The sequence below is a fragment of the Pyrus communis genome, chromosome 3 (genome assembly GCF_963583255.1).
Source record: "Pyrus communis chromosome 3, drPyrComm1.1, whole genome shotgun sequence".
Taxonomy (NCBI): domain Eukaryota; kingdom Viridiplantae; phylum Streptophyta; class Magnoliopsida; order Rosales; family Rosaceae; genus Pyrus; species Pyrus communis.
The window spans coordinates 18,820,974-18,892,536 of record NC_084805.1 but is presented as its reverse complement, the minus strand read 5'-3'; the positions used below and the strand labels follow the sequence as shown (position 1 = coordinate 18,892,536).

At 37.9% G+C, this 71,563-nt stretch overlaps 5 protein-coding genes, 1 non-coding gene and 2 pseudogenes across 6 annotated transcripts; 4 read left to right on the top strand and 4 right to left on the bottom strand.

Annotated features, from left to right (window-relative positions):
* The first annotated feature begins 13,221 nt into the window (after positions 1 to 13,221).
* On the top strand, positions 13,222 to 16,658 carry LOC137729604 (protein SULFUR DEFICIENCY-INDUCED 1-like). The gene is made up of 3 exons (XM_068468582.1): positions 13,222 to 13,485; positions 15,489 to 15,857; positions 15,933 to 16,658. The coding sequence occupies exons 1-3, from the start codon at positions 13,366 to 13,368 to the stop codon at positions 16,332 to 16,334; spliced, it is 891 nt and encodes a 296-aa protein (XP_068324683.1). The 5' UTR covers positions 13,222 to 13,365; the 3' UTR covers positions 16,335 to 16,658.
* A 6,520-nt stretch (positions 16,659 to 23,178) lies between these two features.
* Positions 23,179 to 23,973, bottom strand: LOC137728360 (uncharacterized). Its single transcript, XM_068467170.1, has 2 exons — positions 23,712 to 23,973; positions 23,179 to 23,591 (listed from the first exon to the last, which is right to left on the bottom strand). The coding sequence occupies exons 1-2, from the start codon at positions 23,971 to 23,973 to the stop codon at positions 23,179 to 23,181; spliced, it is 675 nt and encodes a 224-aa protein (XP_068323271.1).
* Positions 23,974 to 32,070: 8,097 nt separating this feature from the next.
* Positions 32,071 to 36,060, top strand: LOC137729834 (protein SULFUR DEFICIENCY-INDUCED 1-like; annotated as a pseudogene).
* Positions 36,061 to 38,755: 2,695 nt separating this feature from the next.
* On the top strand, positions 38,756 to 40,941 carry LOC137727868 (pantoate--beta-alanine ligase-like). The gene is made up of 4 exons (XM_068466705.1): positions 38,756 to 39,433; positions 40,086 to 40,199; positions 40,321 to 40,452; positions 40,661 to 40,941. The coding sequence occupies exons 1-4, from the start codon at positions 38,846 to 38,848 to the stop codon at positions 40,775 to 40,777; spliced, it is 951 nt and encodes a 316-aa protein (XP_068322806.1). The 5' UTR covers positions 38,756 to 38,845; the 3' UTR covers positions 40,778 to 40,941.
* Positions 40,942 to 40,979: 38 nt separating this feature from the next.
* Positions 40,980 to 44,874, bottom strand: LOC137727869 (putative vesicle-associated membrane protein 726). Its single transcript, XM_068466706.1, has 5 exons — positions 44,540 to 44,874; positions 42,022 to 42,163; positions 41,804 to 41,924; positions 41,577 to 41,639; positions 40,980 to 41,392 (listed from the first exon to the last, which is right to left on the bottom strand). The coding sequence occupies exons 1-5, from the start codon at positions 44,727 to 44,729 to the stop codon at positions 41,249 to 41,251; spliced, it is 660 nt and encodes a 219-aa protein (XP_068322807.1). The 5' UTR covers positions 44,730 to 44,874; the 3' UTR covers positions 40,980 to 41,248.
* Positions 44,875 to 53,803: 8,929 nt separating this feature from the next.
* On the top strand, positions 53,804 to 55,539 carry LOC137729682 (uncharacterized protein At4g13200, chloroplastic-like; annotated as a pseudogene).
* A 100-nt stretch (positions 55,540 to 55,639) lies between these two features.
* On the bottom strand, positions 55,640 to 59,213 carry LOC137729681 (guanine nucleotide-binding protein-like NSN1). The gene is made up of 9 exons (XM_068468685.1): positions 59,096 to 59,213; positions 58,649 to 58,890; positions 58,107 to 58,215; positions 57,832 to 58,005; positions 57,504 to 57,721; positions 57,078 to 57,342; positions 56,719 to 56,898; positions 56,400 to 56,611; positions 55,640 to 56,181 (listed from the first exon to the last, which is right to left on the bottom strand). The coding sequence occupies exons 1-9, from the start codon at positions 59,112 to 59,114 to the stop codon at positions 55,813 to 55,815; spliced, it is 1,788 nt and encodes a 595-aa protein (XP_068324786.1). The 5' UTR covers positions 59,115 to 59,213; the 3' UTR covers positions 55,640 to 55,812.
* A 168-nt stretch (positions 59,214 to 59,381) lies between these two features.
* TRNAM-CAU (transfer RNA methionine (anticodon CAU)) lies at positions 59,382 to 59,466 on the bottom strand. The gene is given in 2 exon segments: positions 59,382 to 59,417; positions 59,429 to 59,466. It is a non-coding gene; the product is annotated as a tRNA-Met (tRNA).
* Positions 59,467 to 71,563: the final 12,097 nt, after the last annotated feature.

Genomic DNA, 71,563 nt, shown 5'->3' with positions numbered 1-71,563 from the left:
CCAATTCTTCTTACTGAGCACAATTTGGCCTAATTCAACCCCAGCTCTACGCTCACAGCCGTGCCGACCTACTCCACGGCTCCCGATAACCCTTGATCTGTCATTATAGCTCCTAATTATGCCTACCTACTCCATGACTCCCGGCAACCCTTGATCTGTCATTATGGCTCCTAATTGTGCCGATCTTGCACCACGGCTCCCAGCCTTACCAATCTCGCCCTGTGGCTCCTAACCGGGCCAACCAAGCTGGACACACCAAACTTCAAAGCATCTAACGACAAAGCAGAATACAAGGCTTTAGTAGCAGTCACTGTAAGCGAAAAACTCAACAGTGATGAAACTTGCAATCCATTCAGATTCTCAGCTGATCACCAACCAAGCCTCAAAAGGGAACACGATGAAACATCTAATTATGGGGCAATACTTGAAGAAAGTCTAGGAGCAGCTCACCGCGCTTCCCACTTACACCCTTACGTAGGTTCCACAAGCAATTCAAAGTCTTAAGCAGATCTCCGAACAAGACCTCACAGGCGGAAGATTATTTTAGTTGTCCAAGCTTTCCTCAACTGCGCTCACGACAAAGACTTCCAGGCTTTCCAGTGCGAGAGGGTAAACCAATCCCCTAACACCCATCAGGGTAAGCTCTCCAATGTAAGAGGGTAAACTAATTGCTCACCACTGAGAGAGGGTAAACCAATTCCCCGACACCCATCTGGGACTGCTATCCAGCGTGAAAAGATAAACTAATTGGTCTCCAATGCGATAGGGTAAACTAATTCCTCGACACCCATCCGGGTCTGCTCTTTAGTGCGAGAATATAAACTAATTGCTTTCCAGTGCGAGAGGGTAAACTAATTCCCTGACACCCATCCGAGTATGCTCTCCAGTGCGAGAGGATAAACTAATTGCTCTCTAATGCAAGAGGGTAAACCAATTCCCCCACACCCATATGGGTCTGCTCTTCAGTACGAGAGGATAAAATAATTGCTCTCCAGTGTGAGAGGGTAAACCAAGGTTTTTCTATTTTTCTTGTCCATATGGGTCTGCTCTTCAGTAGAAGACTCTCGCATCCAAGGTTTTTCTATTTTTCTTGTCCATTTATAGATTTTCGTACGTTTTTATTATTAGAACTTTTTATTTGCAAAAATTCTTTGATAAAACGTAAAAGAGAAGTGAAATGGCTAGAAATTTAGAAAATTCAAAAAGTGAAAATTTCAATATTCAAGAGATGAGACTACGACGATCCATGAGGCTAAATGTGACAATAAGTGGAGTGGCACCACCACCACGAGTTTCCACCACGGGAGCCATCGTGGTGGCTACCACGATAGCCATTCGCGGCGAAGTCCATGGTGTCACCACCACGGCCTGAGCCGTGCCATCCAAGGCTCACGGCACCAAGGTCACGGCCCAAGCCAAGTCACTCAATGCGCAATGTGAGCCCAACTCGTTGCCAACCTGAGCCCAAGCCTCACACCCGCATGCACCGTACGCTGAGTAGCTCACTCCCGTGGCCCAGCCTACTTTTATGGTCCAACCTGCTCCCGCCGAGCAGGCCACTCTCATGGCCCAGCCTACTCCCACCGAGCAAGCCACTCTCATGGCCCAGCCTGCTCCCGTCGAGCAACCCACTCTCGCGGTCCAGCATGCTCCCAGTTCACTTTTGTGGCCCAGCCTGCTCCGGCCAAACAGCCCACTTTTGCGGCCCAGCCTGCCCCCATGGCATTCCAAGCAGCCCAAATTGGTCCAAGATTAGTTCAACCGTCCCGGTTTCAAATTTATGGGTCTACGATTGAACCGAAGGCATTTTCACCACGTTTCTCTGCGGATTTGACATTTCCCAGTTCAAATCTCGCGCCCGGAGCCTATTACACTTCCACTGCTTAATGAGCCATATTCTTTCTAAGCTCTTCCAATCCAAATGGCGAACAACACTTGTCTCGACAAGTTATAAAGTTGACGAGCGCCCTTGCACAACAGACAACCTTAGTGAATCAACTCTTGCAACGCACCAAGATCCAACATGCCCCGAATGAGGTGTCCTAAAGTAGGACAAGGGTAGACGAACCTCTCTACCACCGTCCCGACAAGCAGCCCATCAACCGGCCACGATTCGAGCGTTCTGGCAGTTTACCCTCCCGCATAGGTCATTGGGATAGCGTATACTCTCGTCTTAGCGCACGGAGGAGTGTGCAATCCTGATCAAGCCCACAGATGAGCATACATTCACGGTTGAGGTCACACTCCGATTATCAACATGGACAACCTTCCAGACGAAGTGTTCATTCACAACTAGGCTTGCAAGGAGTATTTTCCACCTCACATCGGAGTAGGCACCACGGCAGACGAAGAGAAACAGTCACTCAATCCGACTCAAGTTAAACCGGCATCTTGCGAGCAGCTCATTTGCCTACCAGGAATATGCCACATGCACTGCAGCCACAACATAAACGAGTCAAGCATAGGGAAGAGTGGCCCAAACCCATAGGTCACGACAGAGGCAGCCGAAAAATCCACTGCCCTAACATTGGTAAATTCAAGAAGAAGTTGAGAAGCTCATAATTGAACGATTGCATAATTTCCAACGTAATGAGGCTGTTGACGATGCACTTCGATAAGACATAACCAGCATAAGCATTTCACCATTTATGAATGAGATCGAGCGAACAGATCCATCTCGCAGGTTCACTATGCCTCACTTCACTCCGTACAAGGGGGACGAAGATCCGGATAGACATCTCAAGCACTACCGTAGTACCATGATCGATCTACAGGAACAACAACACGCTTATATGCAAAAATTTTGCCACAACTCTACAATGCGATGTGCAAGATTGGTTTCACACTCTACCACCGCAATCGATCTAGAGTTTCAACGAACTTTCTTTTGTTCTCACTAAGGAGTATTTGTCTAACCACTCAATTAAAAGGGTATCCAACCATCTCTTCAACATCGAAAAAGACCATTGGGAGACAATTCGTGACTATGCTAAGAGGTTCAAAGTAAAGAAGGCCAAGATTGTTGGCTATAACGAGGACATAGCAATGGCAGCATTTAGAAATGGGATTCCCACCGAACATCCTTTATTCAGAAAACTGATCATGGAAGAAGAACTAACCCTAGCAGCTTCGTATGCTTTGGCAGAAAAGCATGCACTATGGGACGAGGCCAACCAGTCTAACAAAAACGAGTCGGAAAAGAAGCACATGGAACGTTCCCCGACCAAAGAAGACTCAGTGCCTGAAACATTCACCAAGTTCACAGTTCCAATTGGCCAAATTCTCCACAAGCTCAAGAACGAACCTTGGTTCGAACTGCCGCCACTCATGAAAGGTGATTTTACCAGGCTAGATAATACAAAGTATTGCGTACTCCATCAATGACTAGGCCACACTACCAACGGCTGCCTGAAGTGGAAACAATACCTTAAGAAGCTGACAAATGAAGGTCGATGCGATGAGTATCTTGACAGGTCAATGAAACGGCCTACATAAGCAGGGGAAGTCTTTATCACCCCATAAACCCCATTTATGCTTTTCTAAATAAGTTCGAAGTCTCAAGTAGCTCGACGAACAAGGCCTCACAAGCCAAAGATTATCCAGTTTGTTATGCAGTTTTTACATAGTTGATTTATTTCGTTATTCTCAATGAAAATTCAAGAAGTTCCTCATAAGGGTGGCTCAACTGCCGTCTATAACAACTGCTCAAAACCCTTTCTGGGCCTGCTCTTCAGTGCGAGAAGATAAACTAATTGCTCTCCAGTACGAGAGGGTAAACCAATTCCCCGACACCCATATGGGTCTGCTTTCCAGTGCGAGAGGATAAACTAATTGCTCTCCAGTGCGAAAGGGTAAACTAATTCCTCGACACCCATCTGGGTAAGCTTTCTAGTGCGAGGAAGCGATATACCTCAAAAGATCGAATGCTTAAAGATCAACTAGGCATCGAATAGTCAGGGGGCAACAACCACTTTTGCACTTAACAATTCGCTCATCCGACACTTCATCTTCAGTAGCTTCGATCTTGGCAGCTTCATCCTTGATTGCTCCATCTACTGCAGCTGAGAAATCAAACTCAAGTAGTTTCTTCATTTTTGGCAAGCAGCCCAAACGTGGCAACCCAAACCATTGCCCATGCCACGCCACTTCCTCGGCCCATACCAAGCCCATCATTGGCTTCAATCCAACCGGACAGCACAAGCAATAGCCCCTGCCACACCTCCTCCTTGACCTATGCCAAGCCGAATCCTGGCCCCCTTTAGCTGATGTGCCGCACCACCTCGACGGCTGCCCCGTGACAGTACCTCCCAAGATGAACACAAGGAGAATTAAATTTTTCTTACATTGGTACAGCGTGAAGAAGACAAAGAAATCAACGGAAGATGGTTCTTTGCACGGGCAAGCAAAGAAGAATGCTAGAGGAGAGGAAACAAATATCCTCTAGCTTTCTCTCTTTCTTGTAGGGATAAATAATTGCCCTCCGAAGTTGATTTAATCCCCTACTTAAGGTAGGCTTAAATAGGCTTTGAAGGTGATTTATTTCCTTTTCCTAGAAGAATCTAATTCCAAGTCCAAGAGAGAATTTGCATCAAAGTTGGAGATCTCTACACATGCTGCCTTTTCTTGCGAACAAGCCAGCATGTGTGGGATCATTTATGGAACTGAAAATAATCAAGAGACGACACGTGGATTTTTGGGCATAAATGACAAAATTACCCTTGAGGAGCAATGGAATTCCCACGCTCAAGCAGTGGACGATCATCCCACAATCAAGTCAAAAGTGCCCAAAATAGGTATTTATTCAAAACCTATTTCATCCATCTTCTCCACAAGGTAACCCCAAAAATATTCCTTTTAAATTATGTTAATTAGCTAATTAATAGATTTATTACCTAATTAATCTATTAATGGCTAATTAAACTTCCAATTAACTACAAAATACACTCAAAAACACCACAAAAGGCCGGCCACCTTCTTCCCCCATGCCCTATATATACTACCTCATTTTCTCTAAAAACCTAGGTCTACACTCTTGCTAAATACTCAAAATTCTCCAAACACTTTTTCTCTCTAAATTCTAACTTTGGCATCGAAGGTTCTTCGGCCAAAGCCCCTCTCCCCCATTCATCGTGGGCGCCTGAGGCTGTTGGCCTTGACCTAAGGGATTATTTTTTTTGTAGGTGCAATTTTGTCCAAGAACAAGAAGGAAGAAATTTGCATCCACAATCATCAATGGTAATCTCATTTCAATTCCATTTAGCTCATCCAAACTAGTATACTGGACCAAGAACTTTATGTCTCGGGAGTAATCCGGATTAATCTCATGAGATGGAAATGATTCGAGACAGCAATCAAGTATGAATTCATTATTGTATCGTGTCTTCCTCTTTTAGGGAAGTGAATCTTACAAACCGAATGATTTGTCGTGCTCCAGGCCAAGACATATTGATTGGCTATCCACTAGTGTACCAGACTGTCCAACAGGGGCGTCCAAACTGTGCAACAGGGGCGGCACACCCTCTAGAGATGTTGACTCAACATCCGTTAAGTACATCTATCCTTGCAAGCATGTTTGCAGCTAGTATATGATCTCCTCACTTTAGCTAGATCAGAGGAATGCGTTTGGAGCAACATTCTGAAATCTAGAATTAATCGCATTTATTTCTCACACTTATGCAGTATGGGGATCGAGATAAGACATAGTGGGCCATGTCCACACAAATTCGCGCCGTTCTCCAGAAACATTGACGTTCTTGTCTCCCCCTAATGGTGGGAAGATTGTCTTATTAAAGGGATAACCCGCAAATAAGAGGTAAAGGGATCGCATGCAAAGGCTCGAAGAAAGCTAGTATGAAGGAGAATCATAGTCGACAAAGATTCACATCCTTCTTTGAGGACCCATATTGGTACGTTGCGGCGGCGCAACTTGGCATATGGAATGCACACCCAAATGCGTAAATACGAAAATTGTCAGGTTCGTACCTAGTAACCAACTATAACGTCATATAGATTGGGTGGCAATGGGCCTCAAGGCTGACCAACATAACTACGTACAAGATTGCATAGCCCTAGGTAGAAATCGAAAACTTGGTACGTTTACCAAAATCTGGGTGATCGTTTAAATTGCGCTTTATGATCGCTAGGCGAGACTATTTGGGGTGAACTTAGGAATTCAAAGTTCAACTATAAACCCAAAACACATGCAATACTTTATCGAGAAACTGTCGATATAAACTCTCCGGCATTATCCAGTCTCTCGGACTTTAAGGGATATGTAGGGTGGTGAACCCTTAATCGGCCATGAGGTTTAGCAGCAATGTTTGTGGACAAACATGTGACCAGTTTGTCAATTCATCAACCAAAACCATAAGTATTTATATGGTCCGCATTTTGGTTGGATTAGTCCACATTTATTCCCTTGAATCCATTGTGAAAAGAGAGTCGTTTCGTATCTTTGCAAGGGATGATTTAAAAAATCAATTTCCCTGATGAGCAAGCTTGGCAAAGTGTGCTTGTAGGCACAAGATCTTTACTTCAAGTAAAGAAGATGTGTTGTAGCATTATTGTTCGACCTAAGTGTCCCAAATGGTCATGCCAAAACAAGTAAACTACTTAATCAACTAACTTTAGGCCGGCCACATGTGGCGTGTGCCCCAGTTGGGAGACAGCCCATTGGCTCCAAATCAAAGCTTGAGGCTCATTTTTTGGAGGTGGTGCAAAGATGTTTCACTCTATTTTCTTCAATGGTTTCATTCATGATCATTGTCATCTCGAATATCTTTAAAAACTACATGGAGAATTTAAGGTCCTTTAAATGGTGATGCAGTACCATTCATACAATGAGGAGCATGTCAATGCTCTTAATCAGGTTGGATAGACATGAAGTCATTGTTAAAGATGTGATTTAGGTGTAAAGCTAGTGTGCGTAGTACGCATTCATCCAGACAACTAACTTTCCCACATTCCTACCTAATCACATGTTTAATTGAATTGGTCACATGTATTAAGAAACATGATTCAATTAACTCATATTTGAGGACAATATCAATAAGATTATCCATAAGTAAAACATACACCAAGCTTGAATCTAATAACATGGAAAAATGTTCCCGAAGTAAGTGGTTTACTAAGGAGATTCGGCCAACAAGGCCATCCATGTCAAAATTCTGCTCTTCCAACGATGTTCGGTAAAGCAAAATCAATCTCACATATTGACTATGAGAATGGTACTCCTCAACAACATTGGTAGGGGCACAAACAGTACATAACCAATGATCTACTCCATCAAGACGGAAGTAGATTCTACAGGGTTGAGGTTCGGGAATATCATCCCTTATTCTTTAAGTTTTAGGTCTTAGATACCAAGGATCATGCTTCGGGCATAATGCCACACCTTGGCAGGCCCTGATTCTACCATATGTTTGTGGTAGTAATCAGATCTGAGAATTTGGTAAACTTCCGCTTTCTACACTGCTGCTGCAGGGGCGAGTTAGAAACATGGAAGGATGAGAAAAGTATTCTCCAGTCAAAATTTGATCGGATTTATAAACTTCATAATTGTACTCATTCATGGACGTAATCATGGTGTGCTTCAGGCAATGTCTTTCATGATTAAACGGTATGTAGGAGCGAGCCAAAGAGCCATGGAATCCTCGTTCGAGAGGTATTTCCATTTGTAATGCTTTGGGTATAAGTCTTCGAATGAAGATCATGGTAGAGGCTTATTCAGCTCTTCCATGCCATTGTTAGCTACAATGGTTTCTCAGCTTCTTGATAGTCAAGTGGAGATTCACGTATTGTACCCCACATAGAGTGGTTTACATTAGAAACGTCCAAATATGGGAAATCAAACTTGTGACAGTTCGACAATCCATTGAATTTAGAGGGAACAATATTGTGATTGGTGCTATGGGAATGAATCATCCATAAGCATCAAAGTTAGAACATTCAGGTTCTAAGACATGGTTTTCATGAAAAATTCGGGTTTTCATGGGTGTATTGTTTTATGAAAACTTCGGGTTTCAAAGGCACTAAATTTGAAACTACAGGTTCAATTTGGTTTAGGAACGTTTAGTTCATAAAACAGAGGTTCCTGGAAGAAACAGAATGCAATATACAACTAAGTGTAGTGGATTTGAGTTGCTTCAGGAACTCAAGTGTGAGCACTTCAGGACTACGAAAGTGAGTCAATGGTTCAAAGAAAAGAAATAAAATATTGAATTGTTAATGTCCAAAAGTGAGCTTCAGGCCAATAATTTTGGATTAATTGTCAGATTAATGGACTGCAGGTTTTAATTAATTCAATAAATCGGACCATATAGGGTCGATTGTAGAAGCAATAATAATAATAATGTTCAGTTTAAAATTATTTAGAATGCTGAATAATAAAAAGCCTTCATGGTCGTTTCAAATATCTTACTTTATTTTAAGCGTACCTGATTGGCAGAAAACAATAAAAAGCCTTTGAATTTTTAGAAGATTCTTCTCGGAAAGCCGGAATTGCATCTCCAATGCGTTGTATCACGTTCAACATAGAAAGATTAAATTGAATCAATAGCATGTAGATTAATCATAAAAAGAATGATTAAAACGTAATACTTGCCTAATTGAAGAATAAATTCTCTTTAGAGCAGAGTCAAGAGTGTGCTGAAAACGTGTTGTAGGCATAATTTACTTAACAATTATGGAGGCCATAGAGAGAGAGAAAGGTGCGGCAATAGTAGAGAGAAGAGAGAGGTGTGTAATTGTGAGGTGTGTGTTATTCCACCCCATTGTGCCTTTATTTTTAGTAGTAGGGAAGGTTAATTCCTTACCCTTTAGGATTACAACATTTAATAGGTAATCTACTCCTAATAGGAATATGAGAGATATTCCAAGATATACTAGGATTTACACAATCACATTTTTTATCTAATAGGACTGCAACAATCCTTACATTTTTAAGATTACAAAGACAGAAAGAAAATGGCTAACAGAGAATAAATGTGTGAGAGCCTGGAGAGTGAGCCAAGAGCAGGTACAATTACACAGACATAAAGAGGGAAAAGAGAATAAGGCTAAAAATTAGGATTTAACTGAGGTTTAATAGAAATCTCACATTTAGATTAAATTTGCTAATAAGTTTTGCCACAAGGGTTTAAATCTTAATTTTTTTACCATATGGGCAATTTTCCGAATACCTTATCACCACAGGGACCATGAATCCAATAGAATATAATTGGTTCTCATCTCTAAAATTTTTCATTAATTGAAATTTATTTTTTTTATCAAGGTTTTTTCCATATCATTATTTGAATATTAAATTATATGTGCTATGTCAATTTCAAGAACATAAAACTTTTTCAAATATATATTTTTAGTATTTTTCATATATTTCTATTTGTAATTTGTACCCATTTTTTAAATTTGTACCAATATTATTTTTATTTTAATTTGTACCCATACTTTTAAATTTTAATATGTGCTCATATTTTTTTTAATTTAATATGTACTGATATTTTTTTAGCTAAATGTACCCGGTCTAATTACATTTATTTATTTTATGTTTTTTTTTTTCTCAATATATTTATTTTAAGTTTTAAAATATATCAATAGTTATCTCTTAAAACATTTTAACGAGTTATTTTAACGTTCTTAATCAATAGCTACCCTAAACCGAGTGGCTAAAATTATAAATTCACCAATTAAACTAACAATTTTTTTTTCCCAAAAAAAAACTCTTAGAGCTGTTGCAACTTGCAAGGTAAGAATTGCTTTTAAATGCCACATCATCATGTCCGCCAGAAAGGAGTCAATTGCGATTGCATCATCAAAGTTGATATCTTAACCACGTTCCCCAATGCCTCAAAACTCAATTAGATCATTTTCGGTGAAGATGTATAAAAAATAAATAAATAAATGTAAATTGGAAGGCTTATGTATGTCAAATTTTATTTTGCTCCGACTCATGTTTTTTTCTATTCGATTAATATTTGTAAAAGGGTTTTTATCACAAATGATTCCTAAAATTGATCTTCACCATTGAGATGATCCTTGAAATTGAAAATCAATCAATGTAGTTTCTGAAAATAAATGTCGCAAATCAATGTGGTCATTCCATCACAATTCTGTTAAAATTTTTGTTAAGTGCTGATGTGGCACATAAATGGGCCCCACAAGATTTTCGGGTTTTAATCACAAATAGTTCCTGAAATTGACTCACACCATCAAGATGGTCTTAAAAATTGACCAACACCATCAAGATAGTCCCGAAAATTGAAAATCGATGAATGTAGTCTTGAAAATAGGTTTCGCAAATCAATATAATCTTTTTGCCACAATTCTATAAAAAAAAAATTTGTTATTTGTTGATGTGAGTTTAATAATTAATTACAAAAATTGTCTAAATACTTTTTTGCACCATAGAACTCTTTTTTCTTAAAGTATGACCTACTCTAAAAAGAGATCTCTTACATAAATTCTCAAAGGCACAAGGCTTAACCAAGGCCTAAGAGGGGTTTGGAAATAGTTTTCAACCAACAATAGATGAACCTCGGTTATAACCTCATTATCTTAAGGCAGACCTTGTCATTCTTTGAGTCACCAGACCATCAGGGAAGCGCCGGACAAGCTTTCCAAGATTAAGGTTGTGAGAATGTTGATCGCCTAAATGTTAACGGTAATGTCCCAGAAGTCGTCAATTAGCCAAGTCGTCACCAAATATGATCTCGATCCAGGTTCAATTTGGTGGAGGTTGTCTAAGTGTGTAAATATGGGTGTTTTGAGAATTTTTTTTTAGAGAATAGATAGCGAAGGAGGTAGAGGAATGTGGATTGGAATTGGAGGTGATTGCAGGATTGGATTTTTGGGTTCACAACATTTATTAACTATTAAATTATTCAACCTATTTGTAAATTTTTTTTAATTTAATTAGACTTGTGTGATCCATTTATGTGTCACATCAGCACATAACATAATTTTTGACAGAATTGTTACGGAATGACTACATTGATTTAGGACACTTACTTACAGGACTACACTATTCGATTTTCAATTTTAGGGACCATTTTGATGTCGCAGATCAATTTCAGGAATCATTTTGATGTCGCAGGTCAATTTTAAGAACCATTTGTGAGAAAAAGTGACTTATGGGACCCATTTATGTGCCACATCAGTACTTAACGAAATTTTTAACAGAATTGTGAAAGAATGACCACATTGATTGATTTTCAATTTTATGGGCCATCTTGATGGCGAATGTCAATTTCAAAGATCATTTGTGATAAAAACAATCCACTCTTCAAAACAATAAATAAAAACTAATTTTCATGACTTATGATTGGTGCATTACTAGGACCCACAAAACATAACATTTAAAAAATAAGTTGACATCAAATTTTCTCATATGCCAAAATTGACAACAACAATAGATATGTCAATCCACATAGGATTGACATATCGGTTGGAGCTCCTATCTGCCTTCAAATTTTATTACGTGGCATTCCACTTAAGATTTGACATCTCCTTTAAAGATGATCATATATTTTCTATTAAAAAATAGTGAACTAGAAGAAAAACACTTCGATAGTTATAAATTTCCAACAAAAACACTTTAATAATTTAGTTTGAGAAAATAAAAAAATCGATAATTTATTCAGTTGGCATATTTGAAATGATTTTAATTGTGAAATTTTGTTTATTATTACAAAGTGATCTTAGTTTTATTTTTATTTTTTTTAATATTAGCAGACTTTGTATGTGAAAATTTCTAAAAGAACAACTAATAGAGCATGTTATTTAAGACCAACTCCACCAGTTTCTCGATACCTAGGCAACTGGGTGTCTTTGCTGCTTTGAGGATGAGATTGCATAGAAACGTATACATTGTTATTGTGAACTCTCGTGCTAATAGACAATAGCATAATCTTAAGTATAATATTTCTCTCTTGCATATCATTATATCATTGACACAAAGCGTAACAGTGAACAACATTCATACCGTAAACATTCTCTCCACAAAATTAAGGTAAATTGAAGTTTGAGAGCCAACTTGGATCTTTTTTCTCATCTGACAATTGAAACAAGTTCTTCATACATCAAATGTTATAAGGCGGTGCTGATAGATATATAGTTGAACTATAGAAACAAACAATATGAAATTTTGATACGTCTACTCTTCTGGAACCATTTTTCCTAACTAGTCCAATGAACCTGTCCAGGTTCATCCATATATTTTCGCAGACCTTTCCCCCAACACCGCAGGGCATTAACACTTTCTTCTTATTTTGTTTTTCCACACACCTCTTCATTTCTTAATTTGGACGTAGAATGCAATGTAATTAGCTTGGTTAATTGAATTGGACACGCACTAATTAATAAGGATTAAGTGGTAAGATAATAATTACGGTTCATGATTAAGAAAGGAAACAAAATAGCCGTTTCCTCTCGCATGAATTTGGTACAAAAAAAGAGAGACCACTGATGCTAATCTATCCTTAAATACAATAAATAAAAGGCAATCTAGCATTCGCTATGTGACATGCATGTAAGGGTTACCATAGTTGGGCCAGAAGTATCAACGTTGTGTAATCGTCAACTTTACAAGAGATGACATTGAGTATATAATCAGAGACTACGTTTTGTCGTGTATGTATAAGAATTCTCTTAATATATACATATTTATAACATTCGTATAACTTTCATCGATCACACATGATGTTTTTTATTATAAGAGTCTCAACATAATCACGTCCAAGTTCATCCCAAAATTGAAATATTATAGCGTAGGGAAGAATTATATGTTTATAATAATAAGGTAATTGAAAAACTAACCCCACCTTTAATAATTACCGAGAAAAACGTGACGACAGATCTGTTTATGCCGTAGGTTAGATTCAACTTTCACTAATCACATGAACAGGATTACATTATCCCTAATCAAAATGATTAAAGTGGAATGTACATACATTTAATATTGTCAACCGGTTTGCACGACTTATATGATCTTGTTTGGCTAATCGCAACAAATTAACCCTAGGGCGGAGCCCATTTAATCTCAAAAAGGTTGAATTTCAGCTTGATACGTTTCCGGGCCAACACGTTGTATCTAGTCGATTGGCTGGTGCGTGAGAACATACCTACAAAGATGAATCGGGTCGTGATATACCACAACGTTCATGATCATCTTACAAATCTAAAATATTATCAGATATGTGCTTGTATAAATTGGACTCGTGATTTCTCTCCTCCTCTCTTTCCAGAGGGAGAGAGAAGAGTCAGAAGACCCAGCAGCTCCTCCAATATTATTGTTTTTATTTATTTATTTATTTTATTAATATTATTGCAGCCAATTAATCCAGAGAAATTAAGAGGGAAAAAGAAAAAAGAATGGAGGGAAGTTGGAAGATGAACAGCTGCAGCACAAAAGGGAAGAAAGATGATCTTTATCATGTTATTCACAAAGTTCCTGCTGGTGATGGTCCTTATGTTAGAGCCAAACATGCTCAGGTTCGTTCCCAAACTTAGTACTCTTTCAATTGAGCCGTTTTTCTTATCATAGCGATAAAAAATCTAAACAACGAGAAAGAGAATTCGAAGTTTGGGTGTGTAGAAGGGAACACACTGCTGTAGCAAACTTGATTACGGCCAAGTCCGAAATCTAGTCTTTGGGGTCATCGTTGGTCAGTTCTTAAGCTGGTTCATGTCATAAAAACTCTGATCTTGCTTTTGCCGGATATGATGAGTTTGATTAGTAGGAATTGAGTTTGAATTACATGCTTAATTCTATGGCTAGGTTATTTTAGCTGCATATTTGCATTTTTCTATCTCGCTAAAAGAAAACATATATTTTTCGCTATAAGTCATGTGAAAAAAAAAATAAATAGATGAAAGATAGATCTCCAGCTATCCATCCTTAAAACACTCTCATTTCTATCTGCTTTTTTGTTTTGCGCGCCCTTTTGGCTTGACTCCAGCTACTCCAATTACCATGGAGATTATTGTTGTACCAAATCAAACATTTTTGTTTTGATGCTTCAATATGTCCTTAATTTTTCCCAATTCAAACACCTCATCAATTGAAAAGTACATGATTGTATTAAACTTCAAACACACTTTCTCTTTTCTCTATTCCCAAATTCACATCTGATTATTGCCTACCATGGAATCGAAATATCGACCTCGGTTTTCAATAATTTTATGGATGTTTTTAATAATTAATTAGGTTGTATATATGTGGTTGAGTGGTAAGTCAGATCTCAATGTCTTTCACAGGTGTAAATCACATCTCAAATGTATAATTAATTTACGTGGTAATTGATTACGGTATTTGTATCTTCACCTGGGCAATAGTGAAGTTTTACCCATAATTAAATACATATTTTATTTTCAAATCAGTACTATGGTTTAGTGGGTATTCTTTTTCATTTGTAAGTGAGAGGTTTTAGGTTCGAATCTCGTGGATAGCGAATTCGAATACTAAATTAGGTTGTCTATTACGTGGTTTAGCCAAACTCGTCATTCTCTTCGTGTAAAAATATATAGTTGTACTAAAAAAAAAAATACATACTTTAGTTAAACCAAATAGCTTAATCATTAATAAATTTTGTGAAATAGTTGACTTTGGGCTCGTAGAATGAAGAATATAAGTTGTTTATATACGCGCATACACTGTCGGTGTTTAAAATATCTGCAAAATTATCGATATTTTCGTCGAAATATCCAAAAAAATCAAGAATCAATATAGAAAGGGTGAGTGAATTGCAAACTTCACCTATATCGGCGGGATATAGGATAATCAATAAATACCGATGATATTTACTTATTCACTATAATAATTTGCCGGAACCCATTATAAATTTCAAAATTTTTAATTTTTCTTGAGCAATTTTTTATTTTTTATAAATTTCGATTAAATCTGAATGAGTTGATATACCCACCTCATTACAAATGTTTATAATTTTTGTCGAATGCAATTGATATATCAACAATAGACTTGCATATCGATTTTTCTACCTATATTGGAATTTTAAACGTTGCACACGGTGAATATTTTGCAATTTATCATAGAGATAGAGAATACAATGTTCTAACTAATTTAGCTAAGTTGATATCTGGATAGAAGTTAGAAGTTAGAAGTTTAAGCCACTTCAAACGTTATTTAGGTGTCATAATTGATACTAGGGTATGCATGCAAATCCTCCCATAACTTTTAACTCATTTGTTTTCTTTTTTCACAAAGATAAAAACTAATTATATATACATGCATTACGCCAAATCTCGCCGATCATAAATAATTGGCTGACTACTTTTTTTTCTTTTCTGCCAGGCATAAATGTAATAATAAATTTTGACGCAGTCTATCTGTTTAGTGTTGGCCCACTTGATCTGGACCAGTCTGTGAAAAACAGGGAGAGAGTGACAGTTTCTTCTATTTTATGGGCCTGTCCATGAGGGCCCAAATTAGGCCAACTTTTTAATTCTTACCAAACCTAATTTTTGTGTGCTATCAGCTAGTTGAAAAGGACCCAGAGGCAGCAATAGTTTTGTTTTGGAAGGCAATAAATGCAGGAGACAGAGTGGACAGTGCCCTAAAAGACATGGCTATGGTGATGAAGCAATTGGACAGAACTGGGGAGGCCATTGAAGCTGTCAAGTCCTTTAGAGGCCTTTGCTCCAAACAAGCCCAAGATTCAATTGACAATGTCCTCATTGACTTGTACAAGAAATGTGGCAAAGTTGAGGAGCAAATTGACTTGCTCAAGAGGAAGCTTAGGTTGGTATACCAAGGCGCCACCTTCAACGGAAGACCAACTAAAACCGTCCGCTCTCACGGAAAGAAGTTTCAGGTTTCGGTTACGCAAGAGACCTCAAGATTACTGGTGTGTTATGTTGTCAATTGCCTCGATTCATAATTTAGTAACATGTAATGTGACTTATTTGGATCCATTTTACAGGGCAATTTGGGTTGGGCCTATATGCAAAAGGGTAACTGCATGATGGCGGAGGTCGTGTATCAAAAGGCCCAAATGATTGACCCCGACTCGAACAAGGCATGTAATTTGGGCCTATGCCTAATCAAACAGGGCCGACACGAAGAGGCCCGTTTGGTTCTCGAAGACGTGGTACACAGTAGACTTCCAGGATCCGAGGAGAGCAAGTCGAGGAAACGAGCGGACGAGTTGCTAATGGAGTTGAGGTCTATGAATTGTTTGCCAGAGTCATTGGATGTATTGAGCCTAGATGATGATTTTGTGAAGGGGCTTGAGCAATTGATGAATGAATGGGGTCCGTTTAGATCTAAAAGGCTTCCCATCTTTGAAGAGATCTCTCAATTTAGAGATCAAGTAGCATGCTAATACCTAATAGTTTGTTCTTTTGTTCATATGTAGTTCTGTTAAAAATTTAAAAAGTGTGTGTGATTAGTTAGGACCACCAACAACAACAAAAACAGAGAAGTTGGGTTCACCAAAAAGAAAAAAAAAAAAAGAAAAAAAAAAGGAAAAGTTGGTGTTGTGTGGGTAAATTAGAATAAATTCCCTTTTGTACATAATGTGAGGGAGATGAAGTTTGTGTTGGAGAGAGTTAAGTTGGTAATGAGAAAGTGAATTGGGAACCAACAATTTAGTGGTTCTCGATTTGGTATCCAAATTTTATTTAATTCAGCGACTGTTTAAGATTCATATGTGTTAAACAAATTAACGGTTATGATGATGAATAATATTTTCATGATTCACTGTCAATATGATGACAAGTAATATTTCATGATTAACTGTCAATATGTTTGATTTATTTTTCCACTTAGTGTTATTCATCTTCACTTGTAAGTAAGAGATCTTAAGTTTGATTTTTGTCAAAGGCAACATAACCAAATTATTATGGCTAGCTCATGTGAGGCTTAACCCATCCCCCACCCCTTAGTCTAGATAATATCGTAGGTATTAGAGAAAAAAAAAAGACATAATTTATATGGATACATTTTTTAAATAATACTTGCATTCCTTCCTTAGGGATAATCTTCAAATCAAAATTAAGACATTGAACGGCTTTATGAAATTTCTACGATAAAGATATGTTATTTGCCGAAGGGAAATACAAGTATTATTTAAATACTTTTTACAAATGGTATTTATGACACACCCCGACCGAGATCAAGGCGTGCTGGCCGTCACACGAAGGTGACGTAGCCATGTGCGCGTGCGGAAGCTATGAAGATAGTAATATAAAAGTACGAATAATTAAAAACTAGTATATAAAGTACTAAAACAAGTGCTAGTGTATGTGAGACACAATTCAGAGCAAGTCTACAACAGTCCAAAAGGAAAAGATACGACATAAATACACCCGAAGGTGACCCTACAATGGTGAGTGTCTGTCAGAAATGCCGGGACGCCCTCTGGGAAAAACCACCGAACTTGCTAGACCACTAGAACCTGGAGGGGCGCAAAAACAAAAGTGTGAGTGGGCAAAAACAAAGCTCTTTGAAAACTCTTTAGCAAAATACATTCTAACCCCTCGCCGTAAAACCTGTATACTTCCCAGAAAATGAACATATATACGTATGTATAGATATGTCAATCATGCTCCAAAATATGCCATTCATGCTCGAGAATATGCCACAACAGAATCTCATAATCAAATATAAATGCTCAAGCGTAATTCACATCAATAACATATAATCTAGCAGCCGGGAGTCATCTAACATGACCTGTACGGCTGCATATAGAGCTCCAATCTCAACTCAATACTGAATCTGCACACGAGTCGGAACCACCTAACGTGGTCTGTACGACAGGCTGGGTGTAATATATATATGTATGCTCTAGTGCTACGATCACGTGAAGCTGGGCGATAAATCGCGGGTCACCTACGAGTCGGAACCACCTAATGTGGTCTGTACGACAGGCTTTGCACCTAACTTGGATCCAAGGCGAGCATGCGGTGCTGGTGAACATACACGTGAAGGCTGTGCCCTGGCCTCGGGCGGGAGCACTAACACCGGGGGTGCAGATTATGAGCTCTCTAACATCTCAAACTACTACTGCATAACAACATGAATACCACTTACCTGGCACTTACCTGTGCGTCCACAGCACCAAATACACATATATATATATATATGTATGCCACTACTAATACATGCGATGATGCGTAAACGACATTCATATGATGCATGGCATAAAACAAATAACCTTTTCTATTTAATTTCTGGGAATATAAATGTATATAGGTATATACGGAAAACAAAAGCCCACTCACTAATAATTAGAAGGGTCGTAGCCCCCCTGCCTCGAGTGTGTACGCTCGTCCTCGGGATACGTATCACCTATACGCGAAATAGCTACGAAAACGTTAATTTAAAGGCACATAACTAACTTCTCGTAATAACTTCTCATACATTGCTCAAAATGGACAAATGAATATACCAACGTGCTCTACACAACCTCAGGATCACACCCATATTTTTAGAATAATTTTTGGACCCCGCACGCGCCCCCACGCGCCTAAATAGGCACGGACCTACGCGCCCCCACGCGCGGCCACGTGCCATGCACACTGACGGCGTCAACTGACGCCGTCAGGAATATTCCGTTAAACTGACGGAATATTCCGTTAACCTTAACTGACGCCGTCAATTGCCGTTAGGAATATTCCGTTAACTTAACGGAATATTCCCCTTTCTTCTCCGGCGACGGCGCCGGAAAACTAGGAAATTTTCAAACTTAGTTTTCTCCTTCGTTTTTGAACCATTTTTCACGATCTTTATACCAAAATGAAGCTTAGGACTAGTAGAATCACGTTAGACCACTTTTACAAGCTAAAACTCACTAGATCATACCTGCAACAACAATCCAAGTTCGGCCAACTTTGAACAGGACGATCCCAACGTCCAAACTCGTCCAACGAAACACTCCCAAGCTCCTGGGAACCTCACAAACACAACTACAAGCTTAGAATTTCCTAAAACAAGCTAGATTAGGTTTGCATGAACAGTGCTCAAATCGGCCATGGTGATATCGACTTGAAAATGATAGTTTCCTTACCTGAAAATGGTACCTCTGAACTCCTCTCAGCCTCACGAGCACGAGGGTGGTCTTGGTTTCTTGATTGGTGAAGGTTTGAGTATGTTTGTATGTGTGTCCGTGTGTTGAATGAAGCAGAAGAAGAAGAAGAAGAAGAACTCGGGGAGAGAGAGAGACAGACAGACAGAGAGAGACAAAGAGTGAGGGAAAGAGGGAGGGAATCCCGGGAAAGTGATAGTGTGTGTGTGTGTGTGGGTGTGATCCAATACATTCCACACCACACCAACAACCAATAACGTGACAAAAACAATCTAAGGATAAAATCGTAAATTCATACGTACGTTTTAATAACCTCGGGACGGGATGTTACAACCTACCCACTTAATAGAATTTCGTCCCGAAATTCAAAACAACCAAATACACCCCTACTGGTCAAAGAACAATCTAGGATACAAATCCCTCATCCTATTTTCTGTCTCCCATGTCGCTTCCTCGACTGAATGATTCCTCCACAGAATTTTCACCAAATTCACCGTTTTGTTCCTCAGAACCTTCTCTTTCCAATCTAAGATCGTTAACGGTTCCTCGTTGTACGTCAAATCTGGATTTATCTCTAACGGTTGAGGAGGTATCACATGCAACGGATCAGCAACATAATGTCGGAGCATAGACACGTGAAAAACGTTATGCACCTTAGCCAATTCCGGAGGCAACTCCAACCTGTAAGCTACCTCACCAACTCTTTCTGTGACCATGTATGGTCCAATGTACCTGGGACTTAACTTCCCCTTCTTTCCAAACCGCACAACACCTCTCCACGGTGACAACTTCAGAAACACCCAATCTCCGACCTTATACACTCTGTCCGTAGCATGTCGATCTGCTAAACTTTTCTGCCTGTCCTGAGCTGCTTTCAGGTTAGACCTAATTACCTGAACATTTTGAGTAGTCTCCTCGACAATCTCCGGACCTACTAAGACTCTTTCGCCAACCTCTGACCAACACAACGGAGTGCGACAAGATCTACCATACAAAGCTTCGAATGGCGCCATGCCAATGCTTGAATGGAAACTGTTGTTGTAAGCAAATTCCATCAAATCTAACCGCTGGTGCCAAGCATCACTGAACTGTAACACTGATGCTCGCAGCATATCTTCCAAGTTCTGAATAGTTCTCTCGGATTGTCCGTCCGTCTGTGGATGATATGCCGTACTGTAAAGTAGTCTCGTACCCAAAGCTTCCTGAAAAGCTACCCAAAACTTCGATGTGAATTGTGGATCACGATCCGAGACAATACTCACAGGGACACCATGATACTTTACAACCTTCGAAATAAACAACTCTGCTAACCGGCTCAAAGAATACTTCTCTCTCACTGGAATGAAATGTGCCGACTTAGTGAGCCGATCAACGATCACCCAAATGCCATCAAAGCCATTATGTGTACGCGGCAACTTGTACACAAAATCCATAGTGATATTTTCCCATTTCCACTCTGGAACGGGAAGCGGCTGCAACAATCCAAACGGCTTATTTCTTTCTGCTTTAACCTGCTGACAAACAGCACAACTGCTCACATACTCAGCTATCTCCCTTTTTATACCCGGCCAATAATAAAATGGTCGAATGGTATGATACATTTTAGTTGCCCCTGGGTGCATGGCATAAGCCGAGATATGTACTTCATCGAGAATTTCCTTCTTCAAATCCAAATTATTAGGCACGAACATTCTACCCTCTAACATCAACATGCCATCCGAATCACGAACTCTGAGATCTCGCCTCCTTCTTTGATCTCGAGCTCGAATTAGTTCTTGAGTCTGTTCATCAGCTACTTGAGCTTCAAGCACCCGATCAACCAAGATTGGCCTAACTTGAAAATTAGCAAGTAACGCCACTTCTTGATCTTCTGCTTCTAACCTTATTCCCGTAGCACGCAAGTCCACCAAAAGAGGAATACGACTAGCGTACAACGCATTAATACGGCCTTGTGACTTCCTGCTAAGTGCGTCAGCCACTACGTTCGCACGACCAGGGTGATAATCAATCGTGCAATCGTAATCGCTGAGCAACTCCAACCACCTCCGTTGACGAAGATTAAGTTCCTTCTGGGTGAAGAGATACTGAAGACTCTTATGATCTGTAAAGATCCTACACTTCTCTCCGTAAAGATAATGTCTCCACAACTTCAACACAAAGATGATAGCAGCCAACTCCAAATCATGTGTAGGGTAATTCATCTCATGGGGTTTCAACTGCCGCGAAGCATAAGCAATCACCCTACCATGCTGCATCAATACACATCCAGACCATTCAAGGAAGCATCGCTATAAACCTCGAAATCACCACTATCGTCCGGGAGTGCCAAAACAGGTGCATTAGTAAGACAATGCTTCAACTGCTGGAAACTTTGCTCACACTTATCATCCCACTCAAACTTAACGTCTTTCCTTGTTAACCTCGTCAATGGCAAGGCAATTACCGAAAAATCCTTAACGAATCTCCGATAATATCCCGCCAAACCAATGAAACTTCTCACCTCATTGACGGTTCGTGGTTGCTCCCAACTTTCCACAGCTGCAACCTTCTGAGGATCAACCAGAATACCTTGAGCAGAAATGATGTGCCCCAAGAATGCGACTTGATCTAACCAGAACTGGCACTTGCTAAACTTAGCATACAATTGGTGTTCCCTCAACCTTTTCAACACCAAAGTAAGATGTCGGACATGCTCCGCTTTGGACTTAGAATACACCAGAATATCGTCAATGAAGACAATAACAAATCTATCCAAGTAAGGCTGGAATACCCGGTTCATTAAATCCATAAAAGCTGCTGGTGCATTCGTCAACCCAAACGGCATAACCAGAAACTCGTAATGACCGTAACGAGTCCTGAACGCCGTCTTAGGAACATCATCCCTACTAATCTTCAGCTGGTAGTACCCAGACCTCAAGTCTATCTTAGAAAATACGCAAGCACCTTTCAGCTGATCAAACAAATCGTCGAAACGAGGCAATGGATAACGATTTTTAATCGTCACCCGATTCAATTGTCTGTAGTCGATACACAGCCTCAAAGTCCCATCTTTCTTTTTCACAAACAACACTGGAGCGCCCCAAGGCGAAGTACTAGGCTGAATAAATCCCTTATCCACTAATTCCTGTAACTGCACTTTCAATTCCCTTAACTCAGCGGGAGCCATACGATAAGGAGTTAAAGAAATAGGATTAGTACCTGGAAGTAACTCAATAGTGAACTCCACATCTCGATCTGGGGGTAAACCAGGTAAATCCTCAGGAAAAACATCAGGGAAGTGTCTGACCACTCTCACATCCTCAATTCTGCTAGGAACGGTCTCATCTAACACCACATGAGCTAGATACCCCTGACAACCTTTAGACAACAACTTCTTCGCTCGCAAAGCCGAAATAACGCCGTGTCTTACCCCACTCTGCTCACCCACAAAAGTAACCTCAGGTAATCCAGGACAGTGAAACGTAACTACTTTCCCGTAACAATCAATGTTGGCACGATAGAAGTGCAACCAATCTGTGCCCAAAATCACATCAAAATCGACAATATCTAACGGGATAAGATCAGCGGGCATAACAACACCCTCTACTATCACTGGACATCCTGGGTACATACAATCTACAACACATCTCTCTCCTCTAGGCATAGCGAACTCTAAATCGTACCCTAGAGGTGTGGGGCGAGGTTGCGTTACTTGAGCAAATGTATGAGAAATAACGGAATGTGTAGCTCCACAATCAATTAAGACTCTAGCAAAATAACCAAGAATGTTTAACGTACCCATAATCAAGTCCGGGTTGTTCTGAGCATCCTGCAGGGAAATATTGTGAATACGCCCCTGGCCCTGCTGTCGTCCGCCGCGACCTCTGCTCGATTGAACACCGCGACCTTGAGCTCCACGCCCCTGACTGGGCTGACCCAACTGTCTCGAAGACCCTGCACTACTAGTAGCAATCTCACTCTGCTGATACTGTCCTCCTTGGTACCACTGAGAACCACCCGTTGGAGCTGAAGGATATGGCATGTAGTTGCTGGGATACGGGGGATAACCACCTTGTGAATACGGGTCCTGGGGGTACTGATATTGTCCCGGAGCATAGGGAACAGCATCACCCTGATAGTGATAAGCACCACCTCTACCTGCTTAACCATAATTACTCGGACCCTGGATTTGCCGAATCGGTGCAGGTGGCAGCATATAGTTCTGCTGTGGCCTCTGCTGCTGACCCTGGGGACAATTCACCGCTCTATGTCCCACCTGTCCACATGTGAAACAACCACCGCTGCTATGCCTGCACTCGCCGAAATGTCGGTTATTACACCTACGGCAAAATGGAACTCGGCTTCGGCCACCATCACCTTGTCTCTGGCCTCGAGCACCTCCATAAAACCTACCTCCTCGTCCCTGTCCAGAGGTACTGAAACCACCACTAGACGAACTTGAACTAGCACCACCCCTCTTGAAGTTTTGCGTCTGGCGAGGCCCAAGCGACATTTGACCTTTCCCTTTGTCATCTTTCTTTTCATCACTGTCACTCGACATATTCTCAGAGTCCTCTATCCTCAACAGTATCTCATAGAATTCCTGGTAGGACTCACAGTGAGTAGTAGTCGCCATAGAACGCCATCTCTTCCTAGTGCCTAAACGGAAACGACGAAGCATCTCCGCCGGATTACCAGCGACGTCAGGATAGTAACGAGACAGATCAGTGAACTTCCGATAATACTCGTTAGCCGTCAACTTCCGCTGTTTCAACTCAGTGAATTCCTGTTTCTTACGATCAATATACTCAGGGGGTACAAATCTCCTCTGAAACACGTCCTTGAAAACATTCCAATCGGTCCTCTGAGCTAGAGTCAACCTATGAAGCTCCTGTTCCCACCAGGCTGCAGACTCCATCTCCAGAAACCATGAGGTTGTCTCGACCCACCTCTCCATAGGAAGGTTCCCCTGGTTATGCAACACACGGAAAGTCTTGTCTATGTGTTCCAACCAACGCTCTGCGCCTTCGTGACCCTCACTACCTTTAAACTTATCCAACTTCAGATTATACATAGTCTCCAGAGGAGTCCTCTAGGGAGGGCGCATCACTGTCTGAAGGGCTGTAGCAATAACTTCCCCCAACTGAGTAAGATCGGGGAAACTAGACTCATCAGAGTGACGTGGTTCCCGACGAGGCAGCATGATTCTGACAGAAGACACCAACTATTAGAATACTCACAAAGACACAGGACTGCCAAACCTGGCTCTGATACCAAGCTGACACACCCCGACCGAGATCAGGGCATGCTGGCCGTCACACGAAGGTGACGTAGCCATGTGCGCGTGCGGAAGCTATGAAGATAGTAATATAAAAGTACGAATAATTAAAAACTAGTATACAAAGTACTAAAACAAGTGCTAGTGTATGTGAGACACAATTCAGAGCAAGTCTACAACAGTCCAAAAGGAAAAGATACGACATAAATACACCCGAAGGTGACCCTACAATGGTGAGTGTCTGTCAGAAATGCCGGGACGCCCTCTGGGAAAAACCACCGAACTTGCTAGACCACTAGAACCTGGAGGGGCGCAAAAACAAAAGCGTGAGTGGGCAAAAACAAAGCTCTTTGAAAACTCTTTAGCAAAATACATTCTAACCCCTCGCCGTAAAACCTGTATACTTCCCAGAAAATGAACATATATACGTATGTATAGATATGTCAATCATGCTCCAAAATATGCCATTCATGCTCGAGAATATGCCACAACAGAATCTCATAATCAAATATAAATGCTCAAGCGTAATTCACATCAATAACATATAATCTAGCAGCCGGGAGTCATCTAACATGACCTGTACGGCTGCATATAGAGCTCCAATCTCAACTCAATACTGAATCTGCACACGAGTCGGAACCACCTAACGTGGTCTGTACGACAGGCTGGGTGTAATATATATATGTATGCTCTAGTGCTACGATCACGTGAAGCTGGGCGATAAATCGCGGGTCACCTACGAGTCAGAACCACCTAATGTGGTCTGTACGACAGGCTTTGCACCTAACTTGGATCCAAGGCGAGTATGCGGTGCTGGTGAACATACACGTGAAGGCTGTGCCCTGGCCTCGGGCGGGAGCACTAACACCGGGGGTGCAGATTATGAGCTCTCTAACATCTCAAACTACTACTGCATAACAACATGAATACCACTTACCTGTGCGTCCACAGCACCAAATACACATATATATATGTATGCCACTACTAATACATGCGATGATGCGTAAACGACATTCATATGATGCATGGCATAAAACAAATAACCTTTTCTATTTAATTTCTGGGAATATAAATGTATATAGGTATATACGGAAAACAAAAGCCCACTCACTAATAATTAGAAGGGTCGTAGCCCCCCTGCCTCGAGTGTGTACGCTCGTCCTCGGGATACGTATCACCTATACGCGAAATAGCTACGAAAACGTTAATTTAAAAGCACATAACTAACTTCTCGTAATAACTTCTCATACATTGCTCAAAATGGACAAATGAATATACCAACGTGCTCTACACAACCTCAGGATCACACCCATATTTTTAGAATAATTTTTGGACCCCGCACGCGCCCCCACGCGCGGCCACGTGCCATGCACACTGACGGCGTCAACTGACGCCGTCAGGAATATTCCGTTAAACTGACGGAATATTCCGTTAACCTTAACTGACGCCGTCAACTGCCGTTAGGAATATTCCGTTAACTTAACGGAATATTCCCCTTTCTTCTCCGGCGAGCCTCCGGCGCCGGCGACGGCGCCGGAAAACTAGGAAATTTTCAAACTTAGTTTTCTCCTTCGTTTTTCAACCATTTTTCACGATCTTTATACCAAAATGAAGCTTAGGACTAGTAGAATCACGTTAGACCACTTTTACAAGCTAAAACTCACTAGATCATACCTGCAACAACAATCCAAGTTCGGCCAACTTTGAACAGGACGATCCCAACGTCCAAACTCGTCCAACGAAACACTCCCAAGCTCCTGGGAACCTCACAAACACAACTACAAGCTTAGAATTTCCTAAAACAAGCTAGATTAGGTTTGCATGAACAGTGCTCAAATCGGCCATGGTGATATCGACTTGAAAATGATAGTTTCCTTACCTGAAAATGGTACCTCTGAACTCCTCTCAGCCTCACGAGCACGAGGGTGGTCTTGGTTTCTTGATTGGTGAAGGTTTGAGTATGTTTGTATGTGTGTCCGTGTGTTGAATGAAGCAGAAGAAGAAGAAGAAGAACTCGGGGAGAGAGAGAGAGAGAGAGACAGACAGAGAGAGACAAAGAGTGAGGGAAAGAGGGAGGGAATCCCGGGAAAGTGATAGTGTGTGTGTGTGTGTGGGTGTGATCCAATACATTCCACACCACACCAACAACCAATAACGTGACAAAAACGATCTAGGGGTAAAATCGTAAATTCATACGTACGTTTTAATAACCCCGGGACGGGATGTTACAATTTAAATGATGAAAGTATGGATAAAGAAAATTGAATAATACTTGCATTCCCCCTTGAAGAAATGAGCTCGCTCCTCCACTTTCAAGTGATGTATCTTTATCAAATAAATTTCTTAATCTTCATTTGAAGATCATTCTTACAAAAAACCATTCAAATCCGAGATCGTTTAGTCATCTAAATATATCAAATAAGTGAACGGTTCATCATTTATATGATACTTAATACCTATACCGTTGATTTATTTGAAACATTTGAAGGACGAAATGACTTCTAATTCAAATGATTTTTGTGAGAATGATTTTCAAATGAAGATTAAGAAATTGAATAGTTCCGATTATAAAATTTCTATGATGAAAATATGCTATTTATAAGTGTTGGAAATAAGTTCATTCTCCAAAAGAAAAATACAAGTATTATCCAAGAAAATTTGCTCCTGTTCAAATTTATTCGAAACAATATAGTTGGATGGTTTAAAGTGACATATTCCTCGTATAAAAATGAAAAGATTTTTTGTTAAAAAAAAAAAAAAGAAAGAAAAAGAAAAGAATTTGGATTTGATAAAAAAAATATAGATAAATTTGATCGCTAATTATCAGGGTAAATTACATTTTACCTCCTCAGGTTTCGGTGCAATTACAATCTTATATAACATCTTTAAAACATTTCAATCTCATACATTTATATTATTTTATTTCAGTTTCATACAACCGTTGAAAATCTGTTAAGTTAACCATTAAGTGATGACGTGGTAAATATGAAGTCCCCATTTGTGCTAACGTGACTACCACATTTGTGCCACGTGGTTAAACGCTTAATAAAAAAAATTTAAATATTAAAATAATTAATTAAAGAAAAGTAAATAAAAAAAACCAGAAATCCCCTTCGTCTTCCTCACCCGAGCTCACCCCTTTCTCCCATCCCCCATCACCCATCACCCATCACCCACCCCTTCCCCCATTTTGAACTCCCTCTCAAACCCCCCCAAAAAAAAAAAAAAAAAAAAAAAAAAAAAAACCCAAAAACCTATCTTCCCCGTCAAACACACCACCTCTCCCTAACCTCTGTCACCGTCTGGTTTTCCAATGATTCGACCTTCTTCTTCAACCACCCTTATCCAACCACCAAGCTCATGTTCAATTACAACGACATCAAGCCTCCTTGAATCGGAACTTCCAGCATTGACACCAAACCGAGCCGGATCTGCGCCACCAAGCCACATCCTGTCGTTGTTGTTGCCTGAAATCAGACCCACCTCATGCAATTCCTTCATGATAGGCAAGGCGCGTCTACATCGTGCGAGTTGGGGTGGGAAATATTTGGGGCTAAGGGTTGGTGATGGTAGAATGAAGATGAAGAAAGGAAATTATGAATAGAGAAAAGTGCAAAAGTGATGGGGGAAGGGGGTGAATCAGCCTGCGACCTGGGATGGGAAAATTTTGGGGCAAAAGATTGGTGATAGGATAAGGAAGATGATGAGATTTATGGTTAGAGAAAGGTGCAGAAGTGATGGGGGAAAATGGTGGAGCCATGGAGGGGATGAAGGGGTGGCTTAGGTAGAGAAGATGAAAAAAGGGTTTCTGTTTTTTTTTTTTTCTTTAATTAATTATTTTAATATTTTAAATTTTTTATTAAGGGTTAAGTCATGTGGCACAAATGTTGCAGCCACGTCAGCACAAATGGAAATCTTATATTTGCCACATCATCACTTAACGATAAACTTAACAGATTTTTTAACGATTGTATGAAATTAAAATAAAATAATACTAAATGTATGAGATTAAAATGTTTTAAAGATGTTGTATGAGGTTGTAATTGCACTGAAACCTGAGGGGGTAAAATGTAATTTACCCTAATAATTAGCAATCAAATTTATCTAGAGGAAACCTATTGGAGACAGGTACTCGCCCAGCAACTTGATTATCTTCTAGCCCAAGAGGATACCTATTCAGACAAAGGTCCAAGACAAGCTGGATGAGAGATGGAGACCAGAACACTAAACTTTTTTCATCGAAGGGCATCCGTTTGCCGAAGCAAGAACTGGATAGCATAATTGAAGGGCAATGATGGTGTTTGGTATGAGGAGGTATTGAGGGTGTGGTCACTAATTATTTTTCAAATATTTTCACCTCCAACCACCCTCTAGCTGATGGGGAAATTTTTGAAGCCATTGATAAACGTGTGACTGAGGATATGAATGCCTCTCTGATGCAGAAATTTGATCCCGGTGAAATTAAAAGGGCTGTCTTTCAGATGCAACCTTCGTCATCCCCTGGCCTCGATGGGCTCCTTCCTCTATTCTTCCAAAAATTTTGGAGTATAAATGGTGAAAATGTATCAAGAGCAATACTTTCTTTTCTAAACTCGGGCAATCATCTAAAGAAAGTGAACTACATCTACATCACCTTCATTCCAAGGGTTAAGACCCCGGAAGACATGTCTTAACTCCAGCCCATTAGCCTCTGTAATGTGGTTTTCAAAATTGCTTCATAGGTAATTGCAAACCGTCTCAAGCTAATTCTCCAGCATGTTATTTCCCATCACCAAAGCGTTTTCTAGGTCGACAAATCTTTGACAATATAATTCTTGCCACGGAGCTATCTCACTTTATGTTCAAGAGGCACAGGGGAAAAAAAGGTTTTTTATCCTTGAAACTCGACATAAGCAAGGCTTATGATCGAATTGAATGGGGATATCTGAGAAATGTCCTTCTGTGTCTAGGTTTTTGTAGCAAATGGACCAAATTGATTATGACTTGTGTCTAGACAATTTCATATGCATTTCTAATCAATGGTGTGCCAAGAGATTACCTCCACCCATCGAGAGGCTTACGGCAAGGAGACCTGTTGTCACCTTATCTTTTCCTCCTTTATGTCGAAGGTCTTTCGGCGTTGATTGCTAAAAAGGAACGTGATGGGCTCATCCATGGTATTTTGATTTGCTCCGATACTCCCCATATTAACCACCTCATATTTGCGGATGATAGATTTATATTCGCAAGAGCAACTGAAGATGAGTGCCACCAAATTAAGCTAATCCTTCACAAGTACGAACTTGCCTCGGGCCAAATGATCAACTTACAGAAGAGCGAAGTCTCTTTTAGCATAAACGTGAAGCGAAACTTGCAGGATTCTTTGGCCTCTAATCTGGGGGTGACACAGATGACGCAACATGACAAGTACCTAGGCCTCTTAACGTTTGTGGGAAGGAATATAGGCCAATGCTTCAACTTTATAAAAGAACGTCTCTGGAAGTGACTCCAAAACTGGAAAAGGAAGCTCTTAAGTTCGACGAGTCGTGAGATTCTGGTCAAAGTAGTGGCGCAGGCCCCCAGACTGCAACTCTCTTTTTGTTAGCGATCTTATCAATGCGCAAAGGAAATACTGGAGATCCGATGTTATAATGGCTTTATTCTCGGAATTTGAGGCCAACCTCATCCTCTCACTTCCCATTAGTGATCGTCTCCTGGAGGAAAGGCTTATTTGGCATTTGATAAGAAAGGATTATTCTCGGTTCATAGCGCTTACCATGTTGATCTTGATTTGACTACGGGAAAATTTAATCGAGCCTCTTCCTCTAGGGAGTCTCAACTTTCTCTGTTTTGGAAGAAGGTTTGGGGAGCAAAAGTCCCGCCAAAAGTCCAAATGAATGCGTGGCGCCTTTGTAAGGACATCATATCGTCCAAGTCCAACCTAGTCAAATGCCGCATTACTATTAATTCCCAGTGTGTGCTTTGTTGCAGTGAAGGTGAAACTGGCATCCATATCCTCCGCAACTATCTTTTTGCAGCCTGTGTGTGGAGCTTATCGGTTTTGGGCCGTCTACCCAGTGGCAATTTATCTCCCACGGTCGGTGAGTGGATGATATCTCTCTTTCCTATGTTGGATAAGTATATATTTGATTTAATCTTGATGCACTCCTATGCTATTTGGACTGCTCAGAATTCTATGCTTTGGTCTAGCAAATATGATCCTTCTAATGTCATGGTCCCTCGCACTTTCTCCTGGACGAGAATTTTCCACCTCATCTCTACTCCTACTTCTTCCCTTTGCCGCTTCCCGACCTCTCCAGGGGTAAAGTGGGTAAAGCCTAGGCCTAGCCTGCTGAAGCTAAATGTAGATTGAGTTTGGAATGCAAATCGCCTTGTTGGTAATTGCCTTATTAGTGGAATAGGGGGCGGTCCTCCGTGACTCGATAGGAAATTTTTTGGCAGGCTTATCTAAGTCTCTTCCTCATGTCCATTCCCCCCTCTTTACTGAAGCTTTAGCGGTCAGGAAGAGTCTTGCTTTGGCGTCTTCCAGGGGTTTTCAAAACATTGTTCTTGAGAATGATTCGCTCCAGATCACCCAAGCTCTTTGCGCTTCCTCGTTGGACCTCTCCGATATTGGTCTCATTGTTGAGGGTTCCAGAAAGATTTCTTCAGGGATCACTGGAATTTGTTTTACCCACATCAGGCGCCAAGCAAACAAAGTTGCTCATAGACTTAACCGCTACAGTCTCTCTTCCACCAGCCCTGGTCTTTGGTTTGAAGAATCACCCAATTTTATTTGAGATGTTTTACTTGAAGACTGTTTGTCTGAGGTCTGACTGCTCCTTTTGTTGTAATCCTATTTCCTCTCATCAATACATCTATCGCCTTTGTCTCAAAAAGATTGTCTTCCTTATTATGTTTTTTGTTTTTCCACACACCTCTTCATTTCTTAATTTGGACGTAGAATGCAATGTAATTAGCTTGGTTAGTCGAAGTGGACGCATGCACTAACAATGATTAGGTGGTAAAATACTATTACAGTTCATTATTCAAAAGAAAAAAAAGCCATTTCCTCTCGGCTCTCACATGAATTTGGTACAAAAAAGAGAGACCACTGATGCTAATCTATCCATTGATACAATAAATAAAAGGCAATTTAGCGTTCGATATGCAACATGCAGGTAAGGGTTACGGTAGCTTGGCCAGAAGAATCGACATTGTGTAATCGTCAATTTTTATACACAATTAGATAGTATGTATTTTTGTATATATAATAAGAAATCTCGTAATACTTATTTACAACATCTGCATAACTTTCATCGATTACACATAATGCTTGTTATTAGAAGAGCCTCAACATAATCACGTCAAGTTCATCCCAAAATTGAGATTATAAGGTAAGGGAAGAATTATATGTTTATATTAATTAGGTAATTGAAAAACTAACCCCACCTTTAATAATTACCGAGAAAAATATGACGACCGATCTGTTTATGCCATAGGTTAGATTCAACTTTCATTAATCACATGAACAAGATTACATTATCCCTAATCAAAAGGATTAAAGTGGAATATACATCTAGCTAGTATTGGCAACTGGTTTGACTAATGGTAACAAATTAACCCTACAGCGGGGCCCAAGGAATCCCAAAAAGGTTGAATTTCAGCGTGACACGTATCCCGGACGACACGTCGCTGGGTGGTCGATTGGCTGTTGCGTAAGAACAAACATACGAAATATGAACGGGGCCGTGATATAGAACAATGTTCATGATGCTTGTATAAATTGGACTCGTGATTTCTATCCTTCTCTCTTTCCAAAGGGAGAGAGAAGACCCTGCTCCTCCAATATTATTGTTTTTATTTATTTTTCTTTTTTTTTATTAATATTATTGTAGCCAATTAATCCAGAGAAATTAAGAGGGAAAAGGAGAAAGAATGGAGGGAAGTTGGAAGACGAACAGCCGCAGCACAAAAGGGAAGAAAGATGATCTTTATCATGTTATTCACAAGGTTCCTTCTGGTGATAGTCCTTATGTAAGAGCCAAACATGCTCAGGTTCGTCTCCAAGCCTAAATACTCTTTCAATTTAGTCGTTTTTCGTAACATAGCGATATAAAATCTAAACTACGAAAAAGAGAATTCGAAGTTTGGGTGTGTAAAAGCAGAACACACTACTGTAGCAAACTTGACGACGGCTAAGTCCGCGATCTAGTCTTTGGGGTTATCGTTGGTCAATTTTAAGCTGGTTCATGTCATAAAACCTAGGGCTGGAAAAAATTTCCGAAAATCCCAAACCAAACCAAAAAAATCCCGATTCCAAACCAAAAAAGTCCCAAACCAAAATTCCCGAAATTTTCGGGATCAAATACCAAACTGATCCCAAAATTTCGGTTGGGGATTCGATATTGTCTACTCAATCTTTCGGTAATCCCATACCAAATCGAAAATAAATAATATATATGATTATATATTTATATATGTATTATTATACATTTGAATTGTTGCTGACTACTAGTAGCAATATAATTGGTGTGGTCTAAGGTAGTAACCATAGCCCTTTATCACCACATTTGTCAGTATGAACCCCTCACAAATGTGTCTATTTCTTCAACACGAAATCAAAAAATTGTATTGTTAGTTTTCAAACATATATATTAGGTTTGTAACTTATTTTTTTGCTTTTGGGTTTGTTACCTATTTTATTTTGGTTGCATGTTAATTTAACTTGGTATAAATGATTACTATTTCAATTAGTATGAAATTTGGGAATACCAAACCATCCCGAAATACCGAAAATATTTCGGGATTCCCAAAAATTGGAAATACCGAAATTTTAGTTTGGGATTGATCTTCAAATTTCCATCTCGAAAATTTTTAGTTTGAGATCCCATACCAAACCACCCCTAATAAAACCCCTTATCTTGCTTTTGCCGGATATGATGAGTTTGATTAGTAGGGATTGAGTTTGAATTACAAGCTTAATTCCATGGCAAGATGTATTTTTCTTAGCTGCATATATTGCATTTTTATGTCGCACGTAAAACAAAAATACATCCTCATTACTATGATTATAACTTACGTGACGAAAAAAATAAATAGAAGAGAGATAGATCGCCAGCTATGCCTAAGTTTTTCTGCTTGCTTTGATGTATTATCCATCTTTAAAACTCTCTCATTTCTATCTGCTTTGTTGTTTTGCGCGCCCTTTAGGCTTGAGTCCAGCTGTTCCTCCAATTGCCATGGAGATTATAGTATTACCAAATCAAGCATTTTTGTTTTTGATGCTCCAATACTTCCTCAATTTTTCCCAATTCAAACACCTCAACAATTGAAAAATACATGATTGTATTTAACTTCATACACACTTTCTCTTTTCTCTTTTCCCAAATTCACAGCTGATTATTGCCTACCATGCAATCGAAATATCGACCTCGTTTTTCAATAATTTTATGGCTCTGTTTAATAATTAATTAGGTTGTTTATATGGGGTTAAGTGGTAAGTCAGATCTCAATGTCATTCACTGGTGTAAATCAGATCTCAAACATATAGTTAAACTATGTGGTAATTGATTACAAGATATGTATCTCCACCTAGGCAATAGTGAAGTTTCATCCATAATTAAATACATACTTTCGCTAAACCAAATAGCTTAATCATTAATAAATTTCGTGAAATAGTTAACTTTGGGCTCGTAGAATGTAGAACAATAGAAGTTGTATATATACGTGCGCAGCCAGTGTTTAAAATATTCATAAAATTGTTGATATTTTTGTCAAAATGTCCAAAAATTCAAGAATCGATATGGAAAGGAAGGGTGATATACCCACTCCATAACTTTCCATGTGGTCTAACATTCTAATAGATAAGAGTCCTGGGTTCGAAACTCATCATCCCCTTAATTATTGTAAGTTTCAAATCCTCCCCCTCCCTTTAATAATAATAAATTTGTAAAATAATAATAAAATAAAAAAAAGTTTTATATATACCCATCCAGTATAAATTTCCATAGTTTCCGTCAAAGGCAACCAATGTCGATATATCTATCAATATTTCTATAAATTTGCATATCGATACTTCCACCTATATTAATATTTTGAACACAGCAGATAGTGAATATTTTGCAATTTATCATAGAGATAAAAAAAAATACAATGTTCCAACCAATTTATCTAAGTTCATATCTGCGTACAAGATAGAAGTTTAAACCACTTCAAATGTTATATTAGGTATCCTAATTGATACTAAGGTATGCATGCAAATCCTCCCATAAGTTTTAACTCATTTTTTTTTTCTTTTTCTTTTTCTTTTCACAAAGGTAAAACCTAATTATACATATGTGCATTACGCCGAATGTCGACGGTCGTAATTAATTGCCTGAATATTTTTTCTTAACAACAAAAATCAATTCCTAGTATTTCTTTTTGACTGTCATAAAAATAATAGCAAGTGTTGGCCCACTTGATCTGGACCAGTCTGTGAAAAATAGGGAGAGAGTGACAGTTTCTTATATATATGGGCCTTTCCATGGGAGCCCAAATACTAGCCCAACTTTTTCATCCTTATCAAGCCCAATTTTTTTTTTGTGTAATATTTCAGCTAGTTGAAAAGGATCCGGAGGCAGCAATAGTTTTGTTTTGGAAGGCAATAAATGCAGGAGACAGAGTGGACAGTGCCCTAAAAGACATGGCTGTGGTGATGAAGCAACTGGACAGAACTGATGAGGCCATTGAAGCTGTCAAGTCCTTTAGAGGCCTTTGCTCCAAACAAGCCCAAGATTCACTTGATAATGTCCTCATTGACTTGTACAAGAAATGTGGCAAAGTTGAGGAGCAAATTGACTTGCTCAAGAGGAAGCTTAGGTTGATATACCAAGGCACCGCCTTCAACGGAAAACCAACTAAAATCGCCCGCTCTCACGGAAAGAAGTTTCAGGTTTCAGTTACACAAGAGACCTCGAGATTACTGGTATGTTACGCTGTCAATTGTCTTGATTCACAATTTAGTAACATGTTACATTAGTAATGTGACTTATCTGGATACATTTTACAGGGCAATTTGGGCTGGGCCTATGTGCAAAAGGGTAACTACATGATGGCGGAGGTTGTGTATTGAAAGGCCCAAATGATCAACCCTAACTCGAACAAGGCATGTAACTTGGGCATGTGCCTGATCAAACAAGGCCGACACAAAGAGGCCCGTTTGGTTCTCGAAGATGTGGTGCACAGTAGACTTCCAGGATCCGAGGTGAGCAAGTCGAGGAAACGGGCGGACGAGTTGCTAATGGAGTTGAGGTCTATGAATTGTTTGCCAGAGTCATTGGATGTATTGAGCATAGATGATGATTTTGTGAAGGGGCTTGAGCAGTTGATGAATGAATGGGGTCCGTTTAGATCTAAAAGGCTTCCCATCTTTGAAGAGATCTCTTAATTTAGAGATCAAGTGGCATGCTAATAGTGTTTCTCTAGTTGTTCATATGTAGATGTGTTAAAAATTGAAAGAGGTTTATGTTTAGTTAGGCCCAACAACAAAAAAGAGAAGCTTTGTTGTGTTGTGTGGGTAAATTAGAATAAGGTCCCTTTTGTACATAATGTGAGGGAGGTGATGCTTGTGTTGGAGAGAATTAAGTTGGTAATGAGAAAGTGAATTGAGAACCAACAATTTAGTGGTTCTATTTCGTATCCAAATCAGTGCTAGTCTTCCCAACAAAGTATTATGTTTTGGATGATACTTGACTCTTTACATAATATTACATCATTTTATCGTATTCAACTTCAAATTGTTCATTCTTTTTATATCAAGTCTTGAAAATTTTATTTAATTCAGTGACTGTTTAGCGATTCATATGTGTTGAACAAATCAATCGTTATGATGACAAGTCATATTTTTATGAATAATTGTTAGTATGTTTGATTTGTTTTGTCACTTAGTAGTATGGTCTAGTCACATTCCTCTCCACTTATAAATGAGAGGTCTTAGGTTCGATTCTCGCCAAAAGTGAATTTGAGTCAAATTATTATGGTTAGCCCATTTTTAGCTCATTGTAGATAATATTGTATGTATTAGAAAGAAAAAAGAAGACATAATTTATATGGATAACTAAACAGCCTTTGAATTGAATAATTTTTTGTAATAATACTTGCATGAGGCATCTCCTCCTTCAGGATAATCTTCAATCAAAATTAATATATTGAATGGTTTCGATTATAAAATTTAAACGATGAAGATACGTTATTTGCAAGTGTGTATTAAAAAAAAAGAATTAATTTATATGAATAACTAAATAGCCTCTAAATTGAATAAAGTTTTTGAATAATACCTACATTTCCTCCATGGGATAATCTTCAAATCAAAATTAAGACATTGAACGGTTCCAATTATGAAAATTTTTACGATAAAGATACATTATTCACAAGTGAAAGAATAAGCTCATCCCACAAAGGGGGAATGCAAGTATTATTTAAAATGTTTGTGTAAAGGATATTTAAATGATAAACGTATGGATAAAGAAAATCGAATAATACTTGTATTCTCCCTTGAAGAAATGAGTTTGCTCCTCAATTGCAAATGACATATCTTTACCAATAAAACCCTAAACTTGAAGATCATCTCTACAAAAAAAACATGCAATAGGAGATCGTTTAGTCATCTAAATGTATCAAATAAATGAGCGGTTCATCATTAATATGATACTTAATACCTACACCTTTGGTTATTTGATACATTTGAATGACTAAACGATCTCCAATTCAAATGATTTTTGTAAGAATGATTTTCAAATGAAGATTAAGAAATTGAACATTTCCGATTATGAAGAATGATTTTCAAATGAAGATCAAGAAATTGAACATTTCCGATTATGAAATTTATATGATGAAAATACTTTATTTGTAAGTGGAGAAATATGTACATTCTCCAAGAGGGAATACAAGTATTCTCCAAGAGAATTTGCTCGGGTTCAAACATTCATACAAATTTGGAGCAATGGTCCCTAAACTAAAATTTCATGACCATTGGTCTCTTAACTCATCAAAATATGCAGTTATGGTCATTTTTGTTAACTCCGTTAGAATTTCATCAAAATGAGTTATGTTGGAAGAACCAGTACTATAATTGGGTTAAAGTTAAGGGATCATTGCTCCAATTGAGTTAAAGTTGAGGGACCATTTCTACAGTCAGGTTAAAGTTGATGCACCATTGCTACAATTTTTTCTCATTTAGTTTTTCATATTTGCCTTTCGATTCAATCTTATGTGCATGACATGTGACTCATTTTGACGAATATTTGCCTTTCTCATTTAGTTTTGGAAAAACTAATGAAAATGGCTTAAAAACTTTGAGTTTTAACGATAAGAACAAAATAAAGGGTAAAGTGAATAATACCAGGATTAACATTTTAGTGTAAAAATATGGTTTTTCATTAAAGTGAACAGTACCGGAAGCTTTTTGTTAAAGTTCCCTTTAGTTTTTCATATTTGTCTTTCGATTCAGCCTCATGTGCGTGATATGTAACTCATTTTGACGAAAGTTCTAACGGAGTTCATAAAAATGACTATAGTTGCACGTTTTAAGGAGTTAAGAGACAAACTAATCATGGAATTTTAGTTGAGATGACTATTACTCTAATTAGGCTAAAATTGAGAAAACATTGTTACAATTTCCTCTATTATTAAACATATCCTTATTTTCCGGTCAGCGTGGGCAGGCGTGACCCAACCTACCCACCACATAAACGGTTTCCTCCTCACTTGTCACTTCACCTTTGCATTCTTAAATTCCACCAATCCTTCACACTTTCCTCCTCAAAACGCTGATACAATGGCGGCCAAAGAACCAGAGATTATCAGGGATAAGGACCAGATGAGGAGGTGGTCACGCGCCATGAGAGCCCAAGGCAAGACCATCGGATTAGTACCCACAATTGGCTACCTCCACGAGAATTTGCTCGGGTTCAAACATTTCATACGAATTTGGAGCAATGGTCCCTAAACTAAAATTTTATGATTATTAGTCTCTTAACTCATCAAAACGTGCAACTATGGTCATTTTCGTTTTTCGTTACCTCTGTTAGAATTCGATCAAAATGAGTTATGTTGGAAGAACTAATACTATAGTTGGGTTAAGGTTGAGGGATCATTGCTGCAATTGAGTTAAAGTTAAGGGACCATTTCCATAGTCAGGTTAAAGTTGATGCACCATTACTACAATTTTTCGCATTTAGTTTTTCATATTTGCCTTTCGATTCAGCCTCATGTGCGTGACATGTGACTCATTTTGACGAAAGTTCTAATGAAGTTTATAAAAATAACTATAGTTGCACGTTTTAAAGAGTTAAGAGACAAATTAGTCATGGAATTTTAGTTAAGATGACCATTACTCTAATTAAGTTAAAATTGAGGGATTATTGTTACAATTTTCTCTATTATTAAACTATCCTTATTCCGGTCAGCTTAGGCAGGCGTGACCCAACCTACCCGCCACATAAACGGTTTCCTCCTCACTTGTCACTTCACCTTTGCTTTCTTAAATTCCACCAATCCTTCTCTCTTTCCTCCTCAAAACGCTGATACAATGGCGGCCAAAGAACCAGAGATTATCAGGGACAAGGACCAGATGAGGAGGTGGTCACGTGCTATGAGAGCCCAAGGCAAGACCATCGGATTAGTACCCACAATGGGCTACCTCCACGAAGGACACGTTTCCCTCATCCGAGAAGCCCGCACCCACGCCGACGTCCTCGCCGTCTCGATCTACGTGAACCCGGGTCAGTTCGCCCCCTCCGAAGACCTCTCCACATACCCGTCCGATCTCCACGGCGACATCCGGAAGCTCACACAAATTCCCGGCGGCGTCGACGTCGTCTTCAACCCCCACAACCTGTACGACTACGGAGGAAGCACGGACGCAAGCGCACGTGCGAGTAATGGGGCGGTTAAGAGCGGCGGCTGCGAAACGGTGTCGTGCTTGGAGGACAAGGGGGTGGGGCACGAGACGTGGGTTAGGGTCGAGAGGTTGGAGAAGGGGATGTGCGGGCGGAGCAGGCCGGTGTTTTTCAGAGGGGTTGCGACGGTTGTGAGCAAGTTGTTTAATATCGTGGAGCCTGATGTTGCGGTGTTTGGGAAGAAGGATTATCAACAATGGCGGATAATTCAGCGGATGGTGAGTTCCTGTTCAATTTTTTGAGCTCCATTTTCAATCGGTTTTGCGAATTCTACGAAATGTATGATGAAATCTATTTTCGTGGAATTTTCGCCGCGCCATAAGCTTCTAGAAGTTAATGAATTGGAGCATGAAAGTGTAAAACTTTGAAAGATTTTGTCGGAAAAGTGATGGCCAAGACATGATTTAGTACCTCTTGTCTTGTCGCTACTTTTTCAATTGCATCCAATTTTTGTCTTTGTTGTTTGCATTCTGTTTAGTGTTTGAATTCGAGGACGTGTGTATGTCAACTTCCGTTAAATTCTTGTACGAAATTGTCACTTTTGCGGCACATGGGAGGATATATTTTGATGGACTTCATGTAAGAAATGACAAAATGTTCGGTGTGAGAACTTATTGTGTGAACCTGATGCCAATGTTGTGTTCATTGAGGATTTGAGTTGCTTGCGGTAATTGAATGGATAATTGTTGCAGATCATATATTTCGGGTTTGGGTTAAAACCGGTTTCAAAAACTTTGTTTGCTTTACTGTTGGCCATTTCAAACCTAATTGCTGCAGTAGTTTTAGACATGACATATTTTGATTAGATGATGTTTAGCCACATTTGTAGGAAGCTGCTTATTGATTATCGCTCTCTTTGTATTTGTACAGGTTCGAGATCTCGATTTTTCCGTTAGAGTGATAGGTTCTGAAATAGTGCGAGAAGACGATGGCCTGGCAATGAGTTCACGCAATGTGCGCCTCTCACCTGAAGAACGGGAAAAGGTTTGCAACTGCATTTAGCCTTTCTCATTATTTGCGAATATAGAACTTGAGTTGTGCAGCGTTCTTGCTCTAGCAGTGTCTTCTGTTCAAGTATTAGTGTGTTATTTTCGGTGATATGCAGGCACTGTCTATAAGCAAGTCATTGTCAGAAGCTAGATCTTCTGCAGAAAAGGGACAAGTTAATTGTAAAGAGTTGAGAGACTTGGTCATCCAAGCGATTAGTGAAGCCGGTGGAAGAGTTGATTATGCTGAGGTGAGCGTCGTAGAATGAACTTGTTTTACTGCATTGGCTTTTCATATAGCTCTGCATTTTAAAACCCCTATATGAAAGAATCTGTACCTTCGTTTTTCTTGTATTAATTTGTTCCTCCTTTCCGGGAGACGGCTTGTAAGCTAATTTTTCAGCAAACTTAACGAAGCTTCGCTCGAAATTTCTAATTGTTTGTGAATTATGCGGCCAGATTGTCGACCAAGAAAGCTTGGAGTCGGTAGAAGAGATCAGAAGGCCTGTTGTGTTCTGTGTCGCTGCCTGGTTTGGAAAGGTTCGACTGATCGACAACATGGAGATCAACATATGACCATTGTCTTGGTACTTCGTACTTCATATACATAGAAGAATGTCGAAAAACTTGGACTCGTTTTTCTGTTTGGCAAAAGCCATTTTCATACATTATTCTCAAGGGACATTTCCCTTCGTGTTTTCGATTCTCAATTGAAGGCGAAAAGGAACACATTTCCTTCACCTTTCATTTGCAAATTCGACACTTCTCACTTGTTGAATATCAAATCTAGAAACACTCACAGTTGTTTTGCCAAATCAGTCACAAAGTGCTACAACATAAGTTCCACGGAACAAAAGGAATCAAAGAGCGATTCACACTTCCGAGCGGGCCTATTATAGAAAGAATTCACGAATACAAGCTATACAAACGGTCTTACGATACAAAATATAGCGGAAAGTAGGATGTGCCAAAAATAATTATACGTAGACCAGAAATCAGCGCGACGAATGAACGTCATCCAGTCTGCAGTAAGAGTCTATGGACACATCAGCATTTGAAGCCATTGCACACGGATAGAACGATGATGAGAATCAGTGCGATTAAGATTCCCAAAACTATCAGCTTGACCTTCATGTTCTGCAACCACATCTTCCTCCTCATCTGGGTCCCCTGCTGCCTGAAATCTTGTGCCTGCATCACCCAAATCAATCAGTAACACATAATACAGAAGAAAATTAATGGAACTGAAACAAAATGCACAACCAACAAAAGATAAAGATAACTACTCTAACCCTACAGCGACTAAGGGTTTACTGGTGCTAAGTAATTGACTCGGCTATGGCAGGGTACAATAAAAATGACAACGGTCGCTAACCTGTGAGCGGAGGTTCTCTGTTTTATCCACCAGAAGTTCAATCTTCTCCCCACGATCAAGAACCTGCAAAGCACATAATCAATCAAATAACGTCGAACCACATTACTCCCAATCTCTAAAATTTTATTACTGAATATCAATCCCGCAAAAAAATGTCCACAAGAAATAGATATCTAACTAAACAAAGGTTTTTTTTTTTGTACATACAAATAGTCACAAGGCCTTACCTTCTCGATATTTTCCATCATAACTCCTTTGACTTCGGAAACCTGAGCTTTCACTTTTGCAAGCTTGCTGATCTCTTCGGGATGATCCACACAGTATTGCATGTGCTCCTTCAGTTTGGACCTATATATTGCCACCAAAATTATGGGATTAGAAGGACTTCATAGGAAATCGCAAGAGCATTCAATTCAATGAATGGAAAACAAAAAAACAACAATACCCAAATTCCTTGTTCAGGCTATTTGCAACTGCTGTTGCAGCTTTTCCCCCACCATATCTACCGGTAAAATCCTCCTTGATCCGCTCAAGGAAGGCAATCGGAACTTGTCGACCAACCGCCTCAACTGCGACTACACAATATGCTGTAGCATCGAATGAGTAAAGTTAGTTCAACTCCTATAGACATAAATGTATCAAACTTTAAAGAGTAGAGCGAAACAAAAATGAATAAAAAGATACCCATCATCCAACTACGTGTAATGTATAAAAACTAAATATCCATGCAACTACTTATAAAAACTGAAATGTTTTGCCACTGAAAAGTAATTTCAGGCAGCTCTTTCTTCTTTTTTTTTGTTTTTTTTGGTCGAAAACTTAAATTCATTACACAAAGGAAGGGTTACATGGAGCCAACCAAAGGGATGCTGGAAACCAATAAACATTGGGAGAAACCAAACACACATAAGCCCAACCCAATAAGCAGATAGACATAACAGAACCCTAAATCCTATCGTCCAAGAGCAGTAAACAACTGCCGCCGCCGCCGCCATGAACACCTTGCCAGCAGTCACCAAGGCAGCCACACTGGAGAAAACGACTGAGTGAACAATTGAACCAAGACATCATAGCACAAAAGTTACAAACCCATAACCAAATGAGCACCGCAACTAAAATTCGTCACAGAAATGCCAATCCGAACGATAGCCACCGAATCTAGATTACCTTCACCAAACCCTGCAAGTATATACAAATACAGTAACAGATGGAAGAGTGGTGAGGCTAAGGGGTATGTGAAATACCCCTACTTTGGCAGAAGCCAAAGAATCCGGCATGCCGGTTGGGGTAGGGGCAATGAAAAACAAAAATGGATTTGGCCACCATCTTCAGCTCGTCGCTCGTGGATTTGAGCAATAGTTTGGGGTGTGGATGAATTATGAGGGTGGGTGGTAGAGGGAAGAGATGGAAGAGGATGGAGGCTTGGGTTTGAAAAGGGGTGATACCATGATACATATATAGGAGGGGTGGAAAACAGAGGAAAATAAGACAGCAAAAACTGGCAATAAAAGCCGGGTAAGCGGCGAAGAACGCTGAGCCCACATACCACCAACTCTCAAACCAGCAGAGACGATTGAGAGCAGAATGCGGGGAATAAAAAAGATGAAAGGGGGGGAAAAGAGGGGGACAAAGAGACAGGAGGAAGGAGGAAGGGGAAAAGAGGGGGGCAAAGAGGGGAAAAGTTTTTTTTTTGTGGGGGGGGGGGGGGGGGGGGGGGGGTTGTGGGGGAAAGGGGAAGGAAACGGAAGGAAGGGAGGGAGCTAGGTTGTAGTAAGTAGGAGAGGCAAAGAAGAAGGGAAGAAAGGAGGAGGTATCTAGCTGCCTCCGACCCCAAGCAAGAGCAAGGGGCTTCAAAAACTCAAGGTTCTGGTGCAAGCATTCATGTCAGAGAAATGATCTTGACAGATTAATTAATAAGAGCTGTTCACAGTGGCCGATCATGGTACTCCATTTCCACAGGTTCCTTAAAGTGAGACAATTCATGTTCAACTTCTTCAACTAATTATGTTTTGGTAATGTTGACAAACTTGGTAGAAACATACATACCAATAAACAACAATGCTATTCTTACCATGTATTCATATCATCGCTCAATAGAAATGGGACTCACATGTGTTGGTGGCCCTAATTCTAATAGAGAGATGATACAAATGATGGTATAAATAGATAGTAAGTATAGCATTACTCAACAATAAAACATTAATTCAGATTTGACGATTAATGACTTTCTTGCCATATTTCCTATAGCATAATCTGGTAATTACAAAAAAAGTAGAAGCTAAAATACCGTACTCATTCAACTTATTTCAGCTGAGAGTTTTTTCGTTGGTTAAATCTGAAAACAAGGAACACTTTGAATTTTTGAAAGCCATTAGAATGCACAAGTGAATAAGCTTTACAAAACCAGATGAGACACAAAGCCATGCTCATCAGGCTTGCAGAATATTTTTGAGAAAGCTACAACTAACATAATTCGGATACAATAATATTTATTAACTGAATCCTGAAAAACAAATACCCAAATAAAAACTTCAATCGTGAATTTTATTTCTCTCATATCAGGAACCAATCAACACTCATATCAAACGAATCAATTTAAGTTCACAACAGCAGGTTACGAGGTTTACTTTTACCAATTTTTTTCCTTTTCACAGCACAAACTTTGACTCTATCATTCTCCACAAACATATTCTCACCTACCAAACAGCCTAACAAAATCCGAGAAAAACGCACAAGAAATTACGAGCCTGAGAATCTATACGAATCTTATCCTACAGCCTCAAAGCCAGAAAAATCTATGCCAATCGACCTAAAAATAAATGATTTTCCAAAAATAGCATAGAAACATGGAGGCAATCCAAATCGAGCAAAATTAGCGGATCAAATCCATGACCAAGACGCGGATCGGACCGGAAACTAAAAACATAAATCAGAAAAGATCTGATGAGAGAGAGAGGAATTACTGAAGCCATTATCGACGAGGTAGTTGAAGGTGTGGCCGTCGCAGTTGTAGGTGAACTTGTTGTTGGTGGCCGGAAGTTTCTGGAGGCACTGGGAGGCTATGCTGGTGAAGTTTCCGGTGAATTCCGTGTACTCTGCGAGGACCACCGTGCCGCGCGCCACGAAGCTGTAGATCAACGACTGCTGCCCCATCGATTCGATCCCCGAACCCTAAACCTAGGATAGAGAGAGTGGAGGTTTCGGTTGCGGATTAGAGAGAGAGAGAGGGCGGAGGTTCTGAGGGTTAATTTTTGTTGCAGAGAGAGAAGCAAAGTCGCGGTGGTTTTATCGTGATGAGAGAGAGAGAAAGAGAGAGAGAGAGGAGTTTTGCCTAGATGAGAAGCTAGGTAGCGACGGGGTCTTTGTTGTGAATTTGTTAAGCTACCCTCCAACTTTAGAGTAAATAACGAAAATGCCACGCAGTTTCTGAGCTGCGGTTGAATTTTGAAGTTTTTGGAAGCATCTGAATGGTCGTTTCTACCAAAGTCAAGGAGACGCACATAGGCCCCCACTAGAATGTTCAAAACTCTTTCAAATCAAAGGACCTCATCCAACACGTTTTTCTTTCTTTTACTTTTTTCTTAATTTTGAACTCTTTTTTTATTTACTAAAGTAATGTTGACGAACGGAGATAATTTTCGTATGCGGAACATGTGATCAAATTTGTGCGATCATTTAATAATAAATTGATACGTTGTCGTAAGTGGTAGAATTAATCAAAATACAAGAGAAAGTTTGTATGCATTTAAGAAAAAAGGTGAGACCAAATAAGGTAGCTGGTTGCACTACCCTTTTTTTTTCAAAAAATAAAAAAAATGAAAACGAAAGCTCAATAGTTAAACCTTGTAAACTATAAGCCTTGGATAATTTTGTTAATATTAAGTGCTGTCATTCATTAATGTCGAGTACTCCTGAATATTAAAGAAGATTACTGCCCAATTAAGTACTTATAATTTTGAGTTGACATCCAAGTGATGGTCCACCAACCAGGTTGCATTTCAATGGAAACATATGACCTAAGCACTAATTTCCTCAAGTGAAACCTAAAAACTGCCCCCAATTATTCATTAATATCAGCCCAAACTTTTTTTATGATCATCATATTTTTAAGGGTTTGTATTACAAATGGTTTCTGAAATTGAACAAACTCATCACTTTGATCCTTCAATTTGAAAATCAATCAATATCTTCATTGAAATTCATTATTGCACATTGATGTGATCCTTACAGTCAAAATCCAATAAATTTTCTGTTATGATGACATCCTACATAGCCAAGAACTTGGTGCTGCATAGACAAATTAAAAAGTAATTTTTTTAAATTAAAACAAACGAAATGAAATATTTGAAAAACTAAATCAACCAAAAAAAAAAAACCCAGTCAACATCTTTCCCAATCCCCATCCGCCTCTATCTCTCTCCCCCCCCCCCCCCCCCAAAAAAAACAATGTCATAACATCAAAAAACTTGGGCAAACTTTTTAATGTAGCGACTGTAATCCCTTCTAAAAGGTATAAACTGAGATGCTGGATATTTTTGCTTGTAATGCTCTGTGGTGGAACAAAAAAACATTTTTTTTTTCAAAAAGTCTCAACGTCCTCGTTGAGGGTCGCTCTGCGAGACGCCCAGCAGTCTCTAACTTGGTCTTCGAATCGTAAGTTTAAGCCCGTTCCCAGCTTTTGCCTCGCTCTCAGGTTGGCCCTTCTACTTGACTAAGTAGTATTCCACTCGTGCAGTGGGTGTATGGGCTAGCCCATGGTGCGGTCGAGTGTTTCTTCAATAATGTGCTGAGCTTGAAGACTACAGTGTCCGGGGCATGCCCATTTGGTGCACTCTTCTTGTCCACGACAACACAAGTCTCGTCGTCCCTCTTTACACCATTGAAGAAGATGTCAAGTCCTCTGATCGACCCCCCCCCCCCCAAAAAAAAAAACAATGTCATAACATCAAAAAACTTGGAAGAAAGAGAAGGGATTTCAATTACGGAGTCCATGGCGACCTGGTTGCAGAGAATCAATCCCAACCGCCGGTTCCATCTCTCCCGTCATTGTACGAACCTATAAGTGAAGAGAAATATTATAAATACTACTAGACAGTAGTATTAAGTTTTTAATATTGCCACATCGGATTTGTATCTTCCACATGGTGTCAAATTATTGGTTATGTAAGCTCTATGTGCCATGTATCAAATTAACATAAAATATAACAATTTTGATGGCATAGACCATATTGATGTGCAAGATAAAATTCAAGTACGAGATTAATTGAATTGCAAATTAAGAAACCTAAGTGATAAGTTAAGTCAATTTCACAGACAATTTGTAATAAAAAACCCTATTTTTAATTCCCAGCTCTAAATGATCGAAGTAAAACTACAAACACATGCTCTATGAGTTTTCTAAAATGGGATAATTATAAAGTTTATAACTTCAGTAGCAGTACTGCTCTCACGTGTTCAAGATGAGCCAAATGGCAGTCCGACTCTTGTTTTTTCATTCACGTCATAAGAAAAATATGATAAATTTTAATTCAGAAATACTAGATGGGTGGCTCGATGTATCTGTTTGTTTCAAGCACATAATATTAATAATATTAGATAAATGTAGTGGTGCCAGCGTGGTTACAGAACATGATCCCAAGAATTTAGGGAACCCAGATAAACATCACTTCATAGAGTTAGTCCATTCCCTCGTACTTCACAAAAATATTTATATTTTTCATTTCCGGTTTAATTAATTTGTTAATGGTATATTGACAATTCCTAATTTAATCTGACATCTAATTGTTGCGGAGTGAACAATCCACCTATCAATTACAAATAGGGGAATAAAATTAAAATTAATTATATCCTTGTCATTGGATTGGAAATTCCGCACGTGGTTTACTACCATTTTTGTTTTTTCATTTCAAATTTTGTGGATCACTACTTTTTATTGGATGGACTTGATAAATGTCGTTTTGGAAGTGTTTTCAAAATTGTTGAAAATATTTTCGGTTAAAATATTTTTAGGATCAATTTTTAGTAAAAATGTAACTAAATTTTGAAAAAACAGTTAAAGTACTTCCTAAAATAAGCACAATAATTGGTGTTTTTTTGCAGAAAACACTTCAAGTACTTTTGAGACCCAAAAACATTTTATCTAAAAGCGTTTTTAGTCATTTTAAAAGCACTTCTAAACGAGCTCTTCATTGTCTTAATAAGGCAACGCCTTGAATTTTCATGGTAATACCCTGTTAATTTGAACTTTTCTTTTTAACTCATAATGTTCTATGTTTAAACACAAACTTGCTCAACATTTTGATGTTTGTATTATTAATTACAGACAACGAATTTATGCATTAAGGTATAATATCAATAAGGGTTTTTTTTAATTTTAATCCTTCAAGAAAGATTGAAATTTAAAATAAACCTGGTGTTAGATTAGATATTGATTATAATCCCTTGATGTGTTATTAATTCAAAATAATTAATGTGCATTTTATTTAATGTCTCCCATTAAATATTTAAATTTATTAACATACAAATTTTAATTTTTTTTTTTTGACCAAAAAAGAGTTTTCTAATTTATTAATTTTATTTAACATTCTTCAAACTTGAAAGACTCAATTAATGTATCTAAATGCTAGTACCCGAAATGTGTGTATCGAAATGCATTATATTGAACTAATGTGTTTAAATGTTAGTACTGAAATGTATGTACCTAAATATATGCACCGAAATGTAATATATTAAATTAATGTACCTAAATGTGTGTACTGAAATGTGTACCTAAATGTGTATACCGAAATGTATGATATTGAATTAATGTATCTAAATGTTTGTATCGAAATGATGTACCAAAATGTGTGTACCTAAATGTATTTACTAAAATGTATTATAATGAATTTAATGTACCTAAATGAAGAAGACAATGTACATCAAAATATATTGTATAACAAAAATTAGTTTATCTAAATGTTGACAACAAAATATATTACGATAAATGAAATGAAAATAAAAATGAAAATTATAATGAAATAAAATTAATACATTAAAAATTAGAAAGAAAAAGAGAAATAATAAAAAAATCAAAATATAATCAATAAATGAGGTTATCAATGTATCAATGTATCAAAGGACTAAAATTAGATCTTGATCTTACTCATGGTTTTAATCTAAAAGTCATATTTACCAAGAATTAAAATGAAGTTTTCTATATCAATAAACATACATGTATTTCTTAAACATCGTTCCAATGACAGCGAAAATCTCAGTCCGCATATGACGATGAGCCAAAAAATGAGTTGTAAATACAAGAATTAAACAAAGTTTACTGGGTGATTTCAATGCTAACACCATCAACATTTTCAAGTTCTTGTTCTTGTTCTAACCTGGAGGGATGCATAGCTCCTTATACCTTATAATAATGAGGGAGTGCTACGATCAGACACGCGTATCTAATATAAAAAAGCTCAAATGCTTGATTGACCATAGCGAATCCTTATCACAATAGCATATATAGCACAAACAACATATATTTTAACTCAACCAACCATCAATGAACAATCAGATCAGTTCTGTTACTGGAAAAAAAAAAAAATTCCGATCAGTTCCCACTATGTTTGTGCGCCTCTTCCTTCTTCCTGAACAAATTTGATGCATTGCTGTCTATGTCCATCGTCCACTCAAACTAGGTCAACTCCACCTTGGGGGTCTAGGAAAGCAAAGTGAAGCTTCAACCGCCTAAACGTACATTCAATTCCAACAAAATTGGTGACGAGGCAGAAATTCATTAGAAGAGGGACTTTAAGCTAATGAAAGAAAAGTAAATTGTAGCAATGGTCTCTCAACTTTAATCAAATTGGAGCAATGGTCCCTCAACTTATCAAAATGTGTAGCTATAGTCATTTTCATCAATTTCGTCAAAATTTTGTCAAAATAAGTTATGTTGGAATGACCATTTATATAATTAGGGTCCATCAACTCATCAAAGTGTGTAATTATGGTCATTTTCGTCAACAACGTCAAAAATTTTGTCAAAACGAATTATGTTGGAAGGACCATTGCTACAATTGGGTTGAAGTTAAGGAATCATTTCTCCAGTTGAATTAAAGTTGAGGGACCAATGGTAATGAATTTTTAGTTGAGGAACCATTGCTCCAATTGAGTTAAAGTTAAGAGACTATAACTACAATTTACTCATGAAAGAAATTAGAAGAAATTAGAAGAAAAAAAAAATAGTTACAAATATAATTAATTGGAGAAGGATCAAAGATTTCTTGTTATTGTTTTGTATTGTCATGGAAACTTTTAATTAAACAACACTGATAGAGCATTAAAATTTGTATAAAAATTTAGTATTTGAGATCATTATATCATAACAACAAAGTTTGTTCACGAGCTTTAATAAAAAAAGGATCAACACATTAGATTTGAAAAAAAATTAAAGTCAAGGATAGTTCGAAACTATTATTACCATGTGATTTTTCTTTCAACATAATTAGATTTTCCTCTACATTATATAGATTTTGTATTATATGAACTGACAAAGAAAAAAAGAATTAGTTTAAAAAAAAAAATCATAAAAATGTTGGCTTTAGAAGGCTTATATAGCAAAACAGAATGCTAGTTTTATCTTGAAAAGACGTAAAATTGGAGATGTGGGTCCAGTTGTATTACCATGATGTATATAATTAGAGGTCCATTTAAATGCAGATGTGTTAGTTGTGGTAATGAGTACTAGTGTTTGTGCTTGTGATGGTAATTATGGTGAAGTTGATAATCAGGGTAAGCGACGAACAAACAAATGGAATATAAAAGGTTTGTTTTATTAACATTCCATACATTGTTGAATACACTCTATATATTAAATACGTCATACATCTACTTTTTCAATCAAAATTTATCTTAGTATACCTCACATACTTTCTTATATTACCTTCACACCCCAAACTTTCAACATACAACCCACATTCTTCACGTACATTCAACATTCTCTTATTGTTCATTCTTACCACACCTCTAAATTTCAATACTCATGCTAAACATATAAATGCTAATTATGAGATCAACTACATGACATTCGATTGTTGGTTTATTTTACTAGTAGAGCACAAATCCAAAATTTGTATCCGTCTCTGTTACTCCTCTAGAGTCAAATCTCACAAAATTTTGACCCAAAAAAAAAAATGATAGGACATGGGTGATTTTTTTATTTTTTATTTTTTCAAAATTATAATGGGTTCTATTCTTTTTATTGTACAAAATTTAAAAGGAAGTAGTGCCAACTGCCACGCTTACCACTTAGAGAAATTTTTTTTTATTTTATATTATAATGGATTTATTCTTTTTCTTTTTTTTCTTTTTTTGGAGAAATCATGTCACATCCCGGCTCGGGGCGGAACCACTTCCGGGGCCCGCTCCACCACCGTAGCACGATATTGTCCGCTTTGGGTTTACCATTCCCTCACGGTTTTGTTTTTGGGAACTCACGAGCAACTTCCCAGTGGGTCACCCATCATGGGATTGCTCTAGCCCCCTTCTCGCTTAACTTCGGAGTTCCTATGGAACCCGAAGCCAGTGAGCTCCCAAAAGGCCTCGTGCTAGTAGAGATGTGAATATACATTTAAGGATCACTCCCCTGGGCGATGTGGGATGTCACAATCCACCCCCCTTAGGGGCCCGACGTCCTCGTCGGCACATTTCCGGCCAGGGATTGGCTTTGATACCATATTGTCACATCCCGGCTCGGGGCGGAACCACTTCCGGGGCCCACTCCACCACCGTAGCACGATATTGTCCGCTTTGGGCTTACCATTCCCTCACGGTTTTGTTTTTGGGAACTCACAAGCAACTTCCCAGTGGGTCACCCATCATGGGATTGCTCTAGCCCCCTTCTCGCTTAACTTCGGAGTTCCTACGGAACCCGAAGCCAGTGAGCTCCCAAAATGCCTCGTGCTAGTAGAGATGTGAATATACATTTAAGGATCACTCCCCTGGGCGATGTGGGATGTCACAAATCAAAAATTTGTTTTGGAGTAGTTATAGATTTTGATAACAAAAAAAGTTGTAGTTCTTACAAAATCCATAATGAAGTATGTCTGGTTACGAATTCATAACATTTTTTTTTTTATTTTTAGGGTTTAGGTTTCTATTAATTTGGAGGTTTTTGTCAATTAGGGGTTTTAGGATTTTAGGGTTTGGGTTTAGACAACCAATTTAGAGTTAGGGTTCATATTAGTAAATAATTTGAGTATTCAATTTCTTTTAAATTTTTGGGGGCTAAATAGTCATTTCATGTTAAGATACATGAGTGATTCAATAATACATATTTATGTGGGGTGTATTCAACAATATATGAGGTGCTAAACTGCTAAAAACAAAACCCAATATAAAATAATGTTTATTAATTGAAATTAAAGAAACATTACAAATTGTCAAGAAGGCTAACCTAAAGAGACTATATTTTGACTAACTTACCTAAAACAGAAAGCCAGTTATAAGGCTTAGATGGTAAGAAAATCATAAAATTGTTTGCATAAATAAGTATCGAACCCATGACTTGCTAGAAACTTTAAACTCTAGTCCACTAATGGACGATATACTCTTTATTGTATAAACTAGCAGACAACAGATATGAATGAGTGAAATTCCAAAATAGGCCCTGCCGTATTCAGGCCTTCATATGGCTCCGCCCCTGAACTGAATGGTAAATGGACTAAAAACCTTTAACATAACAGAACTAATTGGTCGAAACACATGTCAAAACAATCATCTTTCGTAGTTATAACACACACAGGTATTTTATGTGGTAGTCGGAAGCCCCTGGAGTGAATCAGTTTTCTTTCTTCTTCTACACAGGTTCTACGACCTACTTCATCTCTTACCATCCTACATGCACAGTAATCTATAGAAACCCTAAGCTAGACGAGTTGAAACATACATAGAAACCACTTTGACACCCCCACCACGACAGCAGAACTGAAAAAAGAAACAGCTTCCTTACAGTGTCAATAGTAAGATGGGTACCTGCAGATTGAGCCGGCGAACACTAAAGATGTCCTTCATAGGGTGTGAATTATTGGCTAACAGATAAGATGTATATGCCTCTTTCGCTGACTTGCAAAGAGCATGGTTGAGAGCGACCATCTTCTCCTGCATCAGTCAAAGCAACACAAGGTTCCTTAGAAACCAGTTATTATTGTACAATAGCATTCAACAATAGAACATCAAAAACAGGATTTTACCAGTTTAGATTGCACATTTTTTGCCTGGACACGAGGAAGACCATAGAGATGAAGAAATTGTTGATGAAATTTTACTCATAGGCGAGAGATAGATGTTGAAGAAAGAATTGCTAATCTTCTTATGTCTGGTTAATATTTATTTCACATTTGATTGTCACGCAACTATAATGTGACCTTTTGTTTTTAAGAAACAAATTGTCAACTACATATATTTTCAATTAAGTATTTTATCATTTTATTAACGATCATTAATTTTTTAATTGAATTTTCATCAACAATTTAATCAAGTTGTATGCTAATTATACAAGAAAAATACTTATGCAAAAAATCTTGAGAAAAAAGTCGTTAATTTATTAGTACTAAAAGTGCATTCATTTCACAGTGGAACACTATTTAATATCAAAAACACTTCTATACAATCCAAAATAACTAGTTGGTTGCTTGTAAAACAATAAACTACTTACTCGTAAAAACGCTACTAAAAAGTGCTACGAACAAAAACACTTGTGAATAAAAAGCAATTTATAAAGTATCACACCCAAACGAGTCTTAAGAGAATTTTTCCGTCAAGTGTAAGATAACGGTCCAGATGACGAATGACGATATGTTACAACCGGATTGACAAAACTTTTTTTTTCAATCCCAACTCATACACTTGTTAACTGTTAATCTCCTCGTCCTTACAATTAAAACACATGAAGGCGATTGATAATAACAAAACTCTAACAAATACCATAGCACACAAAATCCCACAAACAGATGTGCTTGAGCTCGTAGTGTTGTCAAATCAAATCACCATGAAGTTCAAGAAACATAAGTTTTGATAGCAAGATAGTATTGTCAAATCAAATCATCATCAAACTCAAGAAACATAAGTTTTGATAGCAAGGTGTGTGAGACGTGTATTAAGTTAGCAGAGACTGCACTTGTTTTGTATGTCGACATATTTGTATACAAGTTTGGCCCATGTCTTTAATACCAACTACAAGCCCTAAACCCGAACCCGACCGTACTGCAACGAGTGAACTCAGAAGATTTTTGTTCTGTTGAGCTGACAAGAAAAGGGGAGAAACAACGAGAAAGTGACAGAATCTGAGACTCTGAAGTAAAACATGATTTGTGGGGTCTTAGCTTCTGCTTCTGCTCCCACACAAGCACTTTCTTCCCCGTTTTCTAAACCCAGAAGCAGCAGCTTTTTCTCTGCATCGTCTTCAAGCTCTGGAAAGGTTCACACAGATTTGAAGCTCAAAAGCGACGGATTTTATGGAAGAAAAGGGTCTCAGAGAAGCATATTTCACTGCAGTAGCAGCGCAGGACCCGGTGGACCCGGATTTGGTATTGTTCTTACCTCTGTTTCTTCAAATTAAAATTTTTTTTTTATATGTAATTTCTGTGCTTGCTGTTGAAATGAATGTTGTGGTGGAAACTGTTGATATATATATGAATTGGGGTTTTCTCTAAATTAAGAAAGAACAAGGCTTTGTGGTTCTTTGTTAGTTCTGTGAGGTGCTTACTGGGTTTTCATTGTGTTAATATTTCATTGATGAACAGTAATTTTTTGGTAATGGATTGAGAGTATGTCGTTACCCTTTTCCAGAATTGTCGAGTTTTATTGGTGAAATGTAAATTTTCAATTGGAATTTGCGAAGGTTTGATGGCTGAATGTTGCAGGTGAGGGTCATAGCAGGAGTGTTCTGGATGCCTTTTTCTTGGGGAAAGCTCTGGGTGAAGCTATAAACGAGCGCATTGAGTCCGGTGTAGGCGAGTTTTTGAGCACGATTGGTAGGCTGCAAGCTGAGCAGCAGAAGCAAGTTGACGAGTTTCAGGTAAGAAGTTCCAGTTGCCGGGGTTTGGTTCAGTTATGAATTCTTTCTCCTTGTGAAATTTCTGCTTTACAAATTTGTTGTCAGCACTTCTGTAGCGAAAAATATTTCCAGAATTGATGGATTGATATCTGTTTTAGATCCTTCTACTTGATATGCACTACATAATTCGATATTCCCAGTTTTATAGCGAATAGCGTGGGATCATCGGCTACATGATTCTGTTACTGGTTGTTCTAAATTTCATGTGGAATAATGTGGGGGGTTGATTACGGGAAGTGATTTCTGCACACCATTTTTCTCCCTCTACACCCCTGTTTATTTCTGTATGTTGGTGTTTGTGCTAATAATGTGCGTCGAGGTCATTCCCCTCCACACCATTTTTGCTCGTCAGTTTTATAAGGCATACGCTTGATTTGTTGATTATACACAGGAAGACGTACTGGAAAGAGCGCAAAAGGCCAAAGAGAGAGCAGCACGCTAGACTGCGGAGGCACAAGGAATCGTGACATCCACTACAGAAGACATAAGACTAGTAACAATCAACAAGACGTTACAGCAGTATCTTCAACGACCACCACGACTATCGTCACTCCTGTGAATCAATCCTCGACTGAACCAGCTCCGTCGACAACTAAGGATAAACAAGATCCTGCCGATGATGACATGGTTTTAGGGGTGCCAATTGATGACTGAGATTCATCTTCATGTATTAGCATATCTTACACCTTCCAGCCAATGCAGTTGGTTTTTAAACTGGCGTAGATCACTCATAAGTCATGGTAGCTTAATTTTGGATTGCAAATACACATGCTAGCTACATTATACGTCCTCCATTGCGATATTGTAATCCAATTTCAGTTAGACTTGACCTGAATCGCAGTTCAGATTTTGGTCGGTTCAGTGAGGGCAACCCAGTAAGCCGCAATCTTTATAGCATACAGCATTTTGCAGTTGCCATATCAAATTATTTATCAATCATGTGTGTTTAGCGTGAGCAGGACCAACAATTGAATCAAAGCTTTTCTATTGTATGCAGATATAACTCCGGTCCGTAAACAATAATCTGAAAACCAGCAGTATTCAAATATAATTTAAAGAGAACAAAAAAGCAGGCTAACTCAAGACCAAACTTGGGTATGCATCTTGAAGCGCCTCTGATGATACAATTATATTCCATCGTCCTGGCTATTCCTCCGGTTCATCGAATCCAGTACCAGACATGGGAACATTTCCAATACCTTGACCATCACTAGCAGATCCCTTCTTGTAATCCACTTTAAAGTCGTAGTCACCGTCAGCGTCCATAGCGTCAACTGAGGCTGTGGCTGACTTTGCCTTTTTCTTTTTCTTCTTCTCTGCTTTCTTTAGCTTAGGATTGAGAATACCTTCAGCTGTATACAACTTCTCATTTTGCCTGATAGTTCTAGTCGCTTTCTTATCCTTGGGTTTACCGGCATCTTCTTCTTCGCATGCCATGGACTGGTCATCGTCTCCATCGACCATATCTTCAGGACTTTCATCGACGTGACTTGATGGTCCTTGTGCCGCATCAACCTGGTGTGTGACAAAATGCGAAAACAAATTACATTTGAGAATTTGATAATCCTTCACGAAATTTAAAATCAAATGTGAATCGGTCGGCTTCCTAGAAAGACTACTGAATGTACCCGAAAACATGCAGAGACAATTCGATTTACCATAGTTTAACTACTTCAAAGCTGAATAACAGAGAAGGATTCAGGAGTGATATGGTATTAGCACAGATTTCAAACCTCTTCAATATCTTCATCAAAATTGAGCGGGCAACTCGGAGGAACTTCAACAGGATGGAAATCACTAACGGACTTGAGGCTTCCTATGTATGAAGATTCAGCATTGTATACTTCATCAATGTTAAATGCCTTGCCCAGCTGCAAAACAATGTTTGCCTCTGAAGGTTCATCTTGATTCCTAACTGGGGGCATAGTGTAGTATGGAATTTTACCTGAAACACATCGAACATTTAACATCAATTATCAAATCTTTCAGCATATTTACAGAATTTTTTTTTCCAACACAGTTCTTGTCTCATGCAAGAAGGTCAATGCGTACCCTCATTCCAGTCGTGCAGAACAATTCTTGCAGCAGCGCCGATATCTACAACACCACCCTTTTTGAGCTTACCCCTAACTGTAGCCACCTTATGCAGAAAGTCATCGACTGAATCGAAACTTGGGAGCTTGTATAGAGTCACCAAAAGTCTCTCTGGGCAAAGCTTCAAAATTTCCTTTACTGTTCAACAAAGGGTAAAGTGAGTAAATCTTGTTTGCAACTAAATTCCCAAAGGATTGCAATACATGTAAGTTTCATATACAACAGCACTATAAGAAATTCATGGTAGATCAATGCATGCTTAGGGCACTCAAGCAGATTAAAAGGGTTAACCGAATAATTAGACAATGGGTAAATACCTGGAGCAATTGGATCCTCTAACTTCTCAATTCTTTTGCAATTTCGAAGTGCTATAGAGGCATCATTCTCTTTAGATCTAAGCATTACAACACCAGGGCAGTCCAACAATTTGACATTATTATCCAATTGAACTTCTTGCAGCGATCTTGTTAATCCTGGAGTAGAACCAACATTGACAACACGGCTTCTCTTCAAACTGTTAATCAGACTACTCTTTCCAACATTAGGAAGGCCGATAACACCCACAGTAATTGATTTCTTGATCTGTGAAGGACAAAAGCTCACATTTACACCAGAAATAATGTGATGAAATTATTCAAACCTACTCTTATGCCAGCAATGAAAACCCTAATTTCAGAGGGATATATATAATATGCCTCTGCGTGTGTGTGTGGCGTTGCTTCCTGAACAGATGATATTCGTACCTCATGACTTCTGGAATAGTTCTTCAACAATTTAAGAAGAGTTTCAGCTCCCAGACAGTCACTCGTCTGGAGAAGGCTGCTTGGTTTTGATTTCTTTGAAGATGATTTCCACCCTAAGTTTGACCTTTGCTCTTGGGTGTTGCACTTGAAGGCAACAGCTGGTAACTCTTCCCTAAGATAAGTCAGCCACTTCTCAGCAGCTTCTCGCGGGACAAGATCTGAGATCCAAGAACCATCACAGTTAATAAAGGCTAAAGCTTAGAAACAAGAAAATAAATGAAAGTGCAAATCAATGTCTTAAGATACTAGAAAGCATGCAATGTATTACCAATTTTGTTCAGAAGTAAGACGAGATGCTTATTAGGACCCGATTTCATCACCATCTTTTCCATATCAATACATCGGGTACCCAGGGGATCTCGAGCATCAAGAACTTCCAAAATAACATCTGAGGCTTCAATAACTTTAACCAATTCCTTGTAGAAAGCCCTATCTGAGCTATCTGTACAGAGCAACAAGCATTTCAAGAACAATTAAAGAAATAGAAAAGGTAGTGATATGTTCAAGCTGAACCTTCCTTAAAAACACCAAGTAACAACATACCCCGATTATTCCCAAAGCCAGTAGACTCATCAATACTCCTTTCTTCTGCCAATTCCTCTGAACTGGGGACATCTTCGTCCTCTACAATCCCCATCTTCCTCTTTTTAGCCTGAATAAGAATAAAGAGTTTTCTTACCAATAAGATAAAGCTGAAAGTGTGTACTAAAAGCAGCCAAGTGACTGTATCTAAACGATGAAATCTGCAAATAGGCTGAGCAAATATTATTGACAACTTCTACATTAGAACTCGAAGATCGAAACTTCATATGCACACAAAATGGATACTCTATCGATGAAGAAAAATACCCATTCATTCTCAGCTATTAATGCATCATATGCTATGAACTTTAAAACCCAATTTCAATTGCCAAGCTGAATGTCAAATGCATAAGTAAATAGAAAGGTCTGTATTTCGTATCCAACCGCTCGAAAACTCAATAAACTCTAATTTGTAAACTGTTACTTAAAACAATTCAAACAAAAACCAATCACAAAAACAGAAACCAATGCAGCAATACTTGACTAATATACTAAAACAGTACCCTTTCCTTGCGAGCAGCCTTCTTTTGCTCTTCTTCTTCGATATATTTAGCCCGTCGGACTTCGAGGGCCTTGAGCTCCTGCTCCTTGAAGGGCCAGTCATTTGGGATACCAGGGTCCTTCTCGACCTTCTTGTTCTTGAAGCCGAGCTTCTTGGCCTCCTTGGCCTTCTTCTTGTGGTGCTCCTTCACCTTCCTTATGACCTTGTACTTCTTCTTCAACGTTACTCTCTTGCTCTTGCTCTCTGCAACCCATTAATCCAATTACAATCAATTCCAGAAACAAAATACAAAATTATCAAAACAAATTAACAAAAATAATAAAATTTCGGTGAAATTTTCTCTCTTACTCTTAATCTTTGCAACCCATTAAATTCAAATTCCAATAATTCAACAAAAGAACAATAATTAACAAAAATGAGAGACTTTCAGTAACGTTAAGAGGCTTACTTCTGCTCTTCTTCACCATCGTTGGGTGTCCTTGAAATGAACAACAGAAGCTGTAGAGAGAGAAAGGAGACGAGAGAGAGAGGAGGCCCCTGAATCGGTTTAGGGTTTTGGGGAAAGTGAAAGAAGATGGAGCTCTGATGCCGCTTAGGGTTTATCTACTTTGGGATTTGGGTCGCTGTGGAGCTGACTTTGGGCCGACCCGAATGATTTTCTAATTGAGTATGGGAGCCCAGAGTTTGACCGGGCCTAGGCCCAACCTGAATAACTGAAAGCGAAAAAAATAATTTGGGGTGAGAGAGGCTCGAACTCTCGACCTCAGGATCGCTCAGAAGCTATGAGACCTACGCGCTAGCCAACTGCGCCACCACCCCGTCGATGTCAATACTTGACATTTACTCTTTATAGCTTAGGTCTCATTTTTTAACTAGGAGATTTTTAACAAATTGGAATGGATAAGACACTACTGTTAACATATGGTAAAAGAAGAAATGAAAATTTGTGACAGAATTAGAGGTATGAGAATGATTCCTTAAAAAGAAATTCATCAATTCTAAGCATTTCCAAATTAGTAGGATTAGAAGAGAGAAGTTTTCTTCGTGTTTAATTTTCTTCTAATCCTTTCAAAAATGAGAAATCATTCTGCTCCATCTTCAATATGCCTTAAATGTAGGGGGTTTTCAATACCCAATCTTTATACCAAACGAGGGCTTATTTATGAATGTCTCAATTATCTTTTGCCGGGTGTGTTTTTATTTTGAAAATGCAATATTTTTTTTTGTCTTTTTTTCAAATTTTATTCAATAAAGCGATATTATTTATACTAAACAGTGGAAGATTCGGGCTAAAGCCACACACAATATACCAACTATGATAATTTGGTATCGAATTCGTCATGCATGAGAAATCAAATTAAAACCTTTCACTTACAAGTTGGGATGAATAATAGTCTTTTTTCAATAATCTAATTAAAAAATTATCTTTATAAAGTAGACTCAATCTCGAGGGAGTTAGCAAAGTGCCCTTGAGAAATGTTGAGCAATTGATGGATTGTTAGAGAATAAAGCTTAACTTTGAATTTGCATAGCATATGCGCCTTATTGACAAAATGTTGTGCTCCTTGTAGTGGTATCCAATAGTTTCTTGATCATGAGTTTTCCATAGAATTAGGTCTAGGGTGATTGGTGTGCTTGAAAATTTAGGATGCCAACCAATGATGCTTTGTCATCTCGTTAGTTGTTTTCAAGTGATTAACTTTAAGCATATGCTTTAAGATTTTGACCAAAAAAAAAAAAAAAAAAGCATATGTATTAAGATAGTCAATTGTGTTACACTAATTGATTATTTAGAGTTTCACACTAAGCTGTCTCGAGTTCAATGACTTGTTATTTATGAAGTAACTTTAAATGTTAAAGAGAAACAGAATATTCAATTTAGTGTGTCTTATAAAATAAAAAATGGAACAAAATCTATGCATATGAGTTACATCTTCAACTTAATTAAGTTCGTCTTATAAAAACTAATATCATCTTCATTCGAGGGATGTACGTCACATTTAGTCTAAATTGGAAGGAAAAACAATCTCCAGCCAAATGACAAATAAATAAATAAATAAAGATTATGGAGAAATTAGGTTATCATCCCTAATTGTTATATAGTATTGATTGAAACCTTATTGGTTTTAAGTTTTTGATCAAAGTCCTTTGACATTGTCCACATGTCATTTTTTTAATTGATTTTTCTTTTCAAAATTGTGTTATTAAATTTCACATATCATTTTGTTGGATTGTTTCGGGAAAGTTGACCTGGTTGGCCTAAATTTTAGGGATTTGAAGTTTGAAAACTTTTATGAGTTATATTACCTTCACGGTTAGCAACATTAGTACAAAAACATATTTGCACGACGACAATTTGCATGATAGAGCAAATTGCGTTGCGCAAAGTATGTTTGCGCAACGATGGCAACAAAACATCATGCAAAGACATTTTGTGCAATAGAACTTCGCGCGACGCAGACTGACGTCGCGCAAAATAGCTTTGCACAACGAAGCTAGACCTTCGTCGCGCAATGTCAACGGATTTTTCCACACTACTAAATTTGTTTTGTACATGATTTTTGTACAAAATATCATTGAAAAACGAATTTGAAGGTATTTTCTTCAACTTGCATATGGGATTTTTGTATATGTACCTTTGCCTACTTGCTATGCGCTTTTTTGGTAATGGTGGTGTTTTGTGAGATTGAATTTTTAATTAATCTTTATTAATTTTACCTATTAAAAGGAGTGAGACTGTATATATATTGCTGAAGACTTGTTTGGGCTTCATTTGGACTTTATCGGGGTTAACTTATATATTTACACTGAAGAACTTGTAAGAAATGTTGGGTTCCGCTTGAAATTTCCTTGATTTGTGCTATACGGTTGCACTGAGGGTAAATCTAATGCACCGCAAGTAATTAAGAATTATATTGAAGAAAGTCACATTTATTAAGTAGCTTTAAATATATTTATTTTGTTATAACACTTAAGAAATTGAATGGTATATATATTTAGGGAGTTTTAACAAAAAGCCCACAGTACTGTTCACTTTAACGAAAAACCACATTTTATACTAAAAAGTCAATCCTGGTACTATTCACTTTACCCTTTATTTTGTCCTTATCATTAAAACTTAAAGTTTTCAAACCATTTTCATTAGTTTTCCTATATATTTATTAAGCAGCTTTAAATTTATTATTGTAGTTCAGATCGGGTTTTTGTTTGAAAAATATATTATTGTGTTTTATGAATTGAATTTGAAATGAGTTAAGTCACATTTTCAGTAAATTTTATAATAATTAAAAAAAAAAAAAAAAACTAACTTGTGCGATGTCACAATTGGATCATTGCGCAAACACATTTTGCGCGACACACCAACCAATGCGTTACACAAAGACTGTTTGCGCGACGTAGCAGCCAATGCGTCACGCAAATGTTGTTTCCAGGAGAAACAAACTGCGTCACGCAAAGTGTTTTTGTGGTCCACTAGTGTAAATATTTTCAAATGCCGATCAAATTAGTTCATTGTATTCGTATAAAATCAAGGAGTGTATCTGTAAAAAAAATCATCAAAATCGGAGTTAAAATTACCGTTAAATCGTGATTTTTCGTTTATAACTATCGAAAAGTTTTGTCCTGTTACTTGATATTTGAATGTTTGTTTTTTACGATTTTTGGCGTATGCGATCTCGAAGTATATACAAACAAGTTCGACAATTCGATCATTGAAACTAGTTTCGTAGAATGTGTATCCCATCAAATCAATAGATTCACTAACACTTGGAGTTTGTTTATACTTTCATTAAGTATAACATAATATTTTGTGGTATCCACTAGTGTAAATATTTTAAATTGAAGACCGAATTAGTTCATTATATTCATATAGGGTCAAGGAGTGTAGCTGTAAAAAATCATCAAAATCAGAGTTAAAATTACCGTTAAATCATGATTTTTCATTTATAACCGTCAAAAAGTTATATCCCGTTACTTGATATCTGAATGTTTGTTTTTTGCGATTTTTGGCGTATGTGATCTCGAAGTATATACAAAAAAGTTTGGCGGTTGGATCGTTGAAATTAGTTTCGTAGAATGCGTATCCCATCAAAACGATAGATTCACTAACACTTAGAGTTTATTTATACTTTCATTAAGTATAACATAAAATTTCGTGGTATCCACTAGTGTAAATATACAAACAAGTTTGACGGTTGGATCGTTGAAACTAGTTTCGTACAATGCGTATGTATATTTATTAAGTAGCTTTAAATTTATTACTGTAGTTCAGGTCGGGTTTTTGTTAGAAAAATATATTATTGTGGGTTTTATTTAAAAATAAATTGAATTTGAAGGGAGTAAAGTCACATTTTCAGTATATTTTATAATAATATTTTTTTAAAAAAACAATACCTTCCGCGACGCCACAATGTGATCGTTGTGCAAAACCACTTTACGCGACGCCAAAATGTATACCCGAGTCCAGCCATGTAAAAAATAGGCGTTTTTTTTTTTTTTTTTTAATTTTCCCAAATGGAGGTGCAAACCGTGCAATTGAAAAACAGTCGGTCTTTCATCCTTCTCTCTCACTCGGTATCTCTCTTATTCCCGTAGCTTCCTCCTCATCACTCCTCCTTATCCGTCCTCCTCATCGCTCATCTCAGCCAGTCCTCATCCTCCTCATCCTTCCCTCTCTCTCATTGCTTATTTCCATCCCTAATCTCAGCCACTCTCGACTGCAAACTGTGCCATAGATTCATCTCAGAATCAGGTATCTATCTTTTCTAAATTCGTACTTTTTCTTCTTTCTAAGGTCATAATCAGGCTTTAATGCCTTAATTTGAAGATTTTGGTATTGTAATTAGATTCAACTTGGAAAATTAAATTAGAAATTGGGGGTTTTAGTGTTAAATTGAATTTTAGGGTTAGGATTCAATACTGGCAAAGTCCTTCAACGGTAATGGTGGATTCTTCACCCTCTACAACCAGCCATACATCTCACCATATAATTTATCGAAACTCATATAGTTATAACACACAAAAGAACTTTAAGTTCCAATTATGAACCTTCCTTTGGTCAAAATTGAGAGGCAAAACTTAAAGTTTTGCAATAGTTAAGGAAAGATTTCTGGGTAGTGACATTTTTATGTGATTTAAAATATTCAAAACATTTCTATTGCTTGAAGAATTTGATTTGTTATCCAAAAGATTTGTATGTTTCCCCCTCAGTCATTTGGCACACTTCACTTTTCGGCGTTTTCGCTCTAGAAGAGTTGCATAGAGTTCAAGTCTCATGTAGTTTTTTTTTTTTTTTTTTTTTTTTTTTTTTTTTTTTTTTAATAAAGTTTACATTCTTTAATTTCAACAGATAGATTTGAGCATCGGTTTCAGGGATATTGTGTGATTTTCTTATCTTTTGATTTATACAGGAGAAATTTCCTGGAAGAGGAGGAAAAGATACCTTAGAAACTTCCAAGGAGCTAAAACAGTGTTGGTCTAAGCCATCTGGTAAGTTTTCATTGCATTCCGAAATCATTGGTAATTTCATATGTTGTTTATTGCAATGATCCGGTAATTAAGATAATATTTCTGCAAGAGAGGGGATCAACTAAAGGATGCACAACTATGAAGCTAAACATTATGGTTAAAGATCTTGATATGAATACCACTTCCATGTCAAGAAATAAGAAACCAAAAATTGCTATTTTTCAAAATATATTGATCATCAATGGTCACCTCAGCTGTATCCCATTTTCTTTCACAATCTAAAGATGAAAACATAGGATTCATAGAGACTAATTAGACCCCCAAAAGAATCTGATGCTTTAGTTCAACAATATATTCAAGACATTAATATTTTTGAAACAAAGAATCATAATCATGTTAGTCAAAAAAGCTTTATCAATCTCCTCAGGCCATGTTATCCCCAACTGTATTCTTACCTGTTATAAGAAGAAAAAAAAGATAGAAACAAAGAATCATAAACAGAGTAGGGTAGTATAATCTCCACAAGAGTAGGGTAGTATAATCCCCTAGTGGCATATGAATTTTTTTTCCTCTCTTTCTTTTCTGCCCAGAAAACATGAGTGTTGCTTGCTTTAAGATTGTAAATAACAATTAATTATTGCACTACGATGTAATGCACCCACATACATAGCTTAATTACTAATTCACTTTTCTTTTCAATGGTGGTTAACTGCTAATTATGCTATGCACTTGGGTTCTTGTTGTTGCATTGGATGCCTGCATTGTTGTCATGGATTCTCAGTGAGGTAGTGAATGAATTGTCTGCATTTTTTTCCCTATCTTTCTTGGGTAATGACATGAGCTTAACTTCCTTCTTGTGTGTGTACTATGGTTTCTTGCTTTCTCCAACCCTTTAGAGATTTTGCATTTTCTGTAATTTTATTAAATTGGGGAGCTGTTGTAGGATAGTTTTTAGAGTTGTATTGCAATGTTAGAGGTGTATTTTTGGATTTGATTCGAGGGCTGTATAATATAGTGGGTGGACCTCTGGTTCAATAGGTTTTTTCATCTCAAATTTAGCTCTTTAATAAAATTCCATTTCACAGATATGTGGAGTCTGGAAAACACAAGGTAACACTAGTGGATTGAAGAAACTTAGTGGATATTTCTTTTGTTGTCTTAGCTTCAATCTGAAGTGTGATTGACAGTTGCATGGGATATTTAAATTGTAAGGGTCTTCAGCCAACTGCTGGCTAATGAAGAAGTCGACTAACTATGTTGGTTGACCTTCAATCCAGAAAACCTTCTGGTTTTGGTTTTTCTCTTTCGACAATGTGTCTAGTCAAGTTCCATTTAATTGGAGTCCATATCTGAAGGGTCTCAGAGTGAACTAATTTTGGTCAAAGAACTAGGCTATCTAGCCATAGTCTAAGCTTATAGTGTGGTAAACTCTAGTATTAACATGTTCTTGGCATAATTTCATATTATAATCAAAGTTGGTTGAGGCCTTCAAGCTTCTTACACATGTTGTCATGATATCTTCAATAAAAGTACAACAAATAAAAATACGACATATTAAAGTTGTGTACCGTGTTAACATCTGATCCCATTGGTTTAAAGTATAGTTGACATCTTTAATTAGTATTGTTTCTACCATTGCATTATTGCTTTATATATAAGTGAACAAATGCAAGAAAGGATATGATATTACTTTGGCTGCTAATTGATTAGTTTCAAATGCAAGAAAGGATTAGTTTCTAATGTTATTTTTATGGTTCAAAAAGTGTATAGATGTCGTAGTTGATCACTCGTCGTTGGAGTGTGACCAATGCGCCTCTCGCATCATCAATATCTTCTACTCTAGGCGTGAGTGCTCCATTGATTGGGGAGCCTACACCCCTTACTAAGGCTACTCCCATGGCGTCCCAGGTGCCTATATCATTGATGTCATCAGTGTCGGTTTAACCGCTCAGTGCACGACGGCCTCACCAGCACCGCCACAAGTCGGAGCCTTCTTATCACACTTCCTTGACATCCAGAGTCAAGGGTGGGGCCTCCTAGCCAAGTAGTTTTTTTTTTCTAATTCTCACTACGTTGTATTTTTTTTTTTTTTTTTTCATTTTAAAACTATTAGTTTTATGATTGTGAAAATTTGCTGGATTGTGAAACAGGTGTCTCATCTTCCAGATTAACCACAGGAGATTTCAATGCCTTGAAGGAGGAAGTGCCAACCCTAAAAGGTCAGCTTCTCATGGTAAGCAGATGAGTATTATTGTACGGGCCTTACAGATGTTCGGCCGGCAAATCCCGATGCCAGCACCCGATCTTGCTCCACCTTTGACCTCCCAACCACTTCGCCCAACCGATACCCAATTGTCTGATGTATCAAACTTAGAAGACAATTTGTTGTAGTTTTTTCTTTTTTATTCGGACATCTTGTGTGTATATTTTCAAATATTTTATAATTAAATACTTTTTCTTGGTTTATTAATTATCGTTTAGAATTTAATTACAATATTTATTAAAAATTAAATAAAAAATATTTTTGCCCAAAAAAAAAAAAAAATCCAAGAGTTTGCGCGACGAAAAAGTAACATGCGTCTCGCAAAGTGTCTTTGTGTGATGCAGGTCCCTATGTCGCGCAAAGACATGTTACTTCTTCGTCGCGCAAACCTTGCTTTCACTACCTTGGTGTGAGGGTTGGCGCGCAATGAAGGCTTCGTCGTGCTAATTTTCAGGCAACGTTTTTTGACTTTGCGCGATGAAGGACTTGCGTCGCGCACAATGTTTTTTGTACTAGTGTAGTGTGTTAATTAACCTCCATTGTAGGCATAACCGCTTTTGGTATATGGCCTCATCCCTTAAATCTTTGTCTACACCAACAATTTCCCCATAGAGATCCTCCAAGCCCAGAGCATAGTGTTCCCTAATGCCTACGTCTTAACGGTGCGCTTGTGGTTCACATTGTGTTAAGTTGGGTGGCAGTGTACAAATGATGTTGAGTGTTTCTTGGTGAGTTGTACAATTTTTGTACATTCTTTTCTTTGGGTACATTTGTCACATCCCGGTCTGGGCCCCCACCATATCCTGGGTTCGACTCCACCGTAGCAATCTATATTGGCATGATTATAATGTAACCAATATGTGCCCAAAATAACATCAAAATCAACAATATCCAACGGAATGAGGTTAGTGAGCATAACAACATCATCCACCAACACGGGACATCCTGTATACACACAACTAACATAACATGTCTGCCGTCTAGGCCAAAATCAAAACGTGCTGACCGTCACGCCTTGATTTTGGTTGGGATGTGTCAACATTCTCTTTCAAGGTGCAAACACACACACATAGAGGTTTTAGCATTGATCAGGGCAATATTTACGTGTGTATATTCTTTTCCTTGGGTACATTCCTTGTATTTTTTTAATAGTTTGTTGAGCCAAAATTAATGGGTACATTCTTTTCCTTGTGTTTTAAATGTACCCATGAGTTTTTCCTCTTATCCCTTTTTATTTGGGTACAATGTTATTTGAGTACGTACATTGTTGTGTTTATGCAGGAGTACATTTTTGCTATTGTCAAGTTCATGGGTACATGCAATATTAATTTACCGGGGGTACATTATTTCGCTTTACACTCCTCAGTAAAATTTGCAAAACTTTGTGAACAATTGTTTGTTGTGTACATTGTTATTAGTCTCATAATCCTTGAGATTTTTACCATTTATAATCTGATAATTATGGGATTTTAAATTTCATAAATGGTGAGATTTGTTAAATACAATTTTAAGTTAAAATAAAAAACAACTGACATAAAATATATCAATGCTAATATGCTGACGTGTACAAAGTCAAGGGACTTTGATCAAAATATAAAAATCAATAAGATTTCAGTTAAAAATGATTGGTGACTAGGGACCGAATCCAAAGTATCCCTAATTTTATTCTTACATCTATTTTTCTGGAACTTTATTCTAAATGTCATCTGGTCACAAATGAAGAAACTATTGGTTGAGGATACGAAACTTCCTTTGATGCCTGTGGTGTGGACCTAGTATGTATGTAGAGAGAGATAGGTGGTTTTACATATTGTATGATAGTTTCGTTTGATGTTTGTTTTTTCATTGGAAAAATAATCCCAATTGTTCACCAAGACGTCATTTATTTCAGGTAGCTTTGTACCAATGGTTGCATCAAAATCTGGAGGCAGTTGCATCAATGTATGAGGATCGATTTGATTTATGGACGTTCAGAGCTAACTCATTAAGGAATCAGACGATGGCTGGACCGGGGATTATAGTTGGTGGAAGTGGCTTACCCGGAAAAGAACTGACTCATCAGCATTACATCAGGTTGTGATATGTCAATTCTCTATGCCTGTAAAGCGAACAAAAGAATTAAGGGCCCTTACAGGGTGGAATGCTCTTTCCCCTTGCCTCACATTTTTTTCTCATCTTTTGCATTTACCTGCTCTAATGCTGAAATAAATGAATATGGATGAGTTTTTGTCTATCGCAGGAGGTATTACTTCAGCCTATATTCCTCGAGTTATTTGACATCAGCATGCCGTTGATGAGATCAGTTGTTGACAACGTCAGCAAGGGTCTCTCGTTTTTTCTAAAATGCTTGATGGGAAGGTCATTAGGACTCGTCTATACCGGAATTAGACAGTCTCTACGATGGAAGTCATACACCAGTATTCCTTTCCATTGTTCATTGCAATTTGCCCTTTTTGATAGGGAAGAGTTGGTTAGAAGAAATTGAAGAATGTAAATCAAATCTCTCAGATTCAAAAATTCATTTATGGTTGGGCCATTTGAGGCACTCCTTGTACCCCATTGGTTAACAATCTGAGAATTACAATGAATTTAAATTTTGGCATCTCTCATTCAATCTATCTTTCTAGTATCGAGTGACAGAGTGACTGTTGTACTGAAGAATTACTCCTTCGGGTTTGTCTCACCATATTCCATATATGTCATAAAATATTATGTCTAAGTTCTTAAACTGGATTTCAAAATTTTTTGCATTGTGTGTTTGTTTGTTTGCTACCCCACTCGTAAGGGTGGGAAGCCCCAACTAACCCGAGAGCCTTAGGGCGTGCTTAATGAAGAAAATGGTGGGAAACAAAAATTTGAGAAAATGACTGGCACATAATGATTTTACTTTGCAGAAGATCACAAAAGCAAAAGTTTATTTCAACAGAAGATAATCCTTCATCCTTGTGTCGTGTTAGGCCCTACCATCTTTACATCCTAATCTTTCCTTATGCTAAGAAACTTCTTCTTAGACACTAATCAATTCATTGTGTCCACTCCTTTATGTAAAGCATGGTTTCCCACTTTTAGACTTTACCTTTTAACTTACCAAATTACGAAGAGCAAACATTATTGGGAAAATTAGATACTTGCATCTCCAAAATTATGCATAAGTTTAACAACTCAATCATTCAAAGCCATGCAATTGTTGGCTTTGAGTTGTGCGACGCTCATTTGCAAACAGATGCGTGACGGTATCTCATTTTTTGATGTGTGTGAGTCTCACTGAGAGACCGTCGACGTACGAACGAGCCACTGATATAGCATTTTCGTTATTGGATTGAGGTCTAAGAAAAGAAATTTGTGCATTGAGGTCTAAGAAAAGAAATTTGTGCAGCGCACTGCCCGACCAAGACTTTCTCTCCTTTTAAAAATATACATGATCTGGCCATATTCATTGAGAAGCCCTGGCAGACATGGCGGGCAGAGAAATGGAAGAACACAACAAAAGAGGAGAAAAAGTTATGATTAAAGGGTTGAGGAAGCATCACTATCAAAACAAAACAGTAAGAATTTATTTTGTACAACGCTATATTTATACAAAGTTGATAAAAAATTCGTGTTAACTCGCTAAATGAGTTAGCCATAATAAATTAGTAATAAACTCGTCATTCATTGAAGTCAAAGCTAAGAACTCTCACTTACAATTGAAAATGAACATCATTAGACCATAATAACACCTTATGTTTGGCTGGGAAGTCGAAGTTATGACCCTTACTTACATTTACAAATGAATGTCTCTTAATCATACAATGGATCAAACACCTTTTCTTAGCCATGATTAGACAATTATAAAGAAAATCATTGGTTATTATTTGTGTGTAATTCTGTGGACCACACTGCTTTTGGCCACTTTTCTAACCTTTAATACGTGGTTGTCTGGTGACAACAACCTTACACTAGACTAATCAGGCTAATTGGAACTGTAGTTAACTGTACCTATTTGACGTTGATTACGAACCTTGATGTGCAAGTGATCTAATCAAGAAGAAGAAAAATCGAAGAAAATTTGAAGAAATATATTTAGAGTTCTACCAACACGCTGACGATCTGTGATCATTGATCAATGTTGAAATTTTATTATGAGTTTACAAGCTACCTGGTTTTAACAAATATGTGCATGAGTAAATTTTGAGAATTAAGTCGTTGCAACGTAAAGAGAGGAGCAAGATTCACTCTCCCAACTTTAAATCTAAACTTTTGGCTTCATATGACTATAGATTACGAGGGTCGTTTTTCAAATTTCGAAGGCCTGTGGCAAAATTTATTAAAATGCCCCTTCAAATAGTTTTTCAAAAAAAAAAAAAAAAAAGATAGGACAATGTATTTATGCTATAAAACAATGATTTAAATCAAACAAACTTTAGGACTCAATAATTATAAATTTGCAAATATCATTAAATAATGTAAAAAGAGGATAAGCATAACCTTCATTAAATAATCACAAGAAGATCAATCTTAATTCTAAAACAACCAAACAAGAAAAAAAAAATTCAAAAACTCAAACTTTAAAGTTGCACTTGAATATATAACCTTATTATATAATAAAACTGAAGAAAAGAAAAATCTGTTTAGGGTGTTTTAATGGCACTCTAAATATCTTATTGGGCACTCCAAATTTTTATATTTAGAAGGAAAAATATTTACACTTATAACGAGTATACAATGAGATTTAAAGTGCTAATACAAGTATTTTTTAATATATAACATTATTACATATGAATATTAAATAACAAAAATCTTTATTCCCTTTCAAATTTGAGGCTGATTATACATTTCCCTCCCTCAAAAGCTGCCTCTTTAAATAACAAATAACACAGCTACTTTTTCATTTTCGTATTTTAATTCGTTGTTTACTTGAAGAATTATTTCACCACTAGAATTAAACATTATTCAAAGGGAAAGATGGATAACCTTTCATCTTATTAAATAAAATAGATAAGATTACCCATCAAAAGACAAAACATGTAATCTTATTCTGAGATATTGAAGTTAATTATTTGCATGGAGACGTGCAATGCAACCCATACAAGTAAAACGGCCACCCATATCATACTTTCTTCTTCTCCTTCCTTCCATATTTGACCAATCTTTCTGCTTATAAAAACCTAAGCAGATTTGACTATAATTGTTTGACTGTGATGATCC

What these genes read in the sequence shown, in the direction of transcription:
- LOC137729604 (XM_068468582.1), top strand. Translation starts at nt 13,366, where the DNA reads ATGGAGGGAAGTTGGAAGATGAACAGCTGCAGCACAAAAGGGAAGAAA. An exon ending in TTAGAGCCAAACATGCTCAG is followed by an intron (nt 13,486 to 15,488) that starts GTTCGTTCCCAA and finishes GTGTGCTATCAG; the next exon opens with CTAGTTGAAAAGGACCCAGA. An exon ending in AAGAGACCTCAAGATTACTG is followed by an intron (nt 15,858 to 15,932) that starts GTGTGTTATGTT and finishes TCCATTTTACAG; the next exon opens with GGCAATTTGGGTTGGGCCTA.
- LOC137728360 (XM_068467170.1), bottom strand. Translation starts at nt 23,973, where the DNA reads ATGGAGAGGTGGGTCGAGACAACCTCATGGTTTCTGGAGATGGAGTCT. An exon ending in TTACTATCCTGACGTCGCTG is followed by an intron (nt 23,592 to 23,711) that starts GTAATCCGGCGG and finishes TGTTGAGGATAG; the next exon opens with AGGACTCTGAGAATATGTCG.
- LOC137727868 (XM_068466705.1), top strand. Translation starts at nt 38,846, where the DNA reads ATGGCGGCCAAAGAACCAGAGATTATCAGGGACAAGGACCAGATGAGG. An exon ending in GGCGGATAATTCAGCGGATG is followed by an intron (nt 39,434 to 40,085) that starts GTGAGTTCCTGT and finishes GTATTTGTACAG; the next exon opens with GTTCGAGATCTCGATTTTTC. An exon ending in GAAGAGTTGATTATGCTGAG is followed by an intron (nt 40,453 to 40,660) that starts GTGAGCGTCGTA and finishes TTATGCGGCCAG; the next exon opens with ATTGTCGACCAAGAAAGCTT.
- LOC137727869 (XM_068466706.1), bottom strand. Translation starts at nt 44,729, where the DNA reads ATGGGGCAGCAGTCGTTGATCTACAGCTTCGTGGCGCGCGGCACGGTG. An exon ending in AGCCTGAACAAGGAATTTGG is followed by an intron (nt 41,925 to 42,021) that starts GTATTGTTGTTT and finishes GGCAATATATAG; the next exon opens with GTCCAAACTGAAGGAGCACA. An exon ending in TGATGGAAAATATCGAGAAG is followed by an intron (nt 41,640 to 41,803) that starts GTAAGGCCTTGT and finishes TGTGCTTTGCAG; the next exon opens with GTTCTTGATCGTGGGGAGAA.
- LOC137729681 (XM_068468685.1), bottom strand. An exon ending in AGGCTGCTCGCAAGGAAAGG is followed by an intron (nt 58,216 to 58,648) that starts GTACTGTTTTAG and finishes ATTCTTATTCAG; the next exon opens with GCTAAAAAGAGGAAGATGGG. An exon ending in CTTACTTCTGAACAAAATTG is followed by an intron (nt 57,722 to 57,831) that starts GTAATACATTGC and finishes CTTGGATCTCAG; the next exon opens with ATCTTGTCCCGCGAGAAGCT.